Source organism: Pteronotus mesoamericanus, unplaced genomic scaffold, assembly GCF_021234165.1.
Source record: "Pteronotus mesoamericanus isolate MK-2021 breed Mesoamerican mustached bat unplaced genomic scaffold, CSHL_Meso_final contig_317, whole genome shotgun sequence".
Lineage (NCBI taxonomy): Eukaryota > Metazoa > Chordata > Mammalia > Chiroptera > Mormoopidae > Pteronotus > Pteronotus mesoamericanus.
Window position 1 is genome coordinate 4208055 of NW_026555133.1, and position 72089 is coordinate 4280143.

The 72089-nt window shown below is 39.7% G+C and overlaps 3 protein-coding genes and 2 pseudogenes across 3 annotated transcripts; 3 read left to right on the forward strand and 2 right to left on the reverse strand.

Annotated features, from left to right (window-relative positions):
• Positions 1-1098: 1098 nt before the first annotated feature.
• Positions 1099-4950, reverse strand: LOC129072226 (olfactory receptor-like protein DTMT). The gene is made up of 2 exons (XM_054575652.1): positions 4858-4950; positions 1099-2058 (listed from the first exon to the last, which is right to left on the reverse strand). The coding sequence occupies exon 2, from the start codon at positions 2047-2049 to the stop codon at positions 1099-1101; it is 951 nt and encodes a 316-aa protein (XP_054431627.1). The 5' UTR covers positions 2050-2058; positions 4858-4950.
• A 10229-nt stretch (positions 4951-15179) lies between these two features.
• LOC129072227 (olfactory receptor-like protein DTMT) lies at positions 15180-17959 on the forward strand (annotated as a pseudogene).
• Positions 17960-23570: 5611 nt separating this feature from the next.
• Positions 23571-24321, forward strand: LOC129072264 (nascent polypeptide-associated complex subunit alpha-like; annotated as a pseudogene).
• A 6974-nt stretch (positions 24322-31295) lies between these two features.
• Positions 31296-40582, forward strand: LOC129072265 (olfactory receptor-like protein DTMT). The gene is made up of 2 exons (XM_054575677.1): positions 31296-32203; positions 40555-40582. The coding sequence occupies exons 1-2, from the start codon at positions 31299-31301 to the stop codon at positions 40580-40582; spliced, it is 933 nt and encodes a 310-aa protein (XP_054431652.1). The 5' UTR covers positions 31296-31298.
• LOC129072228 (olfactory receptor 1L4) lies at positions 37217-38155 on the reverse strand. Its single transcript, XM_054575653.1, is given in 1 exon segment — positions 37217-38155. A coding segment is annotated over 1 exon segment (939 nt).
• Positions 40583-72089: the final 31507 nt, after the last annotated feature.

Sequence of the window (72089 nt, forward strand, 5' to 3'; positions counted from 1 at the left end):
CTTTTGACCCAGCAGTTCCACTGTTGGGAATATCCTCTAAGAATCCCAAATCCCCAGTTCAAAAGAACTCATGCGCCTTTATGTTCATAGCACCGCTATATACAACAGCCAAGCACTGGAGATGGCCTAAGTGCCCATTGGCAAATGAGTGGATCAAAAAACTGTGGTACTTTTACACAAGGAATACTTCACAGCAGAAACAAAGAATTAACTCTTACTTTTTGCAACAGCATGAATAGAACTGGAGAATATTATGCTAATGAAATAAGCCAGTTGGTGAAAGACAAAATACCACATGGTCTCACCTGTAAGAGGAATCTAAGGAACATAATGAACTAACAAACAAAATAGAACCACAGGCATGGGAACATGGGAGAGACTGACAGTGACCAGAGGGGAGGGGAATAATGGTAGAAAGAAGAGGAAGGGACTAGAAAAAGAATACGCATGAATGATTCATGGACATGGACAACAGTATGGTAATTAATTGTGGGGTCAGGGCCTGGGATGGGCAGAGAAGGGCATGGGAGAAAAATTGGGACAACTGTAATAGAATAACAATAAAATATGATAAAAAAATTTAAAAGGGCAATGTAGACATGAAAGTAAATCACATGATTAAAGGCTGAGAGGCGGAATATCGTGAACACTTGCTGAGGAGCAGGTAAGTTAAGAATATGTATATAACAAAAAATAGTCCAGTTCATTAGACATAATCAAGAGAGTGAGAAGTTTGAAACCTAGTCAATGTTGACTTTGGAGAGCAAATATTTTTAAAGCAGAGATTTGGTTGAGAAAACCACACACATGATAAATTACTTCTTTAATAACTAGAGACACATAGACCAGTTCCAAGTTTTTAAATGATTCTTCAGAATCACCTGGGATAAGAAAGAGGAAGGCTTTGCTAAGAGGTCACTGACATCGCCTGAGTTTAACTACAAATGTCCCTTTTATCTTTTTACATATTGTACAAAATGTTCAGAATGTAACTTTTTTCAAAGAAAATAAGTACTAAAAAAAGTGTGGATTAATATCTCAATATTAATATGAATATGTCTACTGAATAAAATTATGCTAAAATACTAAGCTTTACCATCATACAGAAGAGGAAGTTTTATTTTTGAAAAAGACTCTTCGCAGGGCTCCCTTCATGTCTCTGTTCCTCAGGCTGTAGATGAAGGGGTTTAGCATGGGCGTCACCACAGTGTACATCACAGCCATGACTGTCTCCTTAACAGTAGAGTTATCAGCTGATGGGCATAAATAGAGAGTGATAAGTGTCCCATAGAACAGAGACACTACAGACAGGTGGGAGCCACAGGTGGAGAAGGCCTTGCGGATGCCTCTGGCAGAAGGGACCTTGAGGATGGAGGACACAATCCGAGCGTAGGACATGATGATGAGCAGAAATGGGAGGACGAGAATAATTCCTCCTGTGATAAATATCACCAACTCATTAACTCGAGTGTCAGAGCAGGACAGCTTCAGCAGGGCAGACATGTCACAGAAAAAGTGGGGGATCTTATTGTCAGCACAGAAACACAGTCTAGCCATGAGGAGAGTGTGTAACAGGGCATGCAGTGTGGTCAGCACCCAAGACAACACCACCAGGGAGACACACAGCTTGGGGCTCATGATGGTGGTGTAGTGCAGGGGGAAGCAGATGGCCACGTAGCGGTCATAGGCCATGGCCACAAGGAGGAAGCTCTCCAGATCTCCAAAAAATAGGAAGAAGTACATTTGAGCCAAGCAGCCTGCATAGGGGATGGATGGAACTTGACTCTGCATGTTTTTCAGCAACTTGGGCATCGTGACTGAGGAGAAGCAGAGGTCAGAGAAAGACAAATTGCTGAGAAAGAAGTACATGGGTGTTTGGAGGTGAGAGTCCAGCTGAATGAGCATGATGATGAGGAGGTTCCCCAGGACGGTGGTAAGGTACATGGCCAGGAACAGGGCGTAGAACAGGTTTTTCTGCTCTGGCTGGATGGGAAGCCCCTGAAGAAGGAACTCCGTAATGACAGTTTGATTCCTTCCTTCCACAGCCATCTCCAGTATCTTTAGGAAGAAATAGTAGTGTCCATTGAAACCTTAATTTAAAATAAACATATTTTATACTGCACGTTGTTAGTTTATCTGCAAAAATATATCACTTTTCATCACAATAATCATAATCTCTATCCCCAAAACTTCTATAATCTGAATCTTCATGGTGGAAAATGTCATATTCTTCATTTCTCTTTAACAACTAAAAACATTCCAGCCTTTCTAAAACACTCTTATCTATTTGCTTCTGGCACTAAAGGTATTGGTTTCCTCACACATGCCTGGGCAGACAGCCTCCATAACTGTAATTGGCTCCTCCTCTGTCTCTATCTTACCTGTTGATGTTGCAGGGCTTTTCTTAAACACCATTCTCTTATAAGCCCACATACGCCACTAAGAGAAACCCAACAATTCCAAAGGCTTCAATTATTACTTAAAATTCATTGTAGATGACTCTCTAACTTACAGATGACAACTCTAACTTACAAACTACATACCCACTTGTGCAATGATTATCTGTCCTTGGATGTATCACACACATTTTATACTAAGCGGATTCAAGATCTCACCCAGCCCCTCTACTAGTCTCCTCCTCCTCTAATTTCCCTTATCTCAGTAAGAGAGATCCAGGCTCTCCAGTCATAACCTGAGAGTTTTCATTAATTTTTCCTTGCTCTCATCATCAGTCTGTCAACAAGTCCTATGCAATTTCTGTTTCTCATCAACTCCTCATCTGAACTGTCACTACCCTAGACAGGGATGACACCATATCTTGCCTGTGCCACTGCAACAGCCTCTTAATCCATCTCCCTGCTTCCATATTTGAACACTTGAACACATTTCCCTTTGATATCCTTTTTTGACATTGTGGAATTTTAAAATGAAAACCAGATCATTATTCTTCCTAAAGCCTTCATGGATTCTCATTCCTCTTAAAACACAAGCAAATTTTCTCTCAAAAAATTCCTTCCAAATATGCTTCATGATCTGACACTTACCTACCTCCACAGCTTCGTCTGGCTCCACAGGGACACTCCCATGTCTCTCTCCAGCAGCGCAGGACTTATATGTCACAATTCATAGTCTTCAGCTTTGTGCATTTGCTGTTCCCCTTGCCTTGTACCTTACTCCCTCTGTTCCTTCACCTGGTCTGCCCTCGCTCCTTTTCTCTCTGTCCAGAGCATGTGAGAACCAGCTGCTATGTTTCCACAGTATCCTATGTTTGTCCCCACAGAACTCAATCCCATTGGGATTATTTGTTCATAACTCTCTCCCCTATGAGATCATAAGATTCACACAGGAAAGACAGTGTCTGCTCATGACTGCACCTGGAACAGTACCTCGATGTGGTCCATGTTTCATAAATATTTATTGGCTTGGATTCAGGCTGAGACATGCATTCCTCCAACTTTAAAAGCAACAGAAGTCCTTTTAAGTAAGAGTCACTACTCCAACTAAATTTTCCCAGAGAAAGAAATCTCTACCCTCAACCATTTAGCGCTAAATATGGCACTTTATTATAGAATTTATTAATGTAATTTTGTGCCCATGGAAAATGTTATGGTACCTTAGAGGCACTACTCTTGTCACTAGTACAGATGATAAAGATAGATGATGATTGATGATAGATGATAGATAGATAGATAGATAGATAGATAGATAGATGATAGATCCTATTGGATCTATTTCTCTGGAGCACCCTGACTAAGACACCTTAGTGTGCCTCGAAGCAGACCGAGAAGGCAGGGAAGAAGCACTAAGAGCTGTGAGAAGCTCCTTCAATAAAGACATAGCTGAGTCCAGTTGCTGGGATTTTCACCCCGACGCTGTTTGATCCAGCCACATTTACAGTTCTTACACTTGACTCTAGGTGATACAGTGGAGAAAAACACCCAGGGAAATTCACATACCTGGTTTCTCTGAACATTGCTTCCCAGGTAAGTTAAAGGGAGTCAACTCTTGTGACAGCAGTATGCCTGGAGATGACAAACAGGAGACGGGACTTGTAGGAGCTACCACTGATGATGCAATGAGCGTCTCATCCTCTTCACCCGTTAAGTCAGTAGTTCTCTGCCTGATGGCACATGAAAAATCACCTAGGCAGTGCTTCTGAAATTAATGTCCATGCGAATCACCTGGGAGTTCTAGGAAAACCCCGATTCTGCTTCTGTAAGAAGTGGCTACTTTTAATTCAACACTCACCTAATACCAATGCAAAAGTCCTTAGACTACTGAATGAGTTTCAAGGATATATTAAGTTTTTAAAAATAAGTATTACTGAGGCCCTCAGATAAATTTAATCACAATCTCTGAGAGAAGCCCTGTGCAAAGTTTTTTAAAGCTCTCAGGTGATTATAAAATAAAGCAAGAACTCAGAAATACTGCATTAAAGTCTAAGTCAAAAGCTGTCATTATATTGGAATCATACAATTTGGGGGGAATTTATTTTTATAATAAGTAACATTTATGAACGCTATCATTAATTAAAATATTGTATCGATGAGAAGACTTGATTTACAGTGGTCTACACATGATACAATATGCAGATGATGTATTATATAATTGTATACCTGCAACCTGTATAATTTTATTAACCAATGTCACTCCAATAAATTTAATAAAAATGTTGTAATGATAAATATCAAAATACTTCTAGAATGTAGGAAGGTCTTAGAAGGATGAAAGGCAGAGAAAAGGAGGGATATCATGCCTGAAGACTCCCCTGCAGAACATCACACAACTTGGTATAACAAGAACCTCAGGTTGCAAGAACCCTAAGAGACCAGCTCATTCGTCCTCTGCCCAACTTACCCAGTCTGTCTGAGAGTGATTCCAGGATCCCGGCCTGAGATCCTGTTCCGATTTATTCACTAAGGCCTGTGAGGTAACAGCCTCTGTAGTTGTCACCTTTGTCTGCAACATCTCACATCTCCCATTCTACATATCTGGGAGCTTAAGGAGCCTTGGATCCCAGAGGAGGCTATATCCTGGAGGAATTCATCAAAGACAAAGTAATTACCCAGGATCTCTCAGGACAAATGCTCTCAGAATCTTTAAAAAAGTGATTATAGTCACTGATCTCATTGGACTAAACTTGGGGCAGGAGGAAGTAGAATGTGGAGAAGCTCGTGTATGGATGTTTAAACGGTGTCTAATTAGGGAATAAACAGTAATCCTGTAAGGTAGAAGCCTACATTTTCAGAGGTGAAGGAAGATGGTTGGAGAAGCCCTGAAAACTAGCAGACACCAACCAGAGTTCAAATATCCAAAATTATCTTGGGAGTATAGGAGACCTTACCTGGTGGGCAATTAGAAGCAATCGGTGTTCTTTAAGCATAGTGCCAACAAAGGTACATATTTTGGAAAGATCCTCAGTGTGGTAGAATCTCTCACCACACCTCAATTCCCCATAAATATACCCAAGGGGAGAGATACAACTGCAGCTAACAAGGATTAGATCTCTATGACCCAACCATATGCAGGTATATGGAAGAGATGAGAATAAAAGAAAAGGTAAACTCTCCCAGTTCATGTCCAATCTTTCTCAACCCTAGATCAAAAAGGAAATCAAATGTGAATCTCACTGAGGTATTTCTATCTCCTAAACTCTCTAAGAAAACCTTAATATACCTGTTACCACCATCATCTCTACCACTGTACAGATGTGCCAGACTAACTCCTAGTCTCCAGTTCTTATGTTGCAGTTGATCACAAGGCCATGGGTGGCATTTGTAACTCCTTCTTTCACCTCACATTCCACGTTCTCCTCAGCCAACATCTCAGCTGGATGGGGTTCTTGACATAGTGATATTATGCAAACCTTCATTTCTAGGGAATCTGCATCTTCACTGATCCTGCCTTTATTGGTTTTAGGTTTCATTAACATTTATAATTAAACGTGGCAATACTAAGTTGTAACAAGTGAATTCCACAGAATTTCACACATATTCCTCTTTGACCTATTTGTGTAGAGTATCCCAGTTTTCCCTTGGTAATCAAAATCACTGACCCAGGCAGAATCACAACCCTGGTCTTTGTCTGTTGGTTCACATAAGAACTACAAAATGTCCAAGTTTCCCACTGAACTTCTGTTTCAAGGAAACTATTGTTACATCCACTGGGAGAGGCACTCCTGGGACACTTTTTGTGTACCATTCTCCATTCTTTAGCCTCACCTCTTAATCCAGCTATAGCTACAGTAACCAACTCTGCACTGACTTCAAGCAGTTTTAATAGATGCAACCTAATAGTGTCTCATCTCCAATCTGGTCCACATACTCCTCTCTCTATTCCTGCTCTCTGACTTCCCTAATTCCATGAAACAAGGTTCAGGGAAAGCTTTGTCAGTATTCATAAAAATATTTAGGTACACGATTCTTTGTTGTAGAGTGTGAGCTCCAGATTGAGAGGTTTTTTGTTTTTGTTTTTGCATATGAAACTAATTTTTCAAGCACTGATGATTGAAAAGACATTATCCACTGATTCCCAGACAAGTAAAAACAAAAGGAGTTCATAACCACTAAACCATCTTTACAAAAAATGTTACAGGGTGTCTTTATTTTTAAATTTTTTTATTTAGTGATTTTAGAGAGAGAGAAACATTGATTTGTTGTTCCACTCATTGGAGCATAAATTGGTTGATTCTTGCATGTGCCCTGAGCAGGATTAAACCCACAGCCTTGGCATATTGGGACAATGCTCTAACCAACTGAGCTACCTGGCCAGGGTCTAAAGGGTTTTCTTTTCTTTTTTTTTTTAAAGATTTTATTTATTTATTTTTAGAGAGAGGAGAAAGAGAGGGAAACATCATGTGTTTCTCTCACGTGCTGCCTACTGGGGACCTAGCCTGCGACCCAGGCATGTGTCCTGACTGGGAATCAAACCAGTGACCCCTTGGTTTGCAGGCCGGTGCTCAATCCACTGAGCCACATCAGCCAGGGCTAAAGGGTTTTCTTTATGCAGAAAAGAAAAGACCGTAACAAGAAATAAGAAGATATATGAAAAAAATCTCACTGGTAAAGGCAAATATAGTAAACACTGTGAATTAGCTATTTAAAAAGCTAGTATGAAAGTTAAAAGAAAAAAGTAGCAAAATCAATTATAAATACAATGAGCAGTCATGGATACACAAAACAAAAATATCTAAAATATGACACCAAAAACAAAACACGAAAAGAAAAGTAAACATGTAGTGCTTTTAGAGTGCATTTGAACTTAAACACCTATCAGTTTAAAATAGACCATTGTACATATAGACTGATACACATGAACCTCTGGTAACCACAAACCCAAAACCTACAAAATGCGTACAAAAAAGTAAATAAATAAAGAGAAGGAACCAAAACAAAACAGTAAGGAAAACTGGCAAGCCTCAAGGGAAGAAACCATAAGAAGAAGAAAGGAATAAAGAATTACAAAAGCAACCAAAAAACAACAAATGGAAACCAGTACATACCTAGCAATAATTACTTTAATTGTAAATATCCTAAATTTTCCTGTCAAAAGACACAGGGTGACTGAATGGATAGAAAGAAGACTCATCTATATGTTGCCAACAAGAGGCTCATTTCATACTGAAAAACTCACACATGGACTTAAAGAGAAGGGATGAAAGAAATGTATTCCATCAAAATAGAAATGAAAAGAAAGTTAGGTAGCAATACTTCTATCAGGTAAAATACAAGGTTCATCCAGAAAAACTCCATCCGTTGTTAATATAACAAGAATGGGTTGAGCAACATTGATGTAACCTGGCAGCCAAGGAGAGTGGAGTGGAATGCACATATAAGAACAATGATGGCTTCACTGTTTAGTCAGTGGGGCCAATAGACAACGTGGAGTGAGCATATGTACTCTGTGGCAGTGGCATTCAAAATGACCGAGCTAGTAAAACAACAAATCTGTATCAAATTTTGCTTAAGCAAAAATTCCTCCACAGAAACTGTTCAGATGATTCAGAAAGTTTTTGGGGATGATGTAATGAGCGCAGAGCAAATAAAATGTGGCACAAATGCTTTAAAGATGGTTCAGGAGAATCAAGATGGAGAAGTGAGTGGAAGTCAAACTGACCTACCCCCAGGACCAATCTGGAATTACAACTAAATTGTGGAGAAACCACCTGAAACAAACAACTGAACAATATAGCAAGAGAGGTGCCTTATAACCTCGGACAGACAGAAGAATCAGCTTTAACCCATCATAACTGGTAAGGAGTGCAGTAGAGACTTGAGAGGGCAGGAGGGGTGCCCACAGGTGGCAGCACCAGAAGGATATTGAAACAGCCAGTTGGATCCCCCTGAGAAGAGCAGAATCTAAACCATAAGCAGGGATCTCCAGCCTACAGCACCAGAGCCAAAAAGTACACAGATAACATCCATCTGTGAAAAGCGGCAGGATTACTCTCTGCCAGGCAGCTGGAGATGCAAAGAGCCATTTAAAGGGCCAATGCATACATTTTTATTTGCAGCCACTTACCCTGGTCTCTGGCAAAGGTGGGAGCAGAGTGGGCTGGAGATGCCTGGGGAGAGACTGGGGAAGGAGGCTTTGTGGGGAGAACAGAGAGAGTGGCTGTCAAGATCCTGGTGCTGACTCATCTCCCATATGGCAGCAGCCATCTTGCTCAGGAAGACCACTGCCCTGAGTGGCAACAGCGTGAGAAGACAAAATAGCCCTGCCCCCAGGAGGAACTCTGCCCCGCCCTGTGACTTCCTTCCAGGAGCAACCTGGAATTACAACTAAATTGTGGAGAAAGCACCTGGAATAAAAAACTGAAAATAGGGAGAGAGGAGCCTTGTAACCTCAGACAGACAAGAGAATTGGCTTTAGCACAACCTAACTGGTAAGGAGTGCGGTAGACTCAAGAAGGCGGGCAGGGCGTCCACAGGTGGCAGCACCAGAAGGATATTGAAATGGCCAGTTGGATCACCCTGAGAAGAGCCTAAACCAAAAGTGGGGATCTCTAGCCCACCGCACCAGAGCCCAAAAAGTACACAGAAAACAGCCAGCTGCGGAAAGTGGCAGGGTTGCTCTTTGTCAGAGACAGGCGGTTCGAGACACAAAGAACAGTTTAAAGGGCCAACACATAAATTTGTGTTTGCAGCCACTTACCCTGGTCTCTGGAAAAGGCAGGGGCAGAGTGGGCTAGAGACACCTGAAGAGAGACTGGGGAAGGAGGCTTTGGGGAGAGAACCGGGAGAGTGGTTGGCGGGATCTCGGTGCTGACTCATCCCCCAAGCAGCAGCAGTGTATTTGCTCAGGAAGAGACCCCTCCCCCCTGAGCAGCAGCAGCATCTGAGGACCCAATAGCCCCACCCCCAGGTGGGATTCCGCTCCGCCCTGTGCTGTCTAAGCTGCCTGCTGAGTGCAGAGTGGCAGCCACAGGCAGTAGATCCCTGGCTAAAGGGGGCACAGACTGGTCTGGAGACACTTGAGGGGAGACTGGGCTTTGGGGAGAGAACAGAGAGAGTAGCCAGCGGTATCCTGGTGCTGACTCCTCCCCCATATGGCAGCAGTGTGAGAGGACCCAATAACCCCGACCCCTGGAGGGACTCCGCCCGGCCCTGAGCTGTCTAAGCCAGACTGCTGAGTGCAGAGTGACTAGATTAACTGCTGAAGGAGACAGCCACAGACAGTAGATCCCTGGAAGTCTTGAACAGACTGCCTAAGGTCACACAGGATCAACATCTGACAGCAGAGGCAGATGCAGAAAGTAAAATCAGCAGTCTCCTACCATAGAAGTTCACATCTCAAAGTCAGGATATCAAGAAAGTCAACTCAAGAAGCAGAAACAGAAAAGAAGAGTCTCACGAATAATGGGAAGACAAAGAAATACCGCCCACTCAAAGGGGAAGCAGGAATCCCCAGAAAGAGAATTAAATGAAATAGAGGCAAGTAAACCATCAGATATTGACTTCCAAACAACAGTTATAGGGAAGCTCAAAGAGCTCAGTGAGCTCAGAGAGAATTACAAAAAACCTACAGGGAAACTATGAGGAACTTACCGCAAACTATATCACCGTGAAAAAAGACATAGAAACTATCAATAAGAGACAAGAGGAAATGAAGAATACGATTTCTGAATTGAAGAACACAGTAGAAAGAATCAAAAGCAGGGTAGATGAAGCAGAGGAATGAATCAGTTCCTGGAGGACAAGGTAGATAAAAGCTCCCAGAAAGAGAAAGAAAATGAAAAAATACTCAAAAAGAATGAAGAGGCGTTTAGGGAAATGCAGGGCAACCTGAAACATAATAACATCCATAGACTAGTGATCCCAGAAGGAGCAGAAGAGGAGGAAGGGATAGAGAACCTACTTGAAAAAGTAATGATGGAAAACTTCCCTACTTGGAGGAGAGGAAAAGTCACACAAATCCAGGAAGCACAGAGGGTCCCATTCAAGAGGAACCCAACGAAGCCCACTCCAAGACACATCATCATTAAAACGGCAGATTTCAAAGACAAACAGAGAATCCTAAAGGCAGCAAGGGAGAAAGAGCTATTAACATATACGGGAGTCCCAGTACAGCTAGCAGCTGACTTCTCAACAGAAACACTGCAAGACAGTGGGGAATGGCAAGAAATATTCCAAGTCATGAAAAGCAAAGGCCTGCAACCAAGACTGCTCTACCCAGCAAGGCTCTCAATTAAAAAGGAAGGCAAAATAAGGAGTTTCCCAGACAAAAGAAGGCTAAAAGAATACATCTCCATCAAACCAGCACTGCAAAATATGCTAAAGGGACTGCTTGAAGAAAATGAAGGAAAAGAGTCTATGAATGCCCAGTTCCTTTCGGAGTTGCCAATACTTGATATTACCAATATTTTTTACAATGTATTAATCGGATTGTGACAATGATGTGTTATTTTAACTGTTCCTTTATTATTTGTTGAAACCAAACTTATTTTTGTATATTTCTTGCCTGTTTCTATTATTTTTAAAAAGCTAAAATGACTTTTGTATGCTTTATCCATTTTTTGATTAAATGTTTGTAGAATCTTTTCCCTAAAAAAGAAGCCATTAACCCTTTTTTAGATGTGTTGCAAATGCTTTCCTACTCTATTACTTGTCCTTTAACTTTTTTCTATGTATCTTACTGTATAGTCTTAAATGTTTAATATAGTCATATTGTCAATATTTTCCTTTGTAGCTTCTGGGTTTGAATATGTTACTTCAGGGTAAGAAACATATTATTTTGTCTTTTCTCCTAAAACTCCTTAGATTTTACATATAGATTTTTAACTCACCTGAATATTTCTTGAATAATGTGTGAAATAAGGCTTTATATTTGTTATATTTCAAGTAATAGTGCCCATGTACCTTATTTGTTGAATAACCCTTATTTTACCTGTTGATTTGAAATACAAACTTAATCATATATTACATTGTTAGATGTATACATTTGTCGCTAGAATGCTCATTATATTTCATTGATCTACTTGATTATTTCTGTGCTGGTGTCTTGTTGGTTTAATTACTGAGTCTTTATAATGGTTTTAAATGTTTTAATATTTTATCATGCAGTTTGCCATTTAAAAAAATAAATAAAATCAATCTGCATTGAAGAAAGAAAGAAAGGAAGGAAGGAAAGAAGGAAGGAAGAAGAGAGGGAGGGAAGGAAGGAAGAGAGACGGATCTCTTAACTTTTGTGACAACATGGATGGAACTGGAGAATATTAAGCTAAGTGAAGTAAGCCAGTTGATGAAAGACAAGTACCATATGATCTCACCTATAAGTGGACTCTATCCAACAAAATAAACTAACAAACAAAATAAACCACAAGTGTGTAAACATGAGGCAGACTGAAAGTGACCAGAGGGGATGGGGAAAGAGGACAATGGTGGAAAGAAGGGGAAGGGGCTAGATAAAGAACAGGTATGAATGACCCATGGACATGGACAACAGAGTGGGAATTGACTGGGGGAGCCAGGGATGGGGGTGGGATGGGTGGAGGTTGGCCAAAGGGGGAAAAATTGAGATGACTGCAATAGAATAAACATGATTTATAAATTTAAAAAATAAAAATAAATGAAAAAATCTCTGTATATTTTGAACTTTATGTAATTTTAACGTTTAGGATTGCTTTGCCAATTAAAATGAAAGATAATTAACTCCAAAATAAAATAAAATAACAACTGTAGTAAACATTATAGTTAATGTTGAAAGAAAAAATGCTTTCTCCCTAAGATCAGGTAAAAGTAAAAATGTTGGCTCTTACCACTCTTATTCAACACTGCACTGGAAGTTCTAATCAGTGCAAACGGGAAACAAAAAGAACACAGGTTTCAAAGTAAGGATTATACCTTAAGAATCTGGAAACACCAATTCAAAAGAATCTGTGTACCCCAATGTTCCTAGCAACATTATTTACAATAGCCAAGTGCTGCAAACAGTCAAAGTGCTCATCAGTAAATCAGTGGATCAAAAACTGTAGTCCATTCACTCAATGGAATACTACACAGCAGAAAGAAAGAAGGAACTCCTACTTTTTGTGACAGCATGGATAGATCTGGACAGCATTATACTAAGTGAATAGGCCAAGTTAAAGAAAAATATCCTATGATTTCACCTGTAACAGGAACCTAATGAACAAAACAAACAACTGAGTAAAATAGAATCTGAGGCATGGAAAGATGAACGGACTGACAGTAACCAGAGGGGAGGGGAGAGGGGGAGAAGGGGGAAAGAGGGAAAGCATCTAGTGAAGGAACATGTGTAAGTGACCCATGGACAAGGACAACAGGGTGTGGATGGACTGGGGGAGGGGGGTGGGAGGGCAGGGCAGTGGAGAGCAATGGGAGACAAATAGGGACAACTGTAATAAAACAACAACAAAAAAGAACAAAAGAAATGTAACCATCTCTTTTATGGACAATATATTTGTCTATGTAGAAAACCCCCAACATAAAAATGGATTCTGGAACAAATAAATGAGTTTAGTAATGTCATAGCATACAATGGCAATATATTAAGTTTTTGTTCTGTATACAAATATAAAAAATTAACATATTAATATTTACACTTAATCAACTAACAATGAAGATGTAGAAAGTGAAAAAACACTCTAAAGTACCATTTACAAAGGCACTAAACATTAAATGCTTAGGTATAAATCTTACACAGTATATACAAAGATTTATGTCTTGACAATCACAAAATGCCGATTAAAGAAATCGTAGATGATCTGAAGAAATGGATGGATAGGTAGAACACATTTATGGATTGAAAGATTCAATACTATTGTTAAGATATTGACATTTCTGAAACTAATCTAGAGATTCAACATAATTTCAATAGAAATGTCAACAGGGGGTACAAATTGACTATCAGATTATAAAATTTATTTGTAAAGGCAAGAAACTAAAGAAGCAAAATTGATGTTGAAAATGGAGAAGAAAGGAGGAGGGCTCACATTGTCTGGTTTCCAGACTAACTATTAAGTTATAATCATCAGGAAATTGTGGTATTATATGGATAGAAATATAGATAGGTATAGAGAATATGGAATAGCATATAGAGTCCAGAAAAAGATCCACTCAAGGATAGTCCATTGATTACTGATAAAGATCTAAAGACATTTCAGTGAAAGATAGTCTTTCAACCATCAGTACTGGAAAAGCCAATTTCCATACGTGAGAATGAACCTCAACCTATAGCTCACGCACTATAGATTTCACTCAACGTGGATCACATACCTAAATATTTTTATGTGTACTGAGAACGTTCCCATGACATCCTGTTTCACAGAGTGAAATATATTATAGAATTGTATGCTTGAAATCTATACACTTTTATTAACCATTGTCACTGCAACAAATGTATTTAAATCTAACTGATGATATCAACAAGTTAACGGGGGAAAAAAACCTATGATAAAAAATGGTGTGAGACTTCAAAAATCCATTTAAGTAAAGATATATTCCAAACTATGTTTCTGTAGACATGTGTGTTGTCACATTGCTACCAAGTGGCCATTTGCTATTAGAAATGGAAATGTAGCCAAAAATTAAGATCATCTCAATAGGTGCAGAAAAAGCCTTTGACAAAAGATTTAACATGACTTTAACCAACTTGTGACTAAAATTCTCACCAAACATGGAACAGAAAGGAACTTCCTCAAGCACCATGTCTGTAATTCTGAGATATTCTTTGGGTGTCACTTAGTGTTTTTATATGTAGAAATGAATGTTAATGAAAACTATAATAACCCAGTAAAGGCAGGATCAGTGAGGATGCATATTCCCTAGAAATAAAGGTTTGCATAATATCACTATGTAAAGAACCCCATCCAGCTGAGATGTTGGCTGAGGAGAATGTGGAATGTGAGGTGAAAGAAGGAGTTACAAATGCCACCCATGGCCTTGTGATCAACTGCAACATAAGGAAGAGCTGGAGACTAGGAGTTAGTCTGGCACATCTGTGGAGTAGGAGGGATGATGGTGAGAGCAGGTGTATTAAGGTTTTCTTAGAGTTAAGGTGGTAGAAGTACCTCAATGAGATTCAAATTGGATTTCCTTTTTGATCTAGGGTTGAGAAAGCTTGAACATGAACTGGGAGAGTTTACCTTCCCTCTTATTCCCATCTCTTCCATATACCTGCATATGGTTGGGTCATAGAGATCTAATCCTTGTTAGCTGCAGATGTATCTCTCCCCTTGGGTATATTTATGGGGAATTGAGGTGTGGTGAGAGATTCTACCACACTGAGGATCTTTCCAAAATATGTGCCTTTGTTGGCACTATGCTTAAAGAACACCGATTGCTTCTAATTGCCCACCAGGTAAGGTCTCCTACACTTTGAAATAGTCTAGGATATTAACGCTCTGGTCCCTGCTAGTTTTTAGGGCTCCTCCAAACATTCTCCTCCTTCACCTCTGAAAATGGAGGCTTCTGCCCCACGGGACTACTGTCTATTCCCTAAGCAGGCAATGATTAAGCACTTGTACATGAGCTTCTTTTTACTTTACCCTGCCCCTGCCCCAGGGATAGTCTGTTGTGATCAGTGAGTATAATCAGTTAATTTTTTAAGGTTCTCAGAGCATTGTCCGAGAAATCCTGGATAATTACTTTGCCTTTAATGAATTCCTCCAGGATATAGCCTCCTCTGGGACCCAAGGCTCTTTAGATCCAAGGATGTGTAGAATGGGAGATGTGAGAAGAGATGTTGCAGACACATGTGACAACTACAGAGGCTGTTACTTCACACACCGTAGTGAATAAGTGGGAAGAGGATCTCTGGCAAGGGTTCTGGAGCCACCTTCAGACAGACTGGGTGAGTTGAGCAGAGGGTGAATGAGCTGGTCTCTTAGGGTCCTCCCAACTGGAGGGTCTTAATTTCCTAAGTTGTACGGTGTTCTGCAGGGGAGTTTTCAGGTCTCATATTCCTCCTTTTCTCCACTTCTTGGCTTCCCAAGACCTCCCTGAAGTTTAAAATATTTTGATTAATACCCTGGCAGAGTAGCTCAGTTGATTAGAGCATCATCCATATATGCCAAGGTTGCGGGTTCAATCCCTCATCAGGGCACATATAGAATCAACCAGTGAATGCATCAATAAGTGCAACAACCAATCAATGTTTCTCATTTTTCCCTTTTTCCCTCTACCCCATTCCTCTCTCTCTCTAAAATAAAAAATCAGTAAAATAAATACATATAAAACATTTTGATTAATGACTACCAGTTACAATCTATTTTATGAATAATAGCACTCATTAATATTACTTCCCATGAAATGTATTCCCACAATATAATACAATTTTAATATAATGACAGCTTTTGGGGTAGGCTTTCATGCAAAGGTTCTAGCTCTTGCTTCATTTTAGAATCACCTTGAGCTTTAAAAACCTTTGTAGAGGGCCCCTCTCAGCTATTGTGATTAAATTTATCTGAGGGAGACCAGTGATCATTATTTTTAATAGTATCATACATAATTGCAGCTCACTGTGTAATCCGTGGACAACAAGGATGGGCATCAACACAGTGCTAATTTAAAAAATAGCCACTTCTTACAGAAGCAGAATCAGGGTTTTTCTAGAACTCCCAGGTGATTCGCATGGACATTAATTTCAGAAGCACTGCCTAGGTGATTTTTCATGTGCCATCAGGCAGAGAACTACTGACTTAATGGGTGAAGAGGATGAGACGCTCATTGCATCATCAGTGGTAGCTCCTACAAGTCCCGTCTCCTGTTTGTCATCTCCAGGCATACTGCTGTCACAAGAGTTGAATCCCTTTAACTTACCTGGGAAGCAATGTTCAGAGAAACCAGGTGTGTGAATTTCCCTGGGTGTTTTTCTCCACTGTATCACCTAGAGTCAAGTGTAAGAACTGTAAATGTGGCTGGATCAAACAGCGTCGGGGTGAAAATCCCAGCAACTGGACTCAGCTATGTCTTTATTGAAGGAGCTTCTCACAGCTCTTAGTGCTTCTTCCCTGCCTTCTTGGTCTGCTTCGAGGTACACTAAGGTGTCTTAGTCAGGGCGCTCCAGAGAAATAGATCCAATAGGATCTATCTATCTATCATCTATCTATCTATCTATCTATCTATCTATCTATCTATCTATCTATCATCTATCATCAATCATCATCTATCTTTATCATCTGTACTAGTGACAAGAGTAGTGCCTCTAAGGTACCATAACATTTTCCATGGGCACAAAATTACATTCATAAATTCCATAATAAAGTGCCATATTTAGTGTTAAATGACTGAGGCTAGAGACTTCTTTCTCTTGGGAAATTTAGTAGGAATAGTGACTCTTACAAGGATTCCTGTTGCCTTTCAAGTTGGAGGAATTCATGACTTAGCCTGAAGCACTGCCAATAAATATTTATGAAATACGGACCACATTATTGTGAAAAGGTGATATAAAGTGTTTTTTGTAGAGCGCTTAAATCACCACCATAGAAATGTATTCATGTTTAAATTCAAATTTCAGTGGACACTATTATTTCTTCCTAAAGACACTGGAGATGGCTGTGGAAGGAAGGAATCAAACTGTCATTACAGAGTTCCTTCTTCTGGGGCTGCCCATCCAGCCAGAGCAGAAAAACCTGTTCTACGCCCTGTTCCTGGCCATGTACCTTACCACCGTCCTGGGGAACCTCCTCATCATCATGCTCATTCAGCTGGACTCTCACCTCCAAACACCCATGTACTTCTTTCTCAGCAATTTGTCTTTCTCTGACCTCTGCTTCTCCTCGGTCACGATGCCCAAGTTGCTGAAGAACATGCAGAGTCAAGTTCCATCCATCCCCTATGCAGGCTGCTTGGCTCAAATGTACTTCTTCCTGTTTTTTGCAGATCTGGAGAGCTTCCTCCTCGTGGCCATGGCCTATGACCGCTATGTGGCCATCTGCTTCCCCCTGCACTACAGCACCATCATGAGCCCCAAGCTGTGTGTCTCCCTGGTGGCGTTGTCTTGGGTGCTGACCACACTGCATGCCCTGTTACACACTCTTCTCATGGCTAGACTGTGTTTCTGTGCTGACAATGAGATCCCCCACTTTTTCTGTGACATCTCTGCTCTGCTGAAGCTGTCCTGCTCTGACATTCAAGTTAATGAGTGGGTGATATTTATCATTGGAGGGCTCATTGTCGTCATTCCTTTCCTACTCATTATCATGTCCTACACACGTATTTTGTCCTCCATCCTCAAGGTCCCTTCTGCCAGAGGCATCCGCAAGGCCTTCTCCACCTGTGGCTCCCACCTGTCTGTAGTGTCTCTGTTCTATGGGACAATTATTGCTCTGTATTTCTGCCCATCAGCTGATAACTCTACTGTTAAGGAGACAGTCATGGCTCTGATGTACACTGTAGTGACACCCATGCTGAATCCCTTCATCTACAGCCTGAGGAACAGAGATATGAAGGGAGCCCTGGGAAGAGTGTTTTGTAATAACATATTTTCATGTTATGTATGATTATACATAATTTTATTCAGTACATATATACATACTGAATTATTATTCCAGATATTTTTCCTCACCATGTTAACATCAGTTAAAATGCCATGCTACGCAATTGTTCAATATGTAAAACAGATGAAGTGGAACTGTACAGATGAACTAAGGGAGAAGGTCCTTGTGACACCTGGCTAGGCCTTCCCCTTTGTTTTCCCTGGGAACCTTGGAAAAACATGGTTTCAAAAGTACTATTTAAGTCATCTTCATGCCTTACATTCTTAACTAATTTATTACGAGACACTACTTCTTAAATGAGAATTCTGCTTTGATTGTGGCGTAATTTTAAAATAATTCTCTATACTCTTAGGTTAATACTAAATAAGGCCTCAATATCTCAATCTCCCAGCCTCCGTCTAAGTACATCCTACATAACTCTTCACAACTTCGTATGGTTTATCTGTTAACTATTTTCTCCCTCTGATTTACTTTTTGGGTACCTTGTGTTTTTTGACCTGAAACTGATTTTTCTAATCCTTTTACCACAAGAGTGGATTTTGTCTTTACCTGGGAATCATAAATTTTAGTGGCACTACAATTTATTTCTCCAGTAATGGGGAAAGAAGGTAGAAGCTGTTATACAAATCAAGAAGGGAAGGATGCTTCTCTTCTGTTTGGTAGTTTAGACTTCATAAAAGAACTTCAAAGCTATATTTTTATTCTACTCATGACAATTCTAAGGAAGTATGGAAGATATTGTCACCATTCCAATTACTGGCCAAGCCACTCAGTGTGTTAACTGCTGAGTCTATGTAAGACCACAGACTATGAGATTCTATGGATTCTTCTCATTTTCTTCAACTTCATTGAGAAGGGAAGCAGCCATTAAAGGAAAAAAGAAAACAAAAGCAATCTCTCAGTTCCATTTGTGGCATGCACTAGGTTTCCAAACTTGGTCCATTTGTATCCTTAGTTGTTTCCTCTAAGTGATGGCATCCAAACCCGCCACTTTAATCCTCTCATATATTCTGGTGACTTCCACATCTCTATCTGAGGTCCAGACCTTTCTCCAGAGCTCTCAGCTGCTATTCTCATCTGACTAGTGTATATTTCCGTGTGAGGGTCTCTGAGTAGTTCAATCTCAACATGCACAACATTAAACTTTATGTTCTCCCAAATATGCTTTGTCCTTTATTCTGTACCTTGATTTGTGATGCCACTTTCCACCCAGTTACCCAAGCAGCCACTTCTGTATATGTATATATATTCACAAAGGTAGGTTATAGTTTGTAATCTTGCATTACGTATTTTCGTTTAATATTGTATTTCCTGAAATATTTTATTATTTTCCATGAAACAGTAACATTAGTTGCCATAATAGATCAAATTCTATTGCAGACTTATCAGTAGAAAAATAGAAACTATATATATTTAAATTAAATCACTTACCTCTATACTAGAAAAATCTGATTAAAAAGACCATGAAAAATAAATCCAGTTCTCAATGGCAATGAAAATGATCCTCAAGAACTATAAGAAGAAAACAGTAAAACTTTACTGAAAAACATAAAATAATACCACAATAAATGGACATAATACAACTGACCCTCAAAATGGTGCCTCATTGTAAACAGCTTTTTGAAGAGTAATTTTTATTTATTTATTTATTTTTTCCACATACATTTGTCTCCATCTTCCACCCACCACTCTTCTCTGCCCCCCTCCCTTCTCTCCCTCCCTCAATCCTTCCCCACTTTGGCTTTGTGCATGAGCCCTTGCTATATGTTTCTTGACTTGACCCTTCCCTTCCTTTTCCCTACCCACCCCTTCCTCCTTCCCTCTTGTCTCTGTTGGTTACTTTTTTCTTTCAGTGTTGCTTATTTTCCTTGCATCTTTGTTTTGTTGGTTAGGTTCCACTTATAGGTGAGATCATATGGTATTTGTCTTTTGCCACCTGGCTTATTTTGCTTAGCATAATGCTCTCTAGTTCCATCCATGCTGTCAGGAAGTGTAGTAGTTCTTTTTTTCTTTCTGCTGCATAGTATTCCATTGTGTAAATGTACCATAATTTTTTGATCCAATCATCTACTGGTGGGCATTTAGGTTGCTTCCAACATTTGGCTATTGTAAATTGTGCTTGAAGAGTAATTTTTTATACAATAAAATCGATTCATTTAAAGTTGTGTATTTTGATGAGTTATGTAAACTCAATATTTTAACATCATCAGTTCCCCTTAAATACATTCGATGTCATATAAATAAAATTATTAATGGAATTAATTTTATGGAAACTGAGAAGCTTATTTTGATGTAAGTTTGACATACTTTATCACATAAAAATTAGGAACTTTTCTAGGACAAAAGATAACATGAATAAATTTGAAAGAGAAGTGGCAGACTGACATTCCTGACAGATACAAGATTAAAATTCAGAATATGCAAAGAATTTTACAAATAATACAATAAAACATACCACTGGATAGAAAACCATACAAAGAATATTAACAGAGAACTTATAAAGATTAAACAATGTGAAAAGATCTTCAACTCCAATGTTACCAGAAAAATTCAAGTTGAAAAACAAGTGATAAATTGAATGATTAAATAATTGACAAATTTATGCATGATTTATCTTCCATGGTAATAGCAAGGATGTGGGAATAAGAGCACTCAAGTACATTCCAATTTTCTTGAAGTGTAATTTACATATGAGAAAATGCACCCATGTTAAGTGCATAGTTCAATGAGTTTTGACAGTCATAAGCATCCATGTAACCTCTATCCCAACCCATGTCTAGAATAATTCCATCTCCTCACTGTTAATTAATCCCTTGCAATTAATCTTCCATTCCCTACCACTGACCTGTGGTATTATTTTATGTATTTGGATTCATATTATAGATTAGATTTGCCTGATTTTCCATTTCATATAAATGGAATCATTTAGTATGTTTGCATTTGTACCTGGTGTCTTTAGCACTGCAGAATGTTTTGTAGATTTCAACATAAAATTCTTTTTATTACTGAGTAGTATTCCATTGTGTAAATATAGCACAGTTCATTCATTCCTTCATCTTTTGTTAGACATTGCTGTATACAGTTTTTGAAGATTATGAATTGTTGGAAAATGCCATTTTCTACCCACCCCCCCCGTCCTCCAAGGTATTGAAGGAATTACTTCAATACCTTTGTATAAAGTCAATTGACCATGAATAGGTGCATCTATTTCTGCACTCTATTCTGTTCCATTAACCTATATGTTTCCTGCTTATCTATCCCTATTCAAATGTCATTCTATCTCTATCATATCATTTTTTTCCTGATGTATTTTCTCATAGCTACATGTAGTGTCTTTTCTAACCTGACCTGATCCTAAAGGGACCATTTTATTCCTTTTATTATAGCAATGAATTTTGATTTCTTTTTTTTTTTGCCTTTAGCCAAATTTTGCTATTAAAAGATAAAACATGCTGTTTGCACTTATCATAACATTTTTATTACTTTGTTATTAGTTATGTTAAACAGAGTTCTTCCTGCCATTATTATACTGTTATGAGTTTTTAATTTTTGAATTCTTTATTTGGATTAACTCCTTTGTTGGATTACATCTTCAAGTCATTTTAAAAATAAGAATGGTACATGAATACTACCTTTATTGAATTCTCACATGTTTTACATTTTCCTTTTGTATGTGTGCTTATACCTGAAGGACAGCTTGGCTAGGTATAGACTTTTGTGGACATCTGCATTCCCACTTAAAATCCACTTTTCCAAAATAGCTGTGGAAAAATCTGAAGTAAGGCTGACTACTCCCTCTTCCCTCCACCCCTTAAGTGGCCATCTTCTTTCCCTCCTGAAACTTATAGGATTATTTCTCTAAACATGAAGTTTAATAACTTCATCAGATTTTGTTTTTGTGTCAACTGGCTTTTGTTACAATTTTTAATAACAGAAAATCCCTTTTGATTTACAAGTCTTTATCTTTCTTCATTTCAAGAGAGTTTTCTGCTCTTATATCTTGGAATATTATTATCATTCCATTTTTATCTGTTCTCCAGTAAGGCCAATAATTTTTATAGTAGTTTTGAAATTTATGTACTACAATATATCTACACATAAATGATACCTTTATTTTTTACAAAATAAAAAGAAAAACAGAATTTATAATATTATGCTTCTATAAACATTATCAGGAAAGAAACAAGATGTATACTTGAATTGACAGGGGAAGGGTCAAGTCAAGGAACATATATCAAGGACTTGTAGACAAAGCCAAAGTGGGGAAGGATGGAGGGAGGGAGATGGGGGTGAGGGGGCAGGGGAAGGTGGTGGTGGGAAGGCAGAGACAAATGTATTTGAACAAAAAAATAAATTTAAAAAAATTTAAAAAATAAAAATAAAATAATAAACCAAATCCTATGTCATTAAACTTGTAGCATTCAAAACAAGTTCCAGGTTTAATTCCAAATTAGTTTGTCTTTCTTATACTTTATCATTTGCTCAAATCTATCCACATCTCATTTGTTCATATTTATATCATATATCAACCTCTTTCTCTCCCTCCCTCCCTGCTTCTCTTCCTCGTCTGCTTATTCTCTCTCCCTCTTTCTTCTCCTTCTTCTTTTTTTTTTTCTTTTTACAGTGGCTGAGCCACTCGAGATAATTTTCAGACACCAAGATATGTAGCCAGTAAATTAAGCATTCAGGCTCTCCTAGAAACAAGAACATTCTCATACATAATTACAATACTGTTATCACAACCAAAAACTTAACATTAATACACGTATATAGTATAAAGTGTATATATACTTTTCACCAATGATAGACTTGTTTATATGAGAGATTTATTAACATCATTTACATACCATATTATTTATACATTTAAAGTATAAAAATAAATAGTTTTTTTGCATATTTCCAGAGTTGTGCAACCATCACCATAATCAGTGTTAGAACATTTCACTGCCCCCAAAGAAACCACATGTCCATTAACAATCACTACCCATTCCCCTCTAGCAATCACCAATGTCTCTATAGATTTGTCTGTTTTTGATATTCTATATAAATAGAATCATATAATATATGGGTTTTGTTGCTAGCTTCTTTCATTTGGCATAATGTTTTCATTATGTATTGTGATATGTATCGGTACTTCATTTATTTTCATTGCTAAATAGCATTGCATTGCATGGGTACACCACATTTTAGTTATCTAGTCCTCAGCTGATGATTGTTTGCTCCTTGGGCCTATTGTGAATAGTGCTGCTATGGACCTTCATGTACAAGTATTAGTTTCAATACCTTGGTTATTGTAGGTATATACCTAGGAGTAGAATTGCTGAGCAATATGGCAATTCCATGATTAACTTTTGGGGGAATCACTAAACAACCTCATTCACCCCTCTCCTCCCCCACCCTCGGCCCTCATCCCAGCAGCACCCTACACCTCAGCCACACCAAACTAGCTCAACTTTGTAAAGCAGCTCTCTCACTTCTTGGCTTTTCCATGTACTATTTCTTCTCTCTGGATACTTTCATTCTCTTTTCCTAGAAGATTCCTCAGATTCCACTTGAGCTTTACTGGAAAAAAAAAAAAAGAAGGATGTTTTGCCTTCCACAGCAGGTGTGGGCCATGCTCTTGCTCACTCTCTCTCCCTCTACCGCCATCTCGGTTCTGCTTTCCCCACACAAAATACCCAGCGAAGCTGCAGAAACCCCCCTGCTACAGAGCAGGAGTGGCCACAACCAGTCTCAGACAGCCTCTGGAACAGAATCTGATGGCGAGGAAGCAGCGCCGGAGCTGGGGGAGCATGATCCCACACGGGAAGCTACGCAGCGAGCCCAGTGGGCAGCAGCAGTTGAAATCAATGAAGGACCTGTCAGTGAAGCCAAACAGAGCCCTACCAAAAAGAAGGCATGAAAGGCTATGTCCAAACTGGGTCTTTGACAGTTTACAGGGGTTACCAGGGTCATTCTCCAGAAATCTAAGGATATTCCCTTTGTCATCACAAAACCAGATGTCTACAAGAGCCCAGCTTCAGATACTTATGTGATTTGGGGGAAAGCCAAGACAGAGGATTTACTTCAGCAAGCACAGCTAGCAGCCACTGAGAAATTCAAAGTTCAAGGTGAAGCTGTCTCAGACATTCAAAGAAACACACAGACTCCAACTGCGCAAGAGCAGAGTGAATACAGAGGATGCACTGTAGAATTGTACCCCTGAAACCTATATGATTTTATTAATCAATACCACTCCAATAAACTCAATAAAAAAGAGAAGAGTGAAGAGGAAGAGGCTGATGAAACAGATATGGACATTAAGGACAGGGCGTTGGTCAAGTCAGAAGCAAATGTGTTGAGAGCAAAGGCAGTCTGAGCCCTGAGGAGCAGCAGTAACAATATTGTAAATGCTATTATGAAATTAACAATGTAACCATCTAAAAAATGAGGATTTTTTTTTTGGTGTTTCAAAAGAGTACTGCAGCTTGGTTTGAAATTTGTTTTGTTTCTATTATTAATAAATTATGGCTGCTTGTGGGATGAAAAAAAATGTTTTCTCTGACTTGCTGGGTGGGTTTAAGTGTCCTTGATATGTATTCTTGTCACATCCTGTATTTCCCCTCTGATAGCATCTGTAACCCTTGTTAGTAACTTATTTAGTTGTCGCATCTGCCAGCTAGACCATATGCTGTCTGAGGGCAGGGACCTGTCTACATCACCACAGCTTTCCCACAGCACGTGGCTCAGTGCCTTGCACATGGCACTCAGTAACTACTTCTTGGAGGAATGACTTAATGAACTAATGAGTTAAGTATTGCCTGGGTGAATCGATCAGCACATTACTTTCTATCACGGAGCTTCAAGTCTGGATGAGGGGAGAAGGTTGGCATATATAGAAGCAGTCATTGGACAACATGAAACAGTAGTGATCAAGTGCTGCAGTGTTTGGTTCTGGTAACTGTCGTAGAAGGCCAGATACTGCAGAAGATGGGGAAGGGCGATGTTCGCATGGGCTGTGATGGTTAAGAAAGCCTCCTTGAGAAGGTCATACTAGGGGTGAATCCAGAATTCTGTCTCTGGACATGATTTTTTCAGAAATGTGCAGGAGTAAGGCAGGGGTGGGGGTGGTGCAAGCACCAGGTTTGTTACTAATGAGTTTCTTTGGGACTCAGGGACCCCAGGGGCCGGGGCATTATAGAAGAGAAGAGTCGAAGTGCAATGGCAGGAATTTTGGCTGGAAATGCATGACATGGAAGTAGCACCCAGGAAGCAGCCTCTGAAGCCACATTCGGGCAAGCTGGGTAAGCTGGGAGAGAGCTCAGAAGAGCTAGTTATTCTAAAATCCCCTTTAACAATATGAAGATTCCATAACTCTCTAGTGCAATGTCTGCAGGGTGATTTAGCAGTCATCACCCTCACTGTTTCCCCCTCTCGACAGTGATTCCCACCTTCCAATGTGATTGAGAATCACCTGAGCTGTTGATGGAACTAATAAATTATATACTCGTGGAGTACTTTGTACCTGACAAGTATCCATCATTCCAAACCCACAATTCTATGAGGTGTGTGAGGTTTGCTGCTGGTGGAGTGTAAAACTGGGAAATGCCAGCAATTTGCCAAGGTCCCAGGCCAGTAAACGATGGAATCTGACTCCTATTTGCTTAGGGGCCAGGTACGCAGAGTGTAAGGGACCGTCCCAGGAGCCCCGCTCCATGAAGCCTGTTTTCCTCACCCTCTGCTGAGCTGTTCTAATAATGTCTTCAGCTAGGGATAAATTCAACTCATAACTTGAGAGGAAATCCTCACTATTTGGGTTGCAGTCTGTTTCTTCTGGGCCAGTAGCTTCTTCCCTCCCACGGTGCTCCTCCAAAACTTCTCTGCCAGCAGCAAGGCGCTGGGCTCATTGCAGGCATGCAGACTTGGGTAGGGGAACTTGGAAAATATTGCATCTTCATCACAGAAAGTGATGACAATAATATCAAGTCCTTTAATGCCACACTTCCTCTCACATGTGACAAGTTTCTTACATGCGTTGTTTAATTTTTTTCCTTCCTTTGGCATGATAAATTAGATATTTGTATTCCTATGAAGTTGATGAGGGAATTCATGTTAAGGGAGGCTGAGTCCTTGGCGAAGGTCATGAAGCTGGTATGGGTGTAGCAGGGTAGTCAGGCTGACTGGCTCTGGAGTCTTAGCACTTCAATCCCGTGGATGATATGCGGGAGCTGCTTCCCCTGGTGTCCCCAGAATGCTCATCTCAGTTCTATTTGCCTCTCACTCTTACCTGCCAGGCTAATGTCCCCTGGGTCAATACAGTCTTAAAAGAGAGAAGAGACAAGATTTTTATGCAGGTCAGGGTAATATTAATTTAAGTTACAAAGAAATCAAAGTGGAAGAGCTGTATTCCCAGTGCTCCCAATGTCAGGAAGTGGATCCCAAGTGTTGGGGGGACGGGGTTTAGTGCCTGTAGGTGGTGAGAGAACTCATATTGCCTTCTAACCTTCAGCAAGTCAGACCTTCATGTCATTCTGCAGTCTGAGCTGCCCCTGTGGGTCTAAACAGCCCCCAGATTGAGGCAGGCACGGAACATGGGCTTGAATCAGCTTTGGGCTCATCCTCACCTTCCCAAATCCTCCGAGCTGGGAGGCTGAGGGGGTGTGATAAGATGGCTGGGTAGACCAGGAGATGGGCTTTGTTTGGAGTAGGAGTGCTTGGAAGCAGACCAGTGAGGAGGATGCAGGCGCTGGTGGATGTGTGGGGGTGGAGCAACCACTTGGCTTTGCAAGTTACAAAAAGGATCCTGGTGACTCTTGGATTTGCTTGCTCCTCACTGCTCCCTGGTCTACCATCTTCACCAGCCTCCAATGATGGACTCACAGGGACCAGAGTCCCTATAGAAGTGGAGAGGAAGCATTGTAGGGAGGATCAGATTAGGGACTTCTGTGCTGTGTTTGCTATGGTGAGCAGACCTTTGCCAGAGTTTTGTTTCCGTCTGCCTCGGGCCTCGCTGGCTTCATTAGAAACCTGCCTCAGGAAAGTCTCCTGTTTACCTAAGAAACCAAACACACCTGGGACAGTGGCTAGGTTTGGATTGTGAACACGTCTTCATGTCTTCCTATCTGGGACCCTCCTGTGGTCTTCAGAGTTGATTGTTTGCACCCTCTTCCACCTTTCAAAGGCCCCATGACCCAATTTTTCTTCTTTGAATTGGGAGTTTTCTAGTGTTTCTGAGAGACATGGGCCATTTATTTTCTAGATGGTCCCTTCCATGACTGTGTTCTGTGAGAGCCAGTTACTCTGAACTTTTCCTCAACTGACTCCCATTGGAAATCCTTTCCTGGCAAATCCAGAAATTCTCAAAAGTCTGGCATGCCAATGGCACCATTTTCCATTTTCCAGCACTGCTACTCGCTTAAAATTTTTCTACATTTCATTTTAATTGGCCACAGAATGTGTCATGGAGAAACTATACTTTAGGTTTGGACTGTCCGATTTGGTAGCCACTAGCCATACCATATGTAGCTATGAGCGCTTGAACATAGCTAAGTCAAATTGAGAGATGCTATATGTATAAAATACACCCTAGATTTTAAAGACAATAGATGAACAATATACAGGGTCTGTCAAAAGTAATGTCATTGAGTGTGGTTAGTAGGGTATGTGAATGTCTCACACGAGATGGAGAGCAATTTGAACATTTCACCTTAAATGTCATATGGTGTGCTTGAGTGTGATATTGTTATGTTACAAATTACATACTTATGATTTTGTAATAAAAGATTTTTATGTAATAAAAAGAGGCTTTATTTGTGCCAGACCCTGTATATTATTTTTTTTTGTTGATTAGCATTTCAAATCTCCTATATTCATTTTTTATTTTTTGAAATTATGTTAACGTACATATTTTGTTTTTTTCAAATCTTTCTGTATTTTTTATTTGAAAGCCTATTTCTTTTTTTAATTTTATTTAAATTTATTTTTTCAAATACATTTGTCTCTGCCTACCCCTCACCACTTTCCCTTGCCCCCTCAGCTCTTCCCCTTTGGTTTTGTCCATGAGTCCTTGCTATATGTTCCTTGACTTTCCCCTTCCCTTCCTTTTCCCTGCCCCCCCTCCCTCCTTCCCTCTTGTCTCTGTTGATTTCTTTTCCTTTCAGTGTTGCTGGTCTTATTTTCCTTGCATCTTTGTATTGTTGGTTTGGTTCCACTTATAGGTGAGATCATCTGGTATTTGTATATTATTAATATTTTAAAATATTAAGTATGTGTTGAAATGATGGTATCTTGGATTCATTAGTTTAAAAAATATGTAATTAAGATTAATTTCACCTGTTTCTTTTTCCTTTTAAAATGACATATGTGGCTCACATTTGTGGCTTGCATATTATTGCTAGTGGACATTGTTGCCTTAGATTAATCAGCATGCTTAATTTTGATAGCCTCTAAAGTTTTGATAATTTAAATTTTTCATCAGTATGTGTAATGTTGACTCTTGGTAAGATAAATCTTTTTATTATGCCTGTTTGGAAATTCTCAGAAAAGTGCCCGATGTGAGGCCTGAGACACTGTACTTAAAGATGGTGTTTTTTTCTTAAATTAGTCAGAACTGATCAGCTATTGTGATTACACAAGGATGCTAATGTCTCCAAGCCCCTTCCAAGAAATAAGCTTCATGTCTGCAATGATGTTGGACAACATGCAGAGGGCAAATCCCCTGCTCAGGACAACAGTGTGGGAATTAACTGTGGGAGCGGGGAGTAGGATGGGCAGAGCATGACAAAGGTGGGGGGGAAATTGGGACAACTGTAATAGAATAACAAAAAAAATCTTAAAAAAAATAAGAGAGTGGTACCTTGGTACTCGTTGAAAATTCATTCCAAAGAGTGGCGAGCAAACATCAAGTGCTTAAACACCTTTTCTCGTCAAAATGCGATGAGCACCAGGTTTGACAGGTTGTGAAGCCAACCAGTACTGAGGGACTTGCTTGCTGATTTGTCCCATTAGTGTCCTAAACAAGGTAAAAGGAGAGGATGTTTGGATGTTCATACAGTCTGCCATGAGTGAAGCTGTTAGAGACCTGGGAGCACTCTGTTCCAAAGCGAAGTCACCCAGTTTTTGTTAGGAGAACTTGATGGTAGGTCTAGCACAAGCAACCCACTGCTGAGCTCTGAGGCCCTGAAGCTGTTTCAACAGTTGAAAAACCCTCGTCTGGCATTATAGTTAATGATAAATAAAGGGAGAGCAAAATCCTTTAATAGGATCAGATAGTAAGGAGTCCTGGGATTTCCACTTCACCGCAATCTAGAGAATGAAAGCACGCTCTCCTCCAGAGAAGGGATACAGCCCCGATTTTGGCAAATCCTGACACATTATATTAAGGAAGTAATCTTTTATTTTGAGCTTTGGTCAGGATTTGGTATTGATATTTTTTAAATGCTTTTTGTCTCTGATGAGTTAATCATATATTTTTACATTAGACATATTAGTTTGATTTCAAATATGAAAAGCTGGAATTATTAGTGTTTTACACTTCATTTTCCTATCCATGTCCACAAGTCGAATTGGTCTATAATTTTATGTCTCATGTCTCTTTTTTCCTTCTTCAGTAAAATATGTAGTATTCTATTTAATTTTAGGTTCTAGAATGTCTTAGGTAGAGCCTGGGGATTATTTGTTCCTTGAAGGTTTGAAAAGTCTAGAAAGCTCCCTGCCCAAGGATTTTAAGACATTGTAACATAATTTATATCTAGTATACAAACCTTAAGTGTACAGCTCACTGAGTTTTACACCCATATACCCACTGCACACATCAAGATGTAGAGCATTTCTATCACCACAGAAATTTCCCTCGCGCCCTCTCCTGGTCAATACCCATGCGTGCCCAGAGGTAAGCACTGGTCTGGTTTCTACCTCCATAGATTAGGTTGGTCTGGTTTCTACCACCATAGATTAGGTTTGTCAGCTCCTGGAACTTTATATAAATAGAATCATACAATACCTTTTTGAATTTGAATTTTTTTACTCAACATACATGTTTTTGAGATTTACCCATGTTGTATGAATCATTACGGTTCATTCTTTTTCATTTATTGCTGCACAGTATGTCACTGAAATGAATATGCCTCAATTTGCTTATTCATTCTCCTGCTGATGGGCATTTGGGTTTTGTAATTTTAGCTGCGATGACTAAGCACCATTTTGGGGACATTTGTTTTTATTTATTTTGAGTATTTCAGGAGTGAATTTTCTGCAGGTAAATGTTAAACTTGAAGAAATTGCAAACATTTTGCGAAGTGTTTTACTATTTAACATTCTTACTAGTGATGTATTAAGTGTTAATTGCTTAATATCCTTGCTAACATTTGATATTGTCAGTCTTTTTCATTTTAGTGGATGTGTAGTAGTATCTTAAGATTTTAATTTGTATTTCCTGTGAATCCTAATGTTGAACATCTTTTCAATGCTTATTGTTGGCTCAGGACATTTATTAGATTTTTTAATTTTATTTCATATTTTTTTTAAAAATTTGATTCATATCATTCTCTATTTCTTTAATATTTATCTTAATGACCTATTTAGACACCATATATATTATTGAACCATTTTTTTCAATTTGTCTTTGCTAAGAAATTGTCTCACCCAGATTTTTTTTATTTATTTGAGAAGATTTAGAAAGATTTAAAAATTTGACTTTGTAACTATATCCTTTTTCTTAATCCTAATGTTCTAATACCTATTTTTATCTTTTTAAAAATTAGACTGGTCAATTTTGTCTATTTTGTTGATCTCTTGAAAACACAAACTCAAATTATTTGTTATTGATTTTATTGTTTTTATGTTTTCTAATTTGTTAACATATATCTTAGCTTTATCACTTAACCCTATTTATTTTAATTTTGTCTCTCTTTTTGTATCCTGTTCAGCTTAATGCTTTATTAATTTATTTTCCTTCTTTTCTAGATTATTAGTAAATCTGGGTATAGATTCTTCTTCTTCTGTGATGCGTCCCTCAGCTGGAGGCATGCCGATGTGCAGGACTGCCTCCTGCCTCCTTTCAGATCACACGGATCTGACCTCACCAATGGCGCAGTTATGGAGCCGTCTTACAGAATTCTGGAACATGGTTGAATTTGACCTGTAACCACACATGCTTTTATAGTTTTTCTTTATGTAAGTATTTATTTTTACATTTGGAAGAGGACAAATAAAATACCCAACCCTTAAAACTTATGGATATTTGATTTTAAAATATCTTTTTTGAAAGTTCTGAAATCTGAATATATATGTGTGTATGTGCATTTATAAATTCATACTGTCATACAAATTATTCTTAATTTTACAAAGGTGAAACAAAAGCAACATGGAAATGGGAAACAAAACTATCATTTCAGAATTCCTCCTCCTGGGCCTGCCCATTGAACCGGATCAACGAAAGCTGTTCTACACCCTGTTCCTGGCCATGTATCTTACGACCGTCCTGGGGAACCTCTTCATCATCGTGCTCATTCAGCTGGACTCTCACCTCCACACGCCCATGTATCTGTTTCTCAGCAATTTGTCTTTCTCTGACCTCTGCTTCTCTTCTGTGACCATCCCCAAACTGCTGCACAACATGCAGAGTCAAGACCCTTCCATCCCCTATGCAGGCTGCCTGGCCCAAATGTACTTCTTCCTGCTTTTTGCAGACCTGGAGAGCTTCCTCCTCGTGGCCATGGCCTATGACCGCTACGTGGCCATCTGCTTCCCCCTGCACTACAGCATCATCATGAGCCCCAAACTCTGTGTCTCCCTGGTGGTGCTGTCCTGGGTGCTGACTGCTTTCATCTCTTTGTTGCATACTCTGCTCATGGCTCGGCTGTCTTTCTGTGCTGACAATGTGATCCCCCACTTTTTTTGTGACATGTCAGCTCTGCTCAAGTTGGCCTGCTCTGACACGGAGATAAATGAAATGGTGATATTTATCTTGGGAGGTCTTGTTATTATTGTTCCATTCCTTTTGATCTTTTCATCATATGCACAAATTGTGTCCTCCATCCTCAAGGTCCCTTCTGCCAGAGGCATCCGCAAGGCCTTCTCCACCTGTGGCTCCCACCTGTCTGTGGTGTCACTGTTCTATGGGATGATCATTGGCCTCTACTTGTGCCCTTCAGCCAACAATTCTACTGTTAAAGAGACAATAATGGCTGTGATGTACACCGTGGTGACACCCATGCTGAACCCCTTCATCTATAGCTTGAGGAATCAGGACATAAAGGGGGCCTTGCAAAGAGCCTTTTCAAAATGTACACGTCAGTTTTCTCTGAGATTGTGACTCTAAAGATTAAGGTATGCTATCAAGCACTAAATTGAATAATGACGATGAGTAGTATTCTGAAGGTCTAGTAGTAACTAAGCCCAGCATGCCTGATGTAGCCCCCACAGCCTTCCAGGAGAAGTTTCCCCACACATCACTAAGGGAAGGTTATTGTGCCTCTTGTGTTTATCACTGTATCTTGGGTGTGATGTAGCATGAGGCTTGGTTGAATAATTATTATTCAATCTTGAATAAATACCACTCAGCCTAGGTATTTATTGTAATTAAAGAATGTACAGTAGTTCCTAATTCTCTAATAAATCAAAATTACTCTGCCACTTCAATACTTTGCTTCTGCCAAACATATTTATTCCTTGAAGAATGCCTTCTAATTCATTGTGCACATGATCTTATAATTTTACTCTCCAGGGTCAGCATTTCTCCTCTTGCTAATCTACTCAGTTCTTAATTTTCTTTTCAGGAGTTTCTTGATTCATTTATTTATCAATCGCAATCTAAAGTTATTTTTTTCTTAATTGCCCCAATAATTTGTTAGTTAATAACAAATTGATAATATCTATATTTTGCATGAGAATTCCCCTTGCAAATTAAAATCATTTGATATGTAATGGACCATTGAGTTTTGTTATGTATTGTTTCATTTATAGACATTAAATGGTAACCTATAGATAGGAAAAAGTAAAACAAATAATGACAGAGGATTAGAATCTATTTATGACTCCCAGATTTTTTTTCCTCTGGAATATGATGCTGAAAATTATTTGATGCTTTGTTTATTTCTTCTCTTACCAAGTGTCCTGAAGATGGGTGCTCTGTAATCTCAGGAGTGCCTAGTTTGGTGCCTTGTGTCTGTGTGTCTGCTGCATGTAGAATAAATATTGACTTGAATACATTTTCATGTTTCTTGAAATGAATTTATACCTTAAAATCCTACCTTTTATAATTTTTCTTAAAAATGACAACTTTGACTTCATTTGTTCTACAAAAACTTTTATTGATTACAGAAATAGCACAGTCTCACTAGAAAACAGCTAAATAACAAAGAAATGAGTAATAAGGTAGAATGTGAAGGTTCTCCCTAGTTCTACTCCTCCCATGAAGGTGGTTAAAAGTTGGGAAACATTCAGATTAACATTGTATATAATAATTAATAAGGCTAAATTACACATGCTATTTTCTCATTGTTTTCACATAAAATGCACTTTGGATTCATCATTTCATACAAGGACACGTAACTCTTCTAGAAGCTATCTAGTGTTGTAGATGCAGTAACTGTAATTTATTTAATCTTTTCTCAACAGACATTGGATTGTTTTCAGTTTTTTATTATTTTGAATAATGCTTAGATTTTGTTTTATGGTACATATGTTTTTGGTGGACTTGTGCTGTGTTTCTAGAGACACGTTCTTAGACATAGATGTACTAGATTTAAGGACATGAACATTGTATCATTGGGTAGAGATTGTCAAACTGCTTCCATGGAGTTCTTCTAAGGTAAACTCCCTCCGAAGGTAAATGAGAATGGCTGTTTTTTCAGGATGTTTCCAACACTGGGCATTTTGCTTTCAAAGTATTTATCAACTTGATAGAAAAAAAGATTTTACTTTTTTAAAATTGAATTTCTGTATGTGTCAATGAGGTCAAACCCCTCTGTCTATTGATTAGCCACTTTGCCTTTGGTGTGTTGCATGTCTTCTGTCTTGAGTTGATTTCTGTTTTCTTAGTATGGAAAGTCTCATGTTATCTATCTTGTAGGTGGTATTTTTTACTTTAGTAGTGGTGTATTTTGCCCTTACTGCAGATTGTGATTTCAAAGTGGGTAAATAAGTTGATTTTTACTTCATGATATATCTTTTTTCTTAACATGTTTAACAAGGGTTTTTTTTTAATCTCAAAGTTATATTATCCCATTTCTTCTTTTTCCCCTAGTTCTTGTACTGTATTAGTTTCCACATCTTTATCTTTGATCTGACTGAAATTTGGCTTAAGGGCAATCACCCTCTTTTTCTTTTTCCTTTCCCCAGCAAGTTAGTTGTCTCCATCTTTGCTAATGTTAAAAACTACCTGCACAATGTATTAAATATTCATATATACTTGAGTCTCTTTCTAGACTCTATTATATTGATGTCATCCTATTTATGTACTAACACTATATAAGGTGTGCCTTCATAATGATACACTTGAAAGATTTTGTGTGACAAGCCCTTCTCAATATACTTCTCTTCCAAAAGCTTTCCCAACACATACATCCTTTCAGATATGTTTCTGATCTATCTTGTTAAACACCAAAAAAAATATGTTGGGAAATTAACTGGATTTACATTGAATTATCACATCAACTTATAAAGGAGAGTTGGCTATTTACACAGTTGCTTTACAAACTATAAATAAGGAATGTCTTTCCATTAATTCATGTTTTCTTACTTGAAGACTAGATTTCTTAATTTGGTATCTGTATATTACTTTCTACATTTAGTCCTAGGTATTTTACATTAAAAAATGTTGGCGGTGTTTACTATTGTGTCTTTGGAAATATAATTATTTTTGTACATAGAAAAGTTACTAATTGTTTTGTATATCAACTTCACAACAGCACACTTTATTGAATCTTCTCACTGTTTTCTAATAAGGATTTCAGTTGAATGTCATGGTTATTGAAGATACATAATCAAAAATAATATAATATTGATTATTATGCATACTCCTTTCAAATATTTAGTTCTGCTCTTTCTCTTTTCTAATTACTTTGCATACCACTTCAATAATAATGTAAAATAAGAGTGTTTCTAATAAGAATTTAAATATTAGTGTGAGGCCCTGCCCTTTGCTCCCCAACAACTAGGAAAGGGAATGATACGATCTTCCAAGTGGTTTTGGGCATAGTGAACTTGGAAGGCAGTGAGAGATGCCTGTCTTTGTTGGCAGCTACTCTGGGAGGAGGTAGCTTTGCAGAAGAGCCCACCACTACATGGGGCAGCCATATCATGGCAGTGCTGAGCTAGAAAACTGTCTAAAATTCAACCTCTACCTCCACATGCACACAAACACAAGTCTTCTCAACCACCTTGTGCTATCAAGATCTTAAAAGTACTTAAGTGCCCTGGTGGAGCCTAGACAGAAGCTAGGAGTTGAGGGCCAGCGTATCTGCAGAGGCTGTAAGGGGTGAAGGTGCCCTGTAGCAGCTGCTGGAGGTCAGAGCCCAGAACCAGACAGAAGATGGCTGAGTTTAAGAGAATCAGTAGAACCAGAGAGCCCTGCGAAGGCCATCAGCTGCCTTCTCAAAAGAAAAGTAACGTATCATTAATGCTAAGAGCAGAGATGTCAAGTTCCATCAACAGTGAACGTTAGCAGAGACTCCACTCTCCTGAAGTCAGAGGATATTTAAGAATCTAGAAAAACATAACAAAATCAACACAAGGAAAATAGGAAGAAGGAACTCATAAATATGAAAGTGAAAAATTAGTGTTGAAAATCAAGAAACAATAGAGGAATGATAACAAACTAAATGTTGGTTCTTTGGAAAATATTAATATAACAGATAAAATGTTAGCACATAAAACAAAAAAAAGGCATAAATAAAGAACTCTAGGACTGGAAAAGGAGCACAATTAACAGCTAGAAGGGCTATTTAAAGCCATGAGAATACTATATACAACTTTAAAACCAAAAATAAAAATGTGGGGATGATTATATTTTAGGAACTTAAATATTACTAAAATTTACTCAAAATGGTGAAAAAAATTGACTAGACTAAAATCACTGAAGAAGATGAATGTCTTAGCCTTATGACTTTGGGAAAGCTTCTTGGTTTCTCTAAGCCTGTTTCTTCTCTGTGTGACAAGAATAATAATTCCCCCCTTGGAATCTTGTGCAGTTTAAATGAGTCAAATCAAGAAATGTTACCTTTTATTATTTTTCATATATGGCTATCATTACACCATTGTAATAGTGAAACATTGGAAGAGCATAAGAATTTATCAATAAGAGAATGGTTAATTGTGGAACACCACAGTATAGGGCTCTATATTATGAGATTAAAAATGAAGTTCTACTTGTAGTAATAAGAGATCTCCTAGACATATTGTTTCATGAAAATAGAAATTGCAAAATAATATGCAGAGAATGATACTACTTATGTTTCAAAACTGGGAAGAATGATGGGGGCAGAGATTGAGAGAAAGAGAAGTATTGAACTAATAAGTAGAATGGGAGTGGAGGTTGGGTTGAACAGTAGTCTAGGAGAATTTTATGTTTACCTCTGTTTTTGACCCCCCCCCCCATGAAAATGATGGTTATGAGAGAGAGAGAGAGAGAGAGAGAGAGAGAGAGAGAGAGAGAGAGATGTGTGAACATTGATGTGAAGAAGAAATATCCATCAGTTGCCTCCCATACACACACCCAGACCAGGGGTTGAACTTGAACTGGCAACTTAGGTATGTGCCCTGACTGGGGATCGAACCTGCAACAGTTTGGTATATGGAAGGACGCTCAACCAACTGAGCCACACAGCCAAGGTAATAACTATCTTTCCTGAAGTTTCCAAAAGAGGAGTCTACAAGGGCATGGGCTACATTGTAGTGCACCCAAATAAAACCTCTTTAACACCTTCTTGAGTTTGTGCTGCTTCTCAGTCTCCTCTCCATCACCGTGTGGAGCTGATCACACTCTTCTTCTCCATGAGCTACGAGGCTTATTCCCTACTCCCCTATTTGGTCCCCTTTTTCCAAAATTTAAAAGTACACTATTTTAAACATTCAGACAATGCAGAAACGAGTTTAGCTTATTCATGGGGATGTACCCATCCCTATGAGTAAACATTTTGTCACATTTGCTTCAGATACAATTTTAATTTAATATTTAATTGCAGGATCAAAATTGCTAGTGCCTTAGAAAGCTTAATAAAGAATCCGGGAGGGGGCGTCTGTAATCCTTATTATCGAAATGACCTTGAGCCCAGACCGGCCTCACACCTCTTGGGATGCAGCCCTCCATCTGAGGCCCCGTTTGAGGGCGCCCTTGACTTCTTTGTTGCGAAGACTGTAGATGAAAGGGTTCAAGGTTGGTGTGAGCACCGCATAGACCACGCTGGCCAGGCGGTTGTAGCGGGCTGAGTAGTCAGACAATGGCCGGAAATAGACGGAGAGGGCTGAACCGAAGAGGGACACCACCAGTAGGTGGGCCCCGCAGGTGGAGAAGGCGCGGCGCCGGCCCCCTACCGACCTCATCCTCAGCATTGCCAGGAGGACCCGCCCGTAGGAGAGAGACACCAGCAGCAGCGGGGTCAGCATCACGGCCAGGCCCTTGGAGAAGATGGCAGTCTCCGGAGCCCATTTGTCCGAAGTCGCCCAGCTCAGCATCAGAGGCCCGTCGCAAAAAAAGTGGAGCACAAGAGCAGAGCGTGGGTAGGAGAGTGCGGAGATGAGCAGCGTGTGGAGAAGCGAGCGCAGGTGGGACAGGGTCCAGGACGCGGCGACCAGCACTGTGCAGCGCCAGGGCGTCATGACTGCGGCGTAGTGTAGGGGCCGGCAGACGGCCACCGCGCGGTCGTGGGACATGGCTGCCAGGAGGTAGCTCTCGGTGACGCCCAGGGCCAAGAAGTACAGCTGGGCAAAGCTCCCCGGGAAGGACACGGCCTAGCCTGGGTGGAGCAGGCTGGCCAGCAGCCTGGGGACCGTGACTGTGGTTAAAGAGACGTCCACGAGGCTCAGGTGACCCAAGAAGTAATACATGGGGGATCGGAGAGCCCCGTCGGACCTCACCACCACCACCATGCTCAGGTTGCCCAGGGCGTTGAGCAGATAGGTGATGAGGAAGAGCAGGAACAGCAGCGGGTGGGCGTTGGCGCTGTCCATCAGGCCGAGGAGGAGGAACTCGGGGGTGGCAGTGAGGTTGGCCATGGCCATGGGGTGACAAGTGGCAGTGCCGAGGGGTGAGATGGAGCAGCAGGCCTAAGTTCTGGCATCTTAGGTAGACTTCTGCATGTTGGTGTTCCATGTAATATTGTAAAACTTCTGCTTGCTAAACATGGCTTGAAAACCACATTGCTCACCCAATAATCCTAATTGGATGAAGAAATTGAATCTCAGAAGGGTGTCCTAGGCAGTGGGTGGTCTCAAGCTTTGGAGTAGATCAGACTGAGCCTGGCTCTGCCAATCAGGTAGTTTGATCTCTCTGAGTCTCAGTTTCTTCTTCTATGAAAAAAAAAAAAAAATACTAGTACCTATCCCTGGAATTGGTTGTGAGGATAAAGTGGATAATAAATTTAAACTAGTTAGCATAGTATCTAGTCTATAATAAGCACTTAGAAGTGTATGTATGTATCTATCTATCTATTACCTATCATAATCATCTGCTTAATCAAACAAGAATTCACGGGCAGAGTTGGGACCCAGGCCATCTGAACACCCCTTGAAATCCCCCCACAGAGCACATTTTGCTGCATTCACTTATTCACCACATATGATGTGATAGCTCAGGAGCTGGCAAACCACTTTTGTGAAGGATCATATAGTAAATACTTTAGATTTGTGGGCCATATGGTCTCTGTCTCAGTTACTCAACTCTGCTGTTGTAGCATGAAAACAGCCATTGATATATGTAAATGAATGGCTATGGATGTGTTCCAGTAAAACTTTACTCACAAAACAGGCGGGAGGCTGGACCTGGCTTTTGTGCCATAGTCTGGTGACTCCTGTACTAGGTACTTGGGGAATAGAGAGACGAGTGAGTCTTAACTTCTGCCTGCAAACAGTTGGACCTAGTGTAGCTAGCAGAGTGTTTCATGCTTTACTGATTTTATGAACTAAGTGGGGCTCCATTATTCTGCCAGGAGGGGTTTGGGAAGATTTCAAAGATTTGAACTGGGTGCTGGGGAACAAATAGGGTTCCACGCAGCACTCACGGTATGGTGCGGGAGGGGGAGGGCATCCAGACAGGAGCAGGGGATTGTGTGGGGCTATTGTTAGAGGGATGAAGGTCAAATGTCTCCCTATGACACTGGGACAAGGTTTGTCTTTGCTCTGACCTCATTGGCAGAAAACTTCAAAGTGTCCCAAGTGACTTCAGTTATGTCAGAAACAATGCCCTCATTTTGTCCCCCCTCAATCATTTCCTTAAAACATACTCTCTTTCCATTGCTCCAAAGCTTCTAGAAATGTTCTATTACCAGCTCGTCCAGTCCCCACTTGGCCAGGGCCATGTTTGTGGGCAACCCCGGAGAGCACACTAAGCCAGGCCTCAGCAGGGAAGCTCCTTGCGCGAAGGAACTGCGTCTCACTCACTCTCTCACTCAGTCATCTGTCCACAAAATTTATCCAATAGATATTTGTTGAGTGAGGCTTTTAAAGAGGAATGAGTGAGAACAGAGGTAAAAGGAGGGTGCAAATGAGGAGATTATGGGCCAACTGCCTTGTCCATTCCTGGCACTTCAGGAGAAGCCCCTGATAGGCCCTAGTTTTAGTTTTTCTATTTCTTTATCACTGTTACGCATTAGATGACATGACTTCATCTGCTTATACTAACCCCAACCCCACCCCTCCCTTCAACATAGTCCATAGTGTTGAAGAGCCAGGATCTTTCACTTTTCTAATCTGTCCCTTTCGGGGTGCAGGATTCTCCTCTGCAGAGCCCCTGACCTTCCCTCCCCACCATGACGGGCAGCTGTGTGATACAGAGCCACCTGGTTTTTAATCCTGATTGGCTGTGCAAACATGGACCTCTCTTTATTTCATTTCCACTCTTCTCAGCTATAAAATGGGGATTTTTCCTTTCTTACAGGGTTGCCGTCAAGATCAAATGAGGTAGTGTTTGTATAAGCACTCAGTAGAATGTTCATACTACTTGCAGAGAATGAATGCTCAGCAGACATTAGTTCCCTCTCCATCAACTTCTAGTGGCTTCTCCCTGTTCCCTGGTGCTACCAGAGGCAATCCGGTCAGTCCCCTGCTGAAGGGCTGTAGCTGTATACCTAGTTCTACAGGTGGTTCCTGTTATGCCCACTGGGGGCTATATGTCAAATCTGCTTTCTCTGCAGCTTCTTACATAGTGGTCCAAAGAATTTATTCTAAATCTAGTAAGTCTTCTTTTCTGTAACTCAAACACCCTGGTGCCTTATATTCTTTCTGATAAGACCAATTTCAGGTCCTTTTTCATTGTGGTCACCCTCTGCTTGGTCAGCTTTTTTCTGTACTGGACACAGTGCTCTAGCTGGAATCAGGCTGCGTGAGCCCACAGGTGGCAGCTTAGCAGCTCAGATCTACATCTCACGTTTGTTTATTGAGTGCCTCCTTTGGCTCTGGCATTTGTGTTGGTCTCTAGGACTAAAAAGGTAGACCAGCTGTTGTCCTTGCCCTCCAGCCATGCACAATGCAATAAGCACTACACTAATTCTATGAACAAAGTGTGAACCGTTTTCTCTGCTTGGCTGACTGCGGGGAGATTCCCAAGAAGAGGTGAGGTTTGAACTGGGGTTGGAAGAATGAGTAGGAGATCACCAGTTAGGGACTTGGGAGTGGGAAGTGCATTTCAGGCAGGGGTAGAGAATGGGAAAGCAGAGGATGATGTTTTCTGGGTGGGGACAGCTAAAATGCAGCCCTTTCTTTCCTACTGCTGTGAGGCAGAGTGGAGTGGGATGGGAGGAGATAGGACACAAGACAAGGAGACGTAGAGGGATGTTGGCTTTTCTCACCTGCAGGGCAGCATGCCAGGCCTCAGCTCTGTCTGTAGAGTCTGTGGGCTTGTGTCCCTCTAGGCTGGAGGTCCCAGGTCTTGAGGACAGACATACATTGTCTTCTCCCAGAGACTTCAGCATGTTTCCTGGAGGCTGGGATTGACAGCCTTGGAGAGAGAAAGCCAGAGCTGTAAGGCCCTTGGAATTCTGAGACTACTCCTTCCTTTTAGCTTAACTGCCCTGCCAGGCTGCCCAGTGCCTGTCAGGTGCCGTGCAAACTGCTAGGTCTGACATCTGAAGTTTTCCATCATTGCTCCCCACTTTCTTCTCCCATGTTAGCTCCAAGGATTAGCTCCCTCAGCCAGCTATGTCCTCTCCTTACTCTGCCAGAGAGACTGGGTGGATTAGAGGGAATGAAGGAGCCTGGAACCCAGACTTGGGATGGACAACCCTCAGACTGGTCACCATCTGTTCTGGCCCACTGTGCTCAGAGAATGCGGTCACTCCTCAGCCTCCTCCTGCCCAGGAGGCCTGTGCTCTCTTCTCTCTGGCCGTACCTATGGTGAACTGCGACCATCGCCCCTAAAACTGCGACTTTGCTGTGATTCCTCTGCTCAGAGAAGAGCGCTCTCTCCTGATCCCACTGCGAGCAGAGCAGTGAGTGGAGCTGGGGACCCTGGTGCCCAGTCTCCCAGCATGGACCCCTGAAGTCCTTCCCTTGCCCAGGCCTGACTCAGACCCCGAGGTCCCATCTAACCCAGAAGTCATGAGAGGGAAGGGGGGCCGGAGTTGCTGGCAGATTCACCCTGGGACAGCAGGATCAGGGGACACTTGTGGAGTTGCTCCTGAGGGGCTGCAGGGGTGCTGTCCTCCGTCACCCGGTGGCCCAGGTCAGAGACTCCAGTATCCAGCCCTGCCCAGTTGGTTCCCAGGCAAGATGATTTCTGCTCCCTGTCCTGAAGCCTTTTGACTGTTCTATCCTCCTCACTGGTCTGGCAGAGCAGACCTAACTCCCAGGCTAATCGATTTTTCCTGAGGACAATCTCTGCCTTGCCTTCCCCCTCCCTCCACCTCTCTCTCTATCTCTCTCATCTGCCTTTCCTCCTGGTGTGTCTTAATGCTCACAGACCTTGTAGCCACATCCCAGGGGGTGAGCCTCTCCAGCTCGACTGTCCTGTCATTAGAAAACATTGTCCAGCATCCACGGGGCACCTGGGCCCACTGGGCTTCAAGGAGTATCAGAGAAGCCATGAATGAGTGAGGTATTCAAGTGCTGACCAGCTGTGGGAACCTGGACAGGTCTCTTTTCCCTTCCAGGTCTCAGTTTCCAGTAAACGGAGAAGGATGAACTGCCAGAGTCTGAACATCCCTTCATGTTGGAGGACGGACTGTTCTGAGGGTGCACCCTGGATAGTCAACACTCAGGTCAGGGAGTGACTTGAGACTTACAATAGAGGCTGTGCCCATGGCTTGGGTGCTCAGGCAGCACTTCTGGGAGGAAGCGAGGTGTCAATGGAGCAGAAGGATGGGAGGATGTGGATGTAGGGGAGGGCAGTGCTGGCAAATCAACGTGTCTGGGAAGCACACTTTATGCAGAGGGGGCACAGGGAAGCATAAAGGGAGGAAAGGGCTGACCGTACAAGTTTCCAGTGGGGAGAAGGTCCATCCATCCTCTTCCCTGGGGCTCCGGAATCCTCCTGCCCTTTACCAGCTGTGAGGCCTTGGGGAAGTTACTCAAATGACCTGTACATCAGTGTCTCACCTGTAACGTGGGGAAATAGTAGGACCTGCTTCACAGGGATACTCCGAGGACCCTGTGAATTAGTGAATGTGAAGCCCTTACACAGTACCCAGCACACACCAAGCACTGGCTACATGTTGGCTGTTACTATTCTTATCCCCGATTGCCCCTATTGTGTGTTTTAGGGTTTGTTCATTTGTTCTCCTGACTTGAATTTTCTTTTTAAAGAAACCACTTTGAGTCTTTCCATTCCCCTAATAAACTTGGACTGACATTGGTCACCCACAAAGAGGTATTTATCTTGTAGACACACCACAAGTTATTTAATCACTATTGTAATTTTGGAGAAATTATTAAGGAAGTTATTTCAACTTGAGCTTTTTTTTCTTCCTTCCAGCTTTTCTAAGACCCCAGAGAGAAAATCCAGGGTCAAAGAAGTGAACACTTCTGTCCCTCCTGACAAACGTGGAGAAGGACTTCATCAAGCAAGCTTTCTTTACTGGTTACACTGCCATCAGCGATGGCTGAATGTGCCTTCTCCCAACTGTGAAATATTATTATGATTTTTAGAATTAATTGCCTTGATTTTTGGCTCTGTAAAAAATAGACTACTGTTTTAATTCCCTTTGATTGTCAAGTGCATTTCTCTACTGTTATGTGAGTTGTAGCTGCGCTCACCTGGCTTTACCTGTCTGGTTCCTGCACAGAACAGTCGAATATTTTTTTCCTTTTTATTTAATTTATTGGGGTGACACTAGTTAACAAAGTAATACAGGTTTCCATTGCAAAACTCCACAGCACATCATCTGTGCGCCGTACTACGTGTTCACACCCAAGTCAAGCCTCCTTCCACCACCACTTCTCCCCAGTGCGCGCTCCCCCACCTCGCCAACCCCTGCCTCCCCCGGCATCCACCACACTGTCGTCCAAGCTCATCAGGTTTTTTTCTCTTTTTTTGCTCAATCCTTCCATGCCCCAGCTCCCCCCAATTCCCCCTCTACCTCCTGAAAATGTCAGCCTTGCTCTCTAACTATAATTCTATCTCTATTTTACTTGTTCGTTCAGCTTGTTCATTAGATTTCACATATGAGTGATACCATATGGCTCTTGTCTTTCTCTGACTGGCTTATTTCACTTAGCATAATACTGTTGAGGCCCATCCATGCCTTCGCAAAAGGTAAAATTTCCTTCTTCTTCTTTTCTTTACAGCTGAGTAGTATTCCATTGTGTAAATGTATCATAGGTTTATATCCACTCATCTACTGATGGACACTTGGGCTGCTTCCAAATCTTGGCTATCATAAATAATGCTGCAATGAACATAGGGGTGCCTATAGTCTTTTGAATTAGTGTTTTGGGTTCATTCAGTCAACTTTCACAAAGGATCTTGGCAGGTCCTGGACACTGCATCTAAAAAGTAATAAACCATAAAACAAGCCATTTAATATCTGCACTTTTTCTTCAGTGTAAACCATTTCAAATAATTTCTATATTAGTATATTTATAATTCTCAGACAAATGAATAAATACAAGATGAGTATCATCAAGTTTCACATCAGTTTGAATTGGCTTGTGGCATAATTTCCAAAGATATACCATGCCACACAAACACGAGGAGGAGAATATATAAGCATATCTATATCTATATCTATATATCTATATATATCTAGTTGAAATGTAATAAATCTAAAAATTTGAGTAACTGTGATGTTCATAGTTGCTTCTAAATCACCAAAGGGATGAATCATATTCTCTGCACAATTATTAGAATGGTTTTAATGAAAAACTGTTAATCATTGAACTGAATGTACCCTAACTGATATTTCAGATGCACATTTTGCTTATTCTTCTGCCTATGTGAGCATCCCCTTTCCCTTTCCAAAAGTTAGAGCACTATTTCAAAGCTTCCTGAAGCTCTGCTCTCAAGCTAATAGTTCTCAGCAAAGCCCATAAATAAAAATCTTTCTAATATTTCCAAAGATTCCATTTCCTTTCATTGACATTATCTACATCAGTCCCATGGCTTCCTCCCTCCCACCTTTCTTTCCTTCCTTCCTTCCTTCCTTCCTTCCTTCCTTCCTTCCTTCCTTCCTTCCTTCCTTCCTTCCTTCCTTCCTTCCTTCCTTCCTTCCTTCCTAAAATCTACCTCTCCCCTGTCTTCTGGACTTCATCCCCGCCCCCCTCCCAGCCCCCCGCCTTGCCTGCCTTTTAGACACACTTCACTCTTCTTGTGAAGAATAGGGAAACGCTTTTTCTTTAGTCCATTTAAGGATGAGGCCAAAATAGAGAAAGGCAGTTTTAAGAGAGAGAGAGAAACCGAGTTCTAGAGGCTTTGGCGCCTTGGGCCTCTGAGGGGCTTCCTCCTGCGGGTGGCCGCTGTGGCAGCTCTTTCTACATAGCCTCTGGGGAAGGTAGGGACTTAACTTGGATCCCACGCCCTTCCCTTAACCTCTGATCTTGGACGATGAGGATGCTGCTTGGCCATATCTGGAGATGGGATGCTGCCCCACCCCAGACCCATGGATTAGAAATCCATGAGAAACCCGAGGGAAATCAGAGTGTGGTCGTGTGGAACAGTGGAGGGATTTGGGGGCTGAGCGAGAAAAAAGACAGAACCACGAGGTGGCAGTAGCACACACCAGCCTCCTCGGGGCAAAGCTTCGCCAGGTTTGCGCGCCGGGTCACCCCTCACAACAGCGGACTGGATGGCAGCCGCAGAGTTGCTACTCGGAAGGAAGGGTAGGAGGGCAAGGGAACCCCCAAGGGGGAGAGTAACTTTTATTTTAAAAGTAATTGCACGAGTAAAAATTTGAGTTTGATGTCAGTGGGCTTTCAAGCTAACAGGTCTTAGCCTGCAGCGAAGAAAGAGCCTAAACAACCCAGGGGGACAATACAGAGAGGTCATATTTGTCCTATTTACATAAAAGGTTACCGAGAGAAGCAGCAACGTCAAGCAGCCCCAAATCGGGCTCTACGAGTACATGTGCTGAAATGGCAAGATCTCCTGCACATTTGTTGAAGTGAGAAACAAAACAAAACAAAACAAAACAAAAACAAGGAGAGAAACGCTACGATGCATTTTAAATCATGGGTTAGGACTAGAAAAGGTCCCTAGACAAGGAAGGATTGCGAACCTCTCTTTCTGCTCCTTTGATTATACAGGTTGCCAATGGTGATGGAAGCGTGTTGCCGGCCGCTGACTGGTTACCTGAGCCAAGCGTGAAGCAAGAGGGTTGGTAGCGGGTGGGCTCATCTTCTGCTAAAGCATAGGGACTGCATCGGGGTGGGTGAGGCATGAAGAAAATTCTATTACTGTTAAGAAGGAGATGAGCGATACGGACACTGAGCGAGCTTTGACCGAGTGAACTCTGTAGTGTGGGATAGGGTACGGCTAACTCCTGGAATACTCTCTCCCAACTCTTTCTTTATCCCATGTTCTTCATCTAGAACTGGAATTACATAGTTTTCCTAATGACATGCAATTGGAAGGCAGAGAGGGACCATGGGTTTCTTTTTTATTTTTTAATCTATAATGCATGATGATGAGAGGAAGAAGCAGCACACTAAAAGCTTACCATTCTGAAAACTGAATCACTGGGTAGGGTATACTGAGCCTATTTAGGTCAATAAGTCAAATTCGTATGTTTTTTGCAAATCTTTGCTAAGAGAGTTTTACATTTGCACTGGAAATATACTGGAGGGCTCGTGTATTTCAGCATGGATGGCGGTGGGTTTGCATTTTTCCAGTGGTGAGAGGAGTTGCAGGAGGAAATCTGAGTGGAATTGCTGTGGTGATGGTTTCTTAGTTGTTACTTATTGGCCCCGCCAGCTGGTCCTTGGCTGACCTGGCCCTGATTCGATTTAAGGGGTGTGGCAGGAAAGGCCGTGTGCGTAGTCTTGAGGGCGCTCAGTAAGATAAATTGGGATTGAGAGAAGCCAGGTGATATACCCTTAAACTAACTGAAAAAAATTAAGACAATATTACAATGTATTTTCTGTCAGAACTTTTTTGGCGCTTTCTACATCTGTAAAATAAAAATTCTAACATTTGTCTCATGGGATTTTTTATTTTGAATAGTTCACTTCTTATTGTGGATTTTTCAATACCATTGATCCCACCAGTATCCTCTTCCACCTCCACTCCCTCACCCCACAATCACCACACTGTTGTCTGTGCCCATGAGCTCTTTTCTTTTTTGCTGGATTCCTCCACCCCCTCCCCAACCCCATGCTCTGAGCTGTCATCCTGCTCTCTGTCTATGAGTCTGTCTCTATTTTGCTAATTAATTCAGACTGTTCATTGGATTCCCCATAAGAGTACTTTCATATAGTACTTTTCTTTCCTTGACCGGCTTATTTCACTTAGCATAATGTTCTCCAGGTCCATTTACATTATCGCAAAAGGCAAAATAGTCTCCTTTCTTATGGCCAAGTAGTATTCCATTGTGTAAATGTCCCATAGCTGTTTTATCCGCTCATCTACTGATGGACGCTGGGGCTACTTCCATGTCTTGGCAACTATAAATAGCTCTGCAATGAACATTGGGGTGCTTCTTTTCTTTCAAATTAGTGTTCCAGGTTTTTTTGGATAAATGCCCAGAAGTGGGATCACTGGGTCAAAAGGCAGTTCCATTTTTAATTTTTTAGGAACCTCCATACTGCTTTCCACAGCGGCTGCCCCAGTCTGCATTCCTACCAACCCTGCACTCAGATTCCCCTTTCTCCACATCCTCACCAGCACTGTTATTTGTTGCTGTATTGATGACGGCCATTCTGACAGGTGTGAGGTGACATCTCATTATGGTTTAATTTGCATTTTTTGATGATTAGCGATGTTGAGCATCTTTTCATGTGTCTATTGGCCATCAGTATGTCCTATTTGGAGAAGTGTCTATTCAGGTCCTTTGCCCATTTTTTAATTGGATTGTTTGTTTGTGTGTGTGTTGAGTTTTAAAGGTTTTATTTATTTATTCATTTTTAGAGAGAGAGGAAGGGAGAGAAGAAGAAAGGGAGAGAAATATTGATGTGAGGGAGAAACACCAATCTGTTGCCTGTCGTACATCCCGAGGGCGGACTGAACCTGAACCCAGGCATGTGCCCAGAAATTGAACCGGTGACCTTTAACTTTGTGTGATAATGCCCAGCCATCTGACCCACATTGGTCAGGGCTGATGGTAAGTTTTATAAATTCTTTATAAATTTTGGAAATTAAACCCTTAGATGTATCAGTGGGTTGCCTTTTCATTTTTTGAACATTTCTTTTGCTCTGCAAATTTTTTTTAATTCAATGTAGTCCCATTTATTTTTTCTTTTGTTTCCCTTGCCTGAGGAGATATATCAGAAAAATTTTTGCTACAAGAGATGCCTTTGCTTTCTTCTAGGATTTTTATGGTTTTGTGTCCAATATTTAAGTCTTTAGTCCACTTTGAGTTTATTCTTGTGTGTGGCATAAGAGGTGGTCTATTTTCATTTTTTGCACGTATTTGTCCATTTTTCCCAACACCATTCATTGACTAAACTATCTTTAGCTTATTGTATGTTTTTGCCTCCTCTGTCAAATATTAATTTCCTATATAGGCGTGAGTTTATTTCTGGGCTCTCTATTCTGTTCCATTGATCTACATGTCTGTTTTTATGCTGGTACCAGGCTGTTTTGAATACTATGGCCTTATAGTATAGTTTGCTATTAGGTAACATGATTCCTCCAACTTTGTTCTTCTTTCTCAAGATTGCTGTTGCTATTTGGGGTCTTTTGTGGTTCCATATAACTTTTTGGAATATTTGTTCTAGTTCTGTGAAGTACATTATTGGAATCTTGATAGGAATTGCTTTGAATCTGTATGTTGCTTTGAATAATATGGAATTTTTCATGACGTTAATTCCTTCTATCCCTGAACAACTTATTGGAAGCCTATCCATTTATAGGCTTCTTCAATTTTTCTGCAGTGTCTTATGATTTTCCAAGTACAGGTCTTTTACATTCTTGGTTAAATTTATTCCCAGGTATTTTATTATTTTTGAAGCACTTGTAATTGGGATTGTTTTCTTAATTTCCCTTTCTGATATTTCTTTATTGGTATATAAAAATGCAATTGACTTCTGGATATCAATTTTGTATCCTGCTACTCTACTAAATTCATTTATCAATTCTTGTAGTTTTTGGTGAGATCTTTAAGGTTCTCTATATACAATATCATGTCATCTGCAACAATGATAGTTTTACTTCCTCTTTTCTAATTTGGATGTCTTTTCTTTCTTCATCTCTGATTGTTGTGGCTAAGACTTTAAGTACCATGTTGAATAACAGAGGTGAAAATAGACATGCCTGTCTTGTTCCTGATCTTAAGTGGAACACTTGTAGTTTTTGCCCATTGAGTATGGCTGTGGGTTTGTCATATATGGCCTCTATTACATTAAGGTATGTTCCCTGTATTCTCCCTTTGTTTAGACTTTTTATCATAAGTGGGTGCTGGATTTTATCAAATATTTTTTATGCATCTATTTATATGATCATGTGGTTTTTATCCCTCATTTTATTCATGTGATGTATCATGTTTATTGATTTGCAGATATTGTACCAAACTTGCATCCCTGGAGTAAATCCCACTTTGTCATGGTGTATGATCATTTTCATGTATTGCTGTATTCAGTTGGTAATATTTTGTTGAGGATTTTAGCAGCTATATTTAATATTATAGGGATATTGGCCTATACTTTTCTTTTCTGTAGTGTCTTTATCTAGTTTTGGAATTAGGATAATGCTGGCTTCGTAAAATGAGCTTTAGAGACTGCCTTCCTCTTGAATTTTTTGGAATTGTTTGAGAAGAAAATTTAATTCTTCTCGACATGTTTGGAAAAATTCACCTGTGTGAAGCCATCTGGTCAAGGGCTTTTGTTTGTTGAGAGTTTTTTGTTACTGCTTCAATTTCATTATGTGTAATCTGTCTATTTAGATTCTCTGATTCTTCCTGATTTAATTTTAGAAGATTGTTTCTAGGAATTTATCCATTCCATACAAATTGTCCAATGCGTTGGCATATAGATAGTTGTTCAAAATATTTTCTTATAATCCTTTGTATTCCTTTGGTGTCAGTTATTACTTCTCTTTCATTTCTGATTTTATTTATTTGGGTCCTCTCTTTTTTTCTTATTGATCCTGGTTAAATATTTGTCAATCTTGTTTATCTTTTCAAAGAACTGGCTCTTGGATTCATTAGTGTTTTTTTAATTGTTTTTTTAGACTCCATTTATTTCTGCTCTGATATTTATTATTTCTTTCCTTCTACTCACTTTAGGTTTTGTTTTTCTTTTTCACATTCATTTGAGTGTAAAGTTAGATTATTTCTTTGATATTTTTCTTTTTTCTTGATATAGACCTGTAATGCTATGAACTTCCCTCTTAGGACTTCTTTCACTGTGTCCCACAGATTTTGGGTTGTTGTGTTCTCATTTTCATTCATTTCATGGTATCTTTTTTATTTTTCCTTGATCTCATTGTTAACCCATTCATTGTTTAATAATATGTTATTTACTTTCCATGTCTTGTGTATTTTTCAGTTTTCTCTGTGTGATTGATTTTTAGCTTCATAGCATTATGTCCAGAGAAGGTGCTTGATATGATTTCAATCTTCTTAAATTTATTGAGACTGTTTGTGTTTTAAAATATAGTCCATCGTAGAAAACATTCCATGTGCACTTGAAATGAATGTATATCCTCTTGTTTTGGAGTGAAATGCTCTCAAGATATCAACTAAATATATTTGATCTAGTGAATCATTTAAGATCACAATTTTTTTGTTATTTTCTGTCTGGAAGATCTGTCCATTGAAGGGGTGTTAAAATTCCCTATTATGACTGTATTTCTGTCAATCTCTTTCTTTATGTCCATCAAGATTTGATTTACATATTTAGGTGCTCTTGCTTGGTTGTATAAATGTTTACTAGGGTTATATCTTCTTGTTAAATTGTTCCCTTTATTATTGTGTAGTGTTTTTCTTGGTCTCTTACTATTAGGCTTGGTTTTAAAGTGTATTTTGTCATATATTAGTATTGTTATCCCACTTTTTTTTCAGTTTGCATGAAATATCTTTTTTTCCATCTTTTTACTTTTAGTCTGTGTGTATCTTTTATTCTGAGGTGGGTCTTTTGAAGATAGCATATCTATGGGTCTTTTTTTATCCATTCGGCTACCCTATGTCTTTTGGTTGGAACATTTGAGCCATTTACATTTAAGGTAATTATTGATAAATACGTATTTATTGACATTTACTTATTAACTAGGTTTCTCTGTTGTTTTTTAAAAATTTTTCTTCTTCTTCTTCTTAAAGCAAGTGTTTTAACATTTGTTATAACACTGGTTTGGTAATAACAAACTTCTTTAACTTTTTCTTGTCTGGGAAGCTCATATTTCTCCTTCCGTTTTACATGATGACTTCACTATGTAAAGTACCCTTGATTGTAGGTCCTTGTTTTTCATCACTTTAAATATTTTATGCCAGTCTCTTTTGATCTGTAATGTTCCTGTTGGGAAATCAGATGACAGTCATATGAGAGCTCCTTTATAGGTAACTAACTGCCATTTTCTTCTCTTTTTTAAGATTCTCTCCTTGTCTTTAAGCTTTGCCATTTTAATTATGATGTGTCTTGGTGTGGGCCTCTTTGGGTCCATCTTGTCGTGGACTCTCTGCACTTCCTGAACTTGTGTGTCATTTTCTTTCATCAGGTTGGACATGTTTTGGTCATTATTTTTTCAAATAGGTTCTTGATCCCTTGCTTTCTCTCTCTCCTTCTGGTACCTCTATGATGCAGATGTTGTTATACTTCATGTTATATCAAAGGTCACTTAAACTATCATCATTTTTTAAAATCTTTTTTCTTTTTGCTATCCTTATTGGGGTTTTTTTCCTACCTTGTCTTCCAAATCACTGATTCAATTCTCTGCTCCACTTAACCTACTGTTTATTCCTTTAAGAGTATTATTTATTTGAGATACGGCATTCTTTATTTGGTTGCCATTGACTGGTCTCTTTTATGGTTTCTATATCTTTTTCTATGCTGTTGAGCATTCTTGTAATAATACCTTGAACTCTATATCTGATAAATTTCTTGTCTCCACTTTGTTTAGCTCTTCCTCTGGAGAATCCTCTTGTTCTTTCATTGGAGGACTGTTTCTTTGTCTTCCCATTTTGGCTGCCTTTTTGTGTTTGTTTCCATGTATTAGGTAGAGCTGCAAAGACTTTGGTTCAGACCTATATCATACGCTGCCTATGACTTGCCTTGAACAACCTGTTTGGAGTTATCAGTGATCCACTGCTTGTGGCTCTCTCTTCTGAGCCTGGGTACATGTGGAAAGGACCATACTGTGCAAGAAGGCTGGCTTTTACCAACATTGTGCCTGCAGGAAGGTCAGCTAAAGTCTCAAAGCACCCAGAGATCCGCCTTTGTCTGCAGGCTGCCTGTTATGCTTAGTCACTGAAAGAGCCTCCAGCTATTCCCCTCAGCAGGACTTAAGCTCCACAGGGTGGGGTAAGAGGGATTCTTGTATTTGGTGCTATTGCTTCCCCTGAGGCTGATGCCATATGGAGGAGAGTTCTCTGCTTGAGAAAGATGACTTTTGCAGTATAGGAATGACTGAGCACAAGGATCCTGATGGCTGACACTTCAGCTCTCTCCCCAGAGCCACCTCATGCAGCTCTGGTCTGCTCTGTCCTCCCTCTACCAGAGCCCAGGGTAAGTGGCTGCAAACAAAATTTTGTTCATTGGCCCTTTAGGAGGGTGGCTGTGTCTTAAGTCATCTCTTCCGTGTAGATCGAAAGCCCACTGATTTTCACAGCTGGATGTTATGTGTGTGCCTTTCCTGGTTCTGACGCTCTAGGTTGGGGAGTTTGGCTTGTGGGTTTAGAGCCTATACTTCTCAGGGGGAACCCCCCAGCTGCTGAACTATCCCTCAGGAACTTCAGCTGCTGCCCATGGAAGAATAGACAGCCCTCTTGCACCTCTGCACTTCCTACCAGTCTCAATGTGGTGATGTGGTTTCTTCTAAAAGTCCTTGGTTTTAAGGCTTTTCTCCAGCTAGTCTTCAGTTGGTTCTTCAGTATTATTTTTCTGTAATTTAATTGTAATTATAGTTTGATCTTAGGAAGAAGTTAGTGTAACTTCCACCTACTCTGTCACCATCTTAGATCTCCCAAGGATTTTTATTATAAGAATTACTGAAGATAATATATCTAAAGCCTAGTCTCTGGCTAGTTACTAAATAAATGGAAATAAATAGGGTGGTTATTATTAATAATAATAAAAACATACTGAAACTTATTTACAAATAGACAATTGATGGACTAGAGAACACAGATTATAAACATATTTTTGGATTTAAAATAATTTAATATATGCAGAAATTGAGCATTACAAATCAGTGGGGTCAGGGAATGTAACATTTAATAAATAATGTTGCAATAATCGATTGTTCATTTGAAAAATAAAGACCTCTTGGATGCATATATTACACAATGTGCCAAAACAAATGCAGCATGAATTTAAGAGTTAATATAATTGAAAAAGACCAAGGGAACATATATATGAATATTTATCATAACTGTTAATGAAGGCAGAAATTCTAGGAACACAAACAGTGGAAGAAGGCATAAAGGAGAGAGATAGATTCAATAATGAAGTAAAAACATTGAGATCATGTTGGATAAATAAGCGAAGAATATTAAAGGCAATTTACAAACAGAAAAATGCAAACATAGTTAACACACAATAGAAAATACTCAGTTTCACTAGCAAGCAGGAAAAAAAAACAAAGTAAAATGATTATATATGTTTGTCTCTCAAATCAGAAATGGTTAAAAATAATTAATATTTGTGTTAATATGGTGAAATGGACATGAATCATTTTTTAATGGAGATTAAGCTACCATTTTCTTTTTGTGTGTGAGGACTTATAAAAACTATCAAAACTTGTGACCCAACATTTGGATTTTTCCGACTTGAGCTCTGCAGCTGCTTATAATGCCTGACTTTGCCCTTTTGGGCTCCAAAACCACCAGTAAAGCAAGTAACTCCCTGTACTGATTGAATTGTTTGATCAATTTTACTACTTGCATTATTGATAAATACTGTAACACTTTTTATACTGTAATTGTGTGATCAAAAGTAACTTTCGTTTTACAGGTCTAGACTGAAAATAGTGTGTTGATAAATGCTTAATCGTATGTTTATTACCCATTGTTCTCATCTCACAACCCCGCTTGTCTGACCTCTGAGTTAGCTGACTGTTGAAAGTCCAATCCCCACCCCACCCCCAACCCTGAAAATGAATGATGTAAGTTTGTGGTCTTGTTTTCCCTAGCAAACCATCTCTTTAGTCATCAGCTCCTTTCAACTTTTGCCTTTAAAAATCTTGCCTATCCCCACACTTCAAAACATGTTTTCACTTCATTCCCAGGGGTACATCCCTGATTTGCCGATCAAATGTGAGTAAAACTCTCTTTAAATTTCTTCTGTAATTTTGTTAATAGTAGATAGTTTAGCAATAGGTATGGTTGATGAATAAAGATTCAACCCAGTAAATTTAAAGATCTAATTGACATTACTGAACAAATTTGGCAAGCATCCCACCTAATAAGTAGAGAGGCACTTGGAGAAGTTGTACAAAGTGAAAGGTTTTTATGAGCAGAACTGGGCAGCACAAGACAATTATTAGCAAAAAAGGGAGAGAATTGTTTCAAGTAAGATCACCTTCCTTTTGGGGAAGGGTGACAGGAATCTTATCATGCAGATTACCACATCAGTGTCAATCAGAAAGTTCCAGGCTGATTGCTTTAAAGTCATATTCCTGTGAGGGGCTGAAACTGCAATTAAGTCTTAGAGTGCTGCCTGGGATGGTGACTCGACCATGGGTTCTTGTTTCTTTTTATAAACAGTTTTAAAAATCCTAAAATATTCATATCTCACATTAAAATACATAATTCATAATAGTAAAACAACCTATTATATATTTAGAAATAAACTAATAAAAAGATGGAAACTTATTTTTAAAAACCTACAAATCTCTTCTCAAGAAATAACACTTGAATAAGTGGACAGACCACACCATGTCCTTATCTGGAAGGATCCAATATTGTAACGCTGTCAATGATCCCTAAATTATCTATAAATTTAACACATTCTCATTAAAATCCCATAGGCAGAAGATTTTAATGAGGAAAAAAATGGTTCTATAGTTAAAATGGAAGAGAAAACATATGAGACTAGTCAAGTACTTTTGGGAGGAAAGAGAGTGGTAATGAGAATGTGAGGTGTGATGTGAACAGAATAGTTCCAGGGTGAAATGTGAATATGTATCCTATAGCTACAGTGGTTGAAGCATTGGGTACTACTATAGGCTAACACTGAATGGCATAACAGAGTGTAAAGTTAGGCCACGGTAGACACGATTATATAACATTTCATATTTGACAAAAAGAAGTACTTCAAATTATTGAGAATCATCTTGGGATACAAGCTCTGGAGTTATAAAAATAACATTGTATCCCTATGTTACATCATGTACTACAATAAATTTTGGATGTCAAAAACGTGAAACATAAAACGTAAAAAAATGAAATCTTAAAAACAAGAAGTAGAAAATATAGATGAGTATTTGTATACTTGAGATAAAGATAATAATTTCAAGTGTTACAGGAAAGATGGAAGTCATAAAGTCCATAAAGATTTATGTACTTGATTACATAAAATAAAAAAGTGAGTATGTCAAAAACAGCATTTGTATTAATAAGACACAAATATAAATAAGGAAAATATTTGCAGTATATATGAAAAAGAGTTAATACTTGCATTAATATAAGAAAAACTCAGTTTCCCTCACAATCAAAGAAATGTGGGGAAAAAAAAACAGTAACAGAAAGTGATTCACTTATCTCATTGTAAAGATTTTTTTAATGGTAATAATTAGAGTTCATTAGGATTAGGAAAGTGGCCCTCCCAGATTGAATTGGTAGAAAAGTCAAATGGTTTAATCTATCTAGCTGATAATTTGTCAATATTCATAGAAGTGTTAAAAATATGTATATGCATACGGTCCATTCAAGGAAATAGCTATGCAAAGACGTATCAAAGCTTTGCCTTTAATAGGGAAAGACCTAAAGGGTTAAGATGGAAGGGTTGATTAAGGAAATCTTGATGCATTTATAAAATGATGCAGCAACTACAAACAATGAAGCTAGTGCCTTTATTTAATATGGAATTGAAAGAAAGCTAGGCTGGGATTGGGCAGAAGAGTAGGGGAACAGGAAGGTTCTAGGTTGTAAAGAAGGGTAAAAGAACACAATGCCAAAAATCAGACAAAACGTGAATGGGAAGCCAGTGTTTGCAGGGAAGCTGAGATACATGCCCATCTTGCCTCACTTTACAAGTTTGCTAATGAGTCTTGCTAAGAATGCTACTAAAGCCATCCATCATTAATTGGCCTCCTCCACTCTTCTCTCTAAGGTCTAGTTACTTTCTGTCTAAGGAACCAAAAAAAAAAGCAGTGTTTTCTTGGCCATCTTTTCCCTCTGGCTTTATTAGCCAAGATGGAGAAGACAATCAACAAATCCCCAGTTTCTCCCAGCCCCTAGACCAATTATCCTGAACTCACACTTGGGAGCTAATTAGTTGATTCTGTCTGTGGAACTTCAAAGATGTCTTTGCCCAATCCTGGCCCTGGTTGTTTCTGTGGGAACCTTCGTTAGAGCAGTTGCTGGATGGGTGTGTCTCCTGAGGCCCTTCGGAGCTGCGGAAAGTCAGCAAAGTTAATCACTTAGCCTCTTGTCTAACTGACCAAAAGATACTGAGGTGTTTGGGACCCCAAGAGATTAGTCATGGGCAAGGGGGTGGGGCAGGGACAAGACAGCAACTTCTATAGGTCTGAGTCCTTCACCAGCTCATTTAAGGGAAGTGAGGGCCAGTGTGGTTCAAAGGGCACAACACTGGCTGGGAAGGCTAGACTTTTGGGGGTTGGGCAGTAAATTCATGCTCTGGTCCTTATTAGAGAGAGGGCACAAACTCCAGAATATGGCAACTCCTACTTGAAACCCAATGGAATATTAGCATCTTCTGCATTATACATGTCAACTCAATTATTGAATTCTGTATTTTAATTCATTCAGTCCTCAGAATAATCATTTGAAGTGCATATTATGATTCCCATTTCATAAATGAGAAAACTGGGGCCCACAGAGAGGAAATGACCTGCCCAACGTCACAAAGCTAGCTCGTAGCAGTGTTAGCCCACAAGGCAGATCTACCAACTCTTCAGACCAGGGCTATCCCCACTTGACCACAACTGAGTTAGTGCATGGGCTTCTCAGCTTGCTGCCTGGCACACAGAGGACGTTTGATTCATATTTGCTTTTTTCCTTATTTCCTGGCCTGGAAGACTACCTATAGATACCAAATAAAGGTTTAATTTTTTAGGGCCGTGATATTATCTCCTCAGATCCTACAATCATTAACTCTGAAAACAAAGGTAGATGTTTTCTGGCAGATATTCCAAGTTGTCCTCCCAAACTCACTTCTTTCAGGTACAATTATTGCTACCTCTCAGGCCCTCACATTTCTGCCTGGTCCTCTGCTACCATGTCCAATCTGGGCATCTCTCCAGTTGCTGAAGCCCAAGGACCCATTTTTACCCACTGTGTATGAATTGTTCCTGGGTTTATAACCTGCTTCCAATCTTAATGCCTGTCAGTTTGATTGCCTATGGTCCATTATTTTCCTCCAGCCATCAGCACCCTGTGGGGGTCTGAGTATTAACCATGTAGCTGGTGAATGAAAAAAGCCCAAGACACATACAAGGGACTAATCTTACAGATAAAGGAATTAGCACTTAGAAAATTCATGTAGACTGAAATAGAAGAGACTGGATTAGTACCCAGGCATCCAGATGTCCTAAGGCTCTCTTCACTCAACTGCACTGAATTTCTACTTTCAGAGTTTCATTTCTGAGACCCATTGCACCTAGAATCAGCATCCCTCTGTTAGTTTAGAATTCTTTGGTGATTTACTAGAGGCAGGCAGGCAGGCAGGGAGGCAGAAATATTGGGCTAAGGGTCAGCCCTTGGAAGCTGCTCTATTTACTAAGTGTACGGACTTTGAAAAAAATCATTTAGCCTGTCTGTACCTCTGCTTTTTTTAACTGGAAAGTAAGCATAATAAAAGCTGGCCTTCTTATTGTCTAATCCTCGCTCTGGTTGTGGGTGACACTCAACTGCGTAGTTGCAGTATCCAAATGAGAACATAGATTTCAAAGTGCTCTGTAAATACTGATATGTGCTAATAGGATAAGAGACACCATACTTCTGTTACAACTCTCTTGAGTCCTAAGAGTGCCTTTCTCTGTGCTGAACACAGAGAAAGCCTCTCACTTGTAGAATGGATGTGGGGGAAGGAGGCATTGTTGAGACGTGTATGAGAGCATCACCAAGTAAACATATGTAGATGCCCATGGACTATAGAGTGACATCTTCCAGGTCTGGAGCTTGGATGTCCTGAGGTTCACAGGCCTGTTGGGGGGAGGTGTCATTTTGTAAGTTAAATAATTGTCTAACTATTATGCTGTATACCTGAAACTAATATAACACTGAATGTCAACTGTAATAGAAAAACTAAAAAAATGTAAAACAAATGTTCACAGGTGTATTGAGGATTGATAACATTAGGAACACTTTTTTTTTTTTTTTTTTTTTTTTTTTGGATATGAGCTATCTGGAGTCAGTGGCTGGACCAAAATATCACTAGAAGTTTCTTTTAGTACTAGAAGGCCACAAACCTATGTTCATGGCACAGGGAATTGGGAAAATTCTATATCAGTCCCCACCAATATTAGTCACTTTTGTGTAACTGGAATTACATAAAAGATTCAAAATTAAGCAGTAGTGCTAACGTGTTGGGGAGGAAGCATTTCAGGATGAGAGTAGCGTGGAAGGGTGGGTGAAATTTGAATTTCCAGGGCCAGGAGAGGGAGGAGGGGGAATGGGTCCACAGGAAGAATTTTCTTAGATGGTTCAGTTTGGATCTTGACTCTGAAGAGAAAGGATGAACAAGATGACCGAAGACAGCATCTTAGCTCTTCTAAGCCACTGACTCTTGATCAAATGAATCCAGCGGCTTTATACTGGGGACAGGACAACATACTATTTTTTCTCAAAGATGAAGACAGAGGACACTGTGGAGGCTGGAGAGAAAATACTGAAGTCAAGTCATCTTACCCCCAACCTCCACATTTTCACTATTAACACTTTAATTTTTTTTTCAAATTACAGAATTCAGTGGGAAACTTCAAATGAGAGTAAATGGAGCAGAGCCCGAAATTCCTTCTGCCTCTCCCACCGCTCTTCCCCCTCCCATTCTCCTCCAGAGTGGAATCACCACCCACAGTTGGGGCTGTTCTCTGGGACCTTTGCACCCCATGTACATGTACATGTCACATTATCATCACTTTCTAAACTTAGCAATACATGCTGCACACCTTTTCATCTTAATACCTCAATTTTCCTATTTACACAATAAAAAGGCTTTTATCAAAATCAGTTACATGAAACATGAAATACTCATATTTGCATAGCAGTGTTAAAAGCTATTCACTTAAGAACATGAACTAAGGACAGACAGACACTTTGTGGTGATTTGTGAGCACTCATTTATTATTATCATCTCACTTCTGTAATATGCCCCACATTGACTGGGTCCCAGTCTTTGGAGGTTACAGGATTTTGAAGCCTGGTGCTCTAGGCTCAGCCTTTGCTAATTAAATGCTCCCAAATTCTTTGCAAGAAGGAGACATTTCTTTGACTTCAGTTTTAGGCAGTTTTTCTTATTTTTGAGGCTGTTGGCCCCCCAAGTCTGCACCTTAACACAATAATAACTTCCTCATGGCTCATAGCTTCCCCTCCCATAGCTGGGGAAGATAAATTTCCCCTCTTATCAGCTTGTCCCATGTGTACAATCTCTCCTTAAGTGCTGGGGGACCCAGCAAAGTGTAGAATTTGAAGTAAGTAAACGAGTAATAAGAGAGTGTTTCCTGGAGGTGGTGGAATCAGAGGGACAGTCAGTAACAGGTAATGTTTATCAAGCACTTTCTAGCCCAGTTACTTTCATGTATTATGTCTTTCAGTCTATAAGTATACCAAAATCATATAAGGAAGGTAATAACAGCTGAGACCTAAATAGATCTTACTGTGTGTCAAGAACCAGTCTAAGTATTTTACATGTATTATCTCCTTCAATTCTCAAACAATCCTACGAAGTAGATACTATTATAGTATACAGTATAACTCCCATTTTTCAAATAAGAAACTGAAGCACAAAGAGCTAATACGGTAACTGGTCCCAGGCGATGCAGCCAGTGAATGTCAGAGCTGTGATTCAACCAAGAAATCTAGGGTTAGAAGCTGCGCTCTTAAACTATTTACTCCTCTGAAAGAGAGTTAAGGAATGATCTGCACAGCTATTAGGAGGTGGAGCTGGAATTTGAGCCAGAGAATCTGCTCAAAGGTGGCAGGGGGATTCAGCAGGAAGACCCCAACGTCTGCCTCCTCCAGGACAGCCAACTCGTCGATCTAGCTTATTTGCTCTGGGAGAGAAGGTAGAGGATATTTATAGGAAGACCTGTCACCTTAGGAAATGTCCCTAAAGATGGATTTTCCTAGTTTAACATTAAAGCAAGCCCAATTTTGGTCTGACATCATAGCAATGCCACAGAATATTTCCCCTCTTATCAGCTTGTCCCATGCATACAATCTCTCCTTACGTGCTGGGGGAACCCAGCAAAGTGTAGTGTCACATAGCAGTGACACATGGCACAGTGATGAGAGTTCAGCTTTGCTCTGAGCAGCAGCTGCACCCTCCTTCCTGGATGCATTTGTCTGCATCCCACTTCTGTAAGCACCTCCTACCATGCCTGTCTGTACAAAGTTCAGTTTACCTCCGGTCCTCTGGTCCAATGTGTCCTTTTCTCCACAAGCCAGAGGCTGTGTCTCTCTCTCTCTGTCTCCCCGGTCTCATTCTCCTGGTATATAGGGACAGATCAGCACAGTGGAAAGAGCTGTGAAGTCAGAGTCCAGATGTTTGTGTTTACTACTAACTAAAATTGGGACCTTAGAGAAAGGAAAAAAGAATTTTTTAAAAAAGACCAAAGAAAGGAAGGAAGAAAAGAAGAAAAAAAAGGAGGAAATAGAAAGCTAATTATTTCATTCGTATGAACTTTTTGACAGGTATGTTATTTCATTTAACTCCATTATATGTTATTCCATTTAAAGTTTATGAAAATTTTTGAAGGTAAGTAATCATTTTACAAATGAGAAAAGGAGGACTCAGAGTTCACTTGTTTAAGTTCACATATGTAGACATTTGTTGTGAATGGGGAACTTTTTTTTAAGAGTTTTTAAGGATTTGGGATGCTGTCTCCCAACATCCTTGCCATCTTTCTTTCTTTCTTTCTTTCTTTCTTTCTTTCTTTCTTTCTTTCTTTCTTTCTTTCTTTCTTTCTTTCTTTCTTTGCATCCATCTATCTATCATCTACCTACTCACCCATCTGTTTTCCCACTATAAGATGAAAGGCTGCACTGCGTGATCTCCAGGTTGACTTAGAGGTGTAAGATTCTGTAAACATTGACTCCTCTGCCTCAGTCAACCGGAATAGTCCCCTTGGATCTCCTAACCTCTCTTTATCTCCTCTGCTCTTTATCCCAATGGGTTCCCATATGACTTCCCTCTAGTTACCAGTTCTGTCCTTCATTCTTTCAGTCACTCAGAATAAAAAAATCTCACCATTATAATTCACTGCCAGTCCCTGAATCCAAGTACCACTTAGTCCCTTGTTCTCCCATCAAGAAAAAAGCCACATGCAGATCATGAGTGACTGTGATCCACCCTTAGTCAGAAAGGAAGGAAATTAGGAGGCTGAGCAGTGGGAAGGCTCACAGAGACATATCTTTCTGTGAGCATGCTCGGTAGAATTCCTGGGTGGGGTTTCTTGTAAATAAGGGAGTGAGTGCTACGCTGACCCAAGGTGGCCTGCCTCCAAAAAGCTTATGAAAGGAGAGAGGCAGGGGCCTAGAGAGTCTGTCCTGATGTTTTCTCCATCTGGGATCTAACAAGCACCTAGAGGCTCCAAAAATGACCCCCAAGAATTGTACAAGAAGCCCAAGGCAGATGAACAACTTTGTTCCCTAAGGACTTCTTTCATCTGCTCGGTGTTCAGGACTCTGTTAAATAAACATTAGATTCATGACATCACTCTAGGCTCCTAACATCTGCAAGAAAGGAGGAAAGATGTAGTCACCATGTTACAGATGATAAAATAATATCCAAAGGGCTTATACGATTTGCCAAGGCCAGAGATGTGGTCCATAGTAAAGCTCAGGCTGGGCCCCAGATAAGCTGACTCTGGTACATTTTTCTCATTAATTTTTCACGTTAGGTTTTTTAAGGTATATCTTTTAAAAGTTGGGTTAACTAAGGTATAATTTTAATTGTCATATCATCTTGATTATCTCATCCAACACTGTCTACTGCAAAGTCACAAAAATGTTTCTCTTATTTTTTAAAGTTTAATATTTTTAGCTCTTACATTTAGATCTATGACACTTGTTGAGTTTTTGTTTTGTTTTGTTTTGTTTTTATAGGGTACAAGGTAATAGTTCAGGATCTTTTTTTTTCTATATCTATTACAGTTGTTTCAGCACCATGTGTTGAAAAGACTATCCTTTTTTTATTGAACTAACTTGGTGGTGCCTGTGACAAAAGTCAACTGACCATATATGTGTGGGCCTACTAGTCTTTATTCCATTGATCTGTATGACTATACTTATACCAATACACACTGTCTTGATTATTGTAGCTGAATAATGAGTCTTAAAACCAGGTAACTTATGCCCCCTAAATTTGTCATTCTTTTTCAAAATTATTTTGGCTATTCTATGTTCTTTGTTTTTTTCATATAAAATTTAGAACCTCCTTGTCAATTTCTATAACTCATATACCAAGACCTATAGATCAATTTGGTAAGAACTGACATATTAAACAATATTGAGTCTTCTGATCTATGAACATAACATACCTCTCCTTTCTTTTAGGTCTTTCTATACTTCTCTCAGCAATATTTTGTAGTTTTCAGTGTATATGTCTTATACATATTTCATTTAATTTACTTTTATTTCATGTGTTTTAGTGTATTATAAATGGTGTTTTAATATCAATTTTCAAATTTTTTTGCTATTATATTAATTATATTGAGACACAATTGGTTTTTATGTACTCTGTATTGACATTTTATACTCTGATATTACTAAACTCATTTATTAGATCTAGTAGCTTTTCATAAGTTCTTTGGAATTTTCAACAAAGAAGATCATATCATCATTAATAAAGACAATTTTACTTTTTCTCTTTCCTATCTGTACAGTTTTCATTTTTCTTGCTTTATGACACTGGCTAAAACTTCCAACATAGTGTTAAATAGAAGCTGTGAATGCTGGCATCCTTGCCTTGTTCCTGATATTAAGAGGGAAATACACATTTAGTCTTTCTCCATTATCTCTGATATTACCATTAAGTGAAATCAGTCAGAGAAAGACAAATACCACATGATTTCACTTACATATGAAATCTAATGATCAAAATAAACTAACAGGCAAAATAGAAACAGACTCATAGATAGAGAGAGCAGACGGACACCTGTCAAAGGGGAGGGAAATTTTCTGCATTATAATTTTAGAGGTCATATAGAGCCAGAATATCCTAGGAAACAAACATATGTTATAGAGAAAATCTTTTTTCAGTAATGCCAAATGTCCCCAAAACTAAAACATCAAATCTCTAGATCAGGAATGATAGACTCAAATGCCCAGCAGGGCCAGGCTGGTGATGTGGTCAGGAGGAGACTTTGATCCACTGGTGAGTACCCGTGCTCCCTAAAGACAGCCATGGAAATAGCCCTAGACGATTGCTGACAAATGAGACTGTGAGCCTACTGTTCACAGATTTCATTTTACAAGAAAAGCTAGAAACCATGGAAAATCTGATGGTTTTTATTTAAGTATCGTACACTATGTTTCTGTGCTTTGGTTACAACTAGGGTTCTATTAGCTTGTGAACTCTGTGAGATACAGAGAAATGATTCTTTTCCATTGCTCTTCTAAGCACAAATGTTCCTAATTGTCTGAACGGTAAATTGCATGGACCTTTTCCCCAGGGCCCCAAGTGGTGTGTTGAAGTACCGCACCTTCTTGGCCTACCGAATCACTCCGGATAACTCCTTTCTGCCTCCTGACAAGGGGCATTCCACTTTCTGTTTCACATGACTTTAATTTTTTAGTCCATTATATAAACATATGGCAAGTCAAAGCCCTCATGTAATAAAGATCAGCTAGTGGAAAGGAAGAAAATTTACATTTCTTTTGCCTCCCTAGGTGGGCTCAAAGTACCTAAGTTTTTAGACCATTTAATTTATATTGGGATTTCTATGAGAAGGATGTTGATGATGGTAATGACAGTTGCATCATATTTACTTACAGATGGTTGTGATACAAATTTTGCTCAACAGGATCGCTTTACTACCATTTCAGACTTTAGCTCCCAATAGAGCTGAAAAATCCAAAATGTCTTTTTTATTATTTTTCTTTCATTAATAATATTTTTCCCATTAGTTTTATTTTTAGTGCATTGAATACATAAAACACTAACAATATATACATGTAACAAATATATAACAACAGCATATAAGAAAATATAACAATATTGTACTTAGGGGGGTGTCCTCGGCTTGAGATTGAAAGTTATCTCACCTAGAATTGAGACAAACATGGCAGACGGGAGAGTCCTGCTGAGGGCAGTTTTCGGGAGGGAGGGCAGAGCTTCTGAAAGGGGGTGAAAGGGTTGATATGCCCAAGTCTAAAGACAGCAGGTGGAATACCAGAAGGGGGCTCATCCTCTGTGCCATTCCCTTATAGTCCCACTTCCAGACTCATACTGAGTTCAAGGAAGAGAGAGATTCAATAAAGAAATAATGCATATAAAGTTTTCTCGATTATTCCCTTCTTGGTTAGTTACTTAAAATTTCCTTTTATGCATACAGCTCTTCTATATTTAAAACAAATTCCTAGAAGTGATTTAAAAGGTTATGAAGTCTGGTATATGTGATAGCAAAGTAGACTGTTTTCCCCTAATATTTTATTGTAAAATTTTTCAAATATACCATAATGTGCAAATAGTTATACAGTGAACACACATGTACCATCATCTGGATTTTACCATTACAATTTTATTGTACTTGTTTTATCACATATTTATCCATCTAGTCATCCTTCTCTGCATCTATCACTCCATCTTACTTTTTGATGCTTTTCAAATAAAACTAAACATCTGCGCACCTTCCCCTAAATACTTCAGTGTGCATATTGAACATGAGTTCAATATTTGTTTATAGATCTTTTCTATACAAAAAGACACAAAAAGCTATGTGATTACTTTTATATGGCATTCTTGAAAAGACAAACATATAGTAATAGAGAACATATCAGTGGTTTCTAGGGGGATGCATTGGGCAAATGGGATTTACTACAAAGGGACATGGAACTTCTTGGAATGATAGAAATATTCTATATTTTGGTGGTGGTTTATATAACTGTATACATTGATCAAAACTCATAGAACTATATACCCCTGAAAAGGGAGAATTTTTATTGTTTGTAAATTATACCTCAACAAACTTGACTTTACAAGAGAATAATATAGCAAATATCTTACTTGTTACACAGTTAATGAAATAAAACATGTCATTGCTTGTGAAGATCCTTATGTGTCCCTCCTTAATCCTAATCCTCTTATCTCTTCACTCAAGTAACACTATTGTGGAAAAAATGTCACTTAAAATAATTTTATCATGGTATATGATTTTCTAAACAATATATTATTATGTTTATATATTATATATAATATATAGTGGACAAAAGTAGGTTTACAGTTGTGAGTATGCAAAACACACAGCTTATTCTTGTATTATTATTATTAATTATTGTATAATTTTCCATATGAACAACTGTAAACTTACTTCTGTCCCACCCTGTAGTTGGTCTTTATATAAATGGGATCATACAATAGTTATTCTTCTTCGACTTATTCATTTCTCTCAATATTACATTTGTGTGATTCTCCTATATTAGTGCCCACAACTACTATTTATTTATTTTTATGACTTCATAGCAGTGCATGGTGTGAACATACCACATTTATCATTTTTTCCCTGTTTGAAGACATTTTGCTTCTTGTACTCATCTCCTGGAGCACGCATGCAGTAATTTCTCTGGTTTTTTATTTAAAAACTAGAATCTGTGCATCTTCAGATTTAAAGGATAAAAGCAAATGTTTTCTAAAGTGCTTACACCATTTTATGGTCTTACCAGAAATGCATAAGAATTTTTGTTGCTCTACATTCTCATCAAAAGTTGCTATTATCTCATTTCTTCATTTAGACCAATATAATAAGTGTAAAATGGTCTGTCCGTGTGATCTTAATTTTCGTTTTCTAGATTATGAACAGGGCTGAGCTTCCTTTCTTGAAGTCATTGGCTATTTGTGTTTTCTCTACTGTGAAATCCCTGTTCACATTTTTTGGCCCATTTTCTGTTGGGTCCCTTGTATTTTTCTTATTAGTTGTAGAAGTTTTTGATATATTTTGGATACCTCAACATAGGTTCATGAACTGCAAATCTCTTCTAATTTGTAGTTGTCTTTGCACTTTAAAAAGTGTTGTCCTATGATGAGTAGAGGTTTTAAAATGTAATGAGGGCAAATGTCTCAGTCTTTCTTTTTTTCTTGTATGGTTAATGCTTTTTGGACTTCTTTAAGAAATGACTGAGCTCCTAGAAGATCATGAAGATATTCTATAGGCTATTTTAAAGGTTTTACATGTTTACTTTTTAATGTATGTCATCCATCTGAAACTGTTTTGTGCATGGTGTGAAAAAGACATCTAGTGTTATCTTTTTCTCTATGGACACCCAATTATCCCAGTATGGTTTACTGAAAGGCCTGTCTTTTTCCTACAGCTCTGTTGGCTACCCATGTCGCATATCACATTTCTTCATATTATTTCCTCTAATTTGTTTTTTGATTCACTTTTCTGATTTTACTCAAACATGACATGGTCTTAATAACTACACCTTTAAAATATGTTATGATGTCTTGTAGGGCTCCCTTGAGGGAGCAGCTTAGTGAGACAGTAAGAGTGTCATTCAGTAGATGGTAGCAGATTTTAGCCAGAATTAGAGTTCAGAGCTGAGGACAGAGCTTGCCAGGATGAACATAACTTGGATGTGGAACCCCAGGCTCATCCACTGCGTGATGGATACCAAGCGTGTTGTAAGGTGGGTAGCAAGCATCTGAAGGTGAAAAAATGTGCTCTAAGTCTCTCCCACTTGCCTAATATCCTACAGGTAGGGGCATCTACAATTGACCATGAAAGAGTTTGAAAAAGCTGGCACCAACATCAGAGGATGGGAGAGGCTGTCACAGAGGTGTATGATGTGGCAGCATGTGCTTTTTGAAGCAGTAGGGAAAAAAAAGGATGGAAAGTTTTATAGAAAGTCATTAAAACCACATGATGGATTTTGAGTTTCAGCTCTGCTACATTCTAGATGTACAATATCAAGCGAGTTACTAAATCCCTGAGCCTCAGTTTCCTCTTCGGCAAAGAAGAACAAATAATGAAACTACATTAAAGAGTTATTGGGAGCATTTGAGAACATACACTAAAATACAGTACGTATAAGTAATCACTATTATTATTAATATTTGTTGATCTCCTATCAAGTACTGTAAGCATGTTTTAATGTAATTTTCCAACACTGTGTAGTCAGAGATATTGTTCTAATTTCACAGATGAGGAAACTGAAGACCAGAGAAGTTCAGCATCTGGCCTTAGTCACACATTAATAATTGAAGTGAGAGTCCACACTTTTCATATCGCACAAGCTATCCTGGCAAGGTACAAGGAATTGGGGTCCTGCAGCTGAGGAAATGCAAAGTCTATATTACAGTGTGTGGTCACTGTTTGAACAGGGAGTAGAGCACCGTGGGAGGGCTAGACAACCTCTCTACATTCTCTGTTCATTAATGTCATCACCAGGACCCTCAGCTTCTAAGGGCTTGGCCTAGAAAATCAGAGTGAAAGATGACATCCCTGGGGACCTTGTGGTCCCTTCTAACACAAACCAGTTCTTCCACTGTCACTTCCAGAATCATTATGGGCCTCCCCACTCCCACCAAAATGCAATCCACCACTAACAAGGTCCTGAGGGGGAAGGCATTGCACTCCTGAGGACTCATTAGGAAACTGAGTTTGGAGAAGACATCTTTCCTTTGCCTTCCTTCTTGTGCCTCCTCTCACCGGCAGGTCAAGGCAAGCCTGGGGGTCAGCTGCTCCCTGCTCAGAGCCCACCTTTGGGCCAGGGAGCTGGGAAAGCAAAGCACTCAATCTGGACTGTAGTCAAGTCCCCGCTCCACCATGAGCTCCAAGGGTGACTTTGGGAACATGGATAAACTCTCTGGACTGTGCTGTCCTTGTGAAAGAAGTGAGGTTAATAACACTCCCCAGTCACCCTCATGAAACAAATATGAAAGGTGGAGTAAAGTTAGATGTGAGGCCTTTTTGAGAAAATCAAAGGCATCACAAAGTTGTGAAGCATCATTATTGGGTTCATTAAAGACTTGGGTTGTTTACAGGTCTGTGGCTCCCCAACACCCCAACCCTCCCTGGGAGGGCTAATTTTTGAGATCCCCAAGCAATTGCTCTGCAGTGGAGAGTGTCTCCCATCAGAAATGATCTCATTTCTCTCTCACTCGTTTTCTTACATTTGTCCCTTCCTAGCTTCCTGGCCACACCCTCTGCCCTGCCCTTCACCAGAAAGCTCTCTAACTTCTGCACCCATAGAGGTGAGTTATCTCTAGGATTGCCCTTTAGTTCCCTGACAATAGAGAAGGAATTTGAGTTGTTAGCCACTGAGTCAAAACTCCCATTTCACTTAGGATTCAGTAGGGAGAAAGGTCTTGCTTGGAGTAACACATCAAGGAGAGAAAGAGCTGGGACCTTTCTATGGCAGACCACTTTGCCAATGCCTCTCATTCTCAGATGAAGTCTACTTTCCATTTTCATTAGAGCAAGTATGAGAGCATTCATCAAATTCAGCCTTCCTGCTGGACCCATTCCTCAGGTAGCAACCCTTGGTCAGACCTGACATCAGAGGTCCTGGTTGATTCTTCATCAAAAGTCTAAAGGATTTAGTTGGAATGTCAGAGTAGGGAGCCATGAACACTCAGCAAAGACAGCCTGGGCCTCATTCTGGACACTTGAGTGGTAATCTAGGAGAACTTCTTCAGTTAAGGTCACCATAGCGATCTTGTTTAAGATGGACTTCTAAGATGATAGGCTGGTGTTGATCCTAGAGTCTTGGTGGTGATAAGTAAGCTTCAGCTTTACAGAATGAGAGTTCTGTGACATCTCTGTGAGGTGCCCTCTTCTTACCTAACCTTATTTATTCAGAGATGCTATGCCCTCCTAGTTGCCAAATTCTTTTGAGCTGTTTTCAGGAAAAGACATGTCAGCGGATGGATTGTTTTAACTATTGTCTTAATTATTCCTGATGCCCCATCTAGACAAAGGGAATGGAGAGTCCTACAGCGGTACTTCTGAGCCTTTCACTCAGACTTACACCTCCCTGAAATCATATCATTCTTTCATTGTCTTGCATAAATGACAACTCATCCAGACCACCTTTCCCAAGTTCTATAGCTCAGTCCGATAAAAATTTATCCCACTTTCACTAAAAACTTATTGATCTTATGGTCTTACTTGTCAAGTTTACCCATTTATTTACTTAATAAATATTGAGCACCTACTGTATATGGAGTGTGATGATGGATGTTGAGAATGCATGGCTGAGTTAGGAATAAATCTGCCCTGAAGCCGCTTAGAGTGGGTTAAAGGGTAGTGGGGTGCTCTATAGGGGTTAGCAGAGATAAATACTATGAGGAATACAAGTGCCGCAGGAGTTTAGGGGAGAAAAGTTACATATGGAGAAGGATCAGGACAACTTTTATAAAAGAGATACATTTTAGTTAAATCTTAAAGGATTTGAGCCACTTGTAGTTAGTGAGAGAACATTCTAGATAATAGTTTGAGCAAAGATAGGGAGGCAAGAAATCAAAGAGTGTGAAACCTGATAGCTCAAGGTAAAGTGGATTTGAGAGGGCAGTTGGGAGGTAGTTTAATTATTCTTTAATTACTTAATATGCGTGGAGTTGTGTTTGCTCCAGTTGATAGGTCAGTTCACATAATATTTATTGACTAAGGCTAGATCTATAGTTAGATCCAGAGGGTGACACAAGAAGAATCATGGATTTCAGAGATTTTAGGAGACACATCAAATTTCTCACATGGAATCCCCTAAAACTGACAGTCACACAACACAAGGTCCTAATTTGGATTCTGAGAGTGAGGCTTCCACCAGCTCTCCCTGCATGTCTTCAGTGGCTGCTCCACCTTATTTGCATATATAAAAGGAAACTTTATAGAAAAGAGGATATCTGTTGGGTCTACAAGGTTCTGGTACTGGCCAAGAATCAGACTGGCCAAGAGCAGGGAAATGGAAGAAGACAGCCACAGGTCATTGGGGTGGTTTCCAGGGACTGTCCAGACAGGGCAAGAGGATATTCATGACAAGGGCTTTCAAGATACCCTAAACTTCTGTAATTTTTCTGTATTTGTCATTGTTTTTAGGCACTATCTATAATTTTTCAGAAAAACTCTTAACATGAGAGACCCAGGTTCTATTCTGAGAGAATAGCAAGAAAGAGCAATGATCAAGATGGTGGAAGGGAGGTGGCGAAGGCGGGTGGGAAAGACAGCAGCCTGCCATCAACAGTGTTAGTCCATGAGACACAGCACTGAAGAGGCACGGGGAGCCGGCTGGCTTCTTTTGGGCAATCTTTTGCGCCGGGTGGGGGACGGGGGGAGAAAAGCAGAGGCCTGGGAGGCAGACTGTAGGTGCCTGAAAAGCTCCTTTAGGAACCTGTGGTTCTGTGACATTTGGTGGCAGATTTAGAACTACTGAATCACGCAGATATATCAAAGGAAATGTTCCCACATGGTAGGTGAGGGAGAAGAGCGCCAGAGTGAACTGAGAAGCAGAACAAAGGTAGGCTGTAATCATGACCTACCTATCCAAAGAGCCTGCTTGTTCACAAGCTACTTACAACAGGCCTGTGAACGAGAGAGCATGAGGTTTGCAAGGAGCAACCAAGTGTAGGGAATAGGTTTCTCAGTCAGAAGAGTTGTCCAGAGCAGCTCCTGAGAGAGCTACAAAAGAAGGTGGATTTTTTCTACACTTGGTAAGTATCAGGATGTGACTCTTGGGGGTTTAGCTGGAAGCAGCCACCTTGGGCTGGTCCAGCAGGGGGCACATTTCTGATGACTCATACAGATGCTTTCTCTGGTGGCCTCATAGTTGTTTGAGGGTTAGTTAGCATGTGGGATGGCCCAGCAACGGGTTCTTTTTTAAAAAATAGAAAACCAAATGTTTGATAAGTACATTCAGTATTCACACCAATCCCAAAAATTCCAGCCCCCAAATGCTCCACCATAGTGGAAAAAGTCCACCAGGGAAAAAGTCAAAGGAATTAGTTTAATAAGTAAAAAATAAAAATAGCCTTTTTAAAAAACTATATGTTATTGATTATGCTATTATAGCTGTCCTGATTTTTCTCCCTCTACGCCCCCTCGCCTCCACCCAGCACAACTCACTACCCAGGCAAACCCCCCAGCCATTACTTATGACTATGGGTCATGAAAATAAGTTCTTTGGCTGCTGCATTTCCTCTACTGTACCTTACATCCCCATGGCTATCTGTAACTATCTATTTGTACTTCTCAATCCCCTCACTTCCTCACCTATTCTTTCACAGCCCCCTTCCACCTGGCAAACAACAAAATGCTCTCCATATCCATAATTCTGTCTCCATTCTTGTTTGCTTAGTTTGTTTTTCAGATTCAATTGTTGATATATATGTATTTTAGCCATTTTATTGTTCATAGTTTAACTCTCCTTTTTCTTAAATAAATCCCTTCAACATTTCATATAATAATGGTTTGGTGGTGGTAAACTCCTTTAGTTTTTTCTTGTCTGGGAAGCTCTTTATCTGCCCTTCCACTCTAAATTATAGCTTTGCTGGGTAGAGCAATTTTGGCTGTAGGTCCCTGCTTTTCATGACTTTGAATGTTTCTTGCCAATCCCTTCTAGTCTGCAAATTTTCTTTTGAGAAATCAGCTGACAGTCTTGTGGGAACTCCCCTGTAGGTAACTAGTTTCTTTTCTCTTGCTGCTTTTAAG

What these genes read in the sequence shown, in the direction of transcription:
- LOC129072226 (XM_054575652.1), bottom strand. Translation starts at nt 2,049, where the DNA reads ATGGCTGTGGAAGGAAGGAATCAAACTGTCATTACGGAGTTCCTTCTT.
- LOC129072265 (XM_054575677.1), top strand. Translation starts at nt 31,299, where the DNA reads ATGGAAATGGGAAACAAAACTATCATTTCAGAATTCCTCCTCCTGGGC. An exon ending in GACATAAAGGGGGCCTTGCA is followed by an intron (nt 32,204 to 40,554) that starts AAGAGCCTTTTC and finishes GCTCTGGCATTT; the next exon opens with GTGTTGGTCTCTAGGACTAA.